General features: G+C 45.4%; 2 protein-coding genes across 6 annotated transcripts in view; both read left to right on the top strand.

Moving 5' to 3' along the window:
- Positions 1-11,468: 11,468 nt before the first annotated feature.
- Positions 11,469-30,763, top strand: TRIM35 (tripartite motif containing 35). Its single transcript, XM_082656847.1, has 6 exons — positions 11,469-11,940; positions 23,670-23,765; positions 25,981-26,211; positions 27,762-27,784; positions 28,549-28,667; positions 30,092-30,763. Exons 1-6 carry the CDS (start codon positions 11,506-11,508, stop codon positions 30,667-30,669), a joined length of 1,482 nt encoding a protein of 493 aa, XP_082512973.1. The 5' UTR covers positions 11,469-11,505; the 3' UTR covers positions 30,670-30,763.
- Positions 30,764-70,835: 40,072 nt separating this feature from the next.
- Positions 70,836-72,012, top strand: part of STMN4 (stathmin 4) — a gene marked incomplete at its 3' end in the record, with an annotated part of 5,559 nt that continues 4,382 nt past the window's right edge. For 3 of the 5 annotated variants that reach the window (XM_082656598.1, XM_082656597.1, XM_082656596.1), the window contains exon 1: positions 70,836-70,926. In XM_082656598.1, coding sequence (XP_082512724.1) covers positions 70,845-70,926 — 82 coding nt within the window. In that variant the 5' untranslated portion in view covers positions 70,836-70,844. Of the gene's footprint in view, positions 70,927-71,562; positions 71,644-72,012 lie in introns of all 5 variants that reach the window. The other 2 variants (XM_082656595.1, XM_082656594.1) reach the window with 1 other exon arrangement.

The raw sequence follows: 72,012 nt of genomic DNA, 5'->3' as shown, positions 1-72,012 counted from the left end.
CTAAATCAAGAGGCTGGTTTACCTCTTCACTCAGGCCAGCAGGGCAGTGAGAGTCAAGGCACTTAGCAACCCCTTTCCCTATCACTAGAAAGATTCCAGACTTTCTCCTGAGTAGGAGGAGGTGAACCGGGCTTAACATAAGGTCAAAAAGCTGGTGTGTCACAGTGTTGCCCCACACCCTCAGGGCTCCTCTCCAGAGCCCTCACCCCAAACTTCTTCATTCTGTATCCTGTGAAGGGTTGGGATCTCCCACAGTTCTAGAGGATGCTATTCACAAAGACGTCTCTGAGGGTGGTGCCCCCTGGCGTTGTGCAGCCACATGTGACAGCCCTGCATACACTATACTCACCCCCAGACTCTCTCACCCCCCACCCCAAACTCAGCAGACGGGTCACTCCAGGAGAAAAGCCAGCATTTGGTGAGCATGTCTAAATGCCAACCACTGTGCTAAGGAAGCACTCCGTTTACATTTCATCTATGTTTACGTTTCCTTTAATTCTTCCCATTTGCTGAAAAGAAAACCGAGATTAAAAGATTAACATGTCCAAGGCCACAGAATCAGAAAATCAGTGTTCATCCAAGTATGATCAGTGGACTACCTGTAGCTTTTAAAATGCAGATACCTGGGACTTCCCTGGAAGTCCAGTGGTAAAATCCCACATGCAACGCGGCCAAAAAAAAAAAAAAAAAAAAAAGCAGATACCTGGATGCCACTCCAGGTCTACTGAAAATCAGAATCTCTGTGCCTGGGGCCCACTCACTCACTCAGGGTAACTTACAACCCACCTGACGGAGCTCACGGACTGCTGGAGCTCTGACTTGTTCATCCCGTCCACCGATCAGCCGTGTTCTCAGCACCAGGTAATGCCAGGGTCTGCAAAGCAGTGAGAAGACATACAAATAGGTATCGAGGGAGACCTTGGCTAGGGCTTGGGCGACAAGGCAAGTCAGATGGGGTGAACTGGAGTTAGCAGGGGACATATGGGGGAAGATGAGGCACCAACCGACCACTCTGTGAGGAAGATTGTCAGAGGGTGTCAGCAAGCAGGTGGCCCATCCGTCTTCCCGTGCATGGGAATGAGGTGATGAAGGTCCAGCAGTGTGAAGGTTGGGGACCTGCGTGAATTGTGGAGAGTCTGGTGCCCCGTGATGACAGTGGGAACTCAAGAGCAAGGCGACTCCAGACTGGTTTAAGGAAAGGTGAGTTTGTGTATGCTGCCTTCATGTGGCCAAATCCATGAACTACACTCTCACTGGGTCCTAATTCAGGGAAAGAAAAGTTTTCAGATATTCAAAATTTTGAGGTTGTTGAAGTCTTCAGCAATCTTTTTGAAGCTCCAAATATCTAGCTCCTAGAATCGTAGCATCATAGGTTTTATTTATGAAAGAAGCTTGAGAAACTCCCTGCAGTGGATGACTCCGTCTTCAAGTCTTCTTATGCTCTGTCCAGTGGTGCGCGTGAAAGGCTAAGGTGACAGGGTCAAACTTACTTGCCTCTAAGGAAAACCTATCAGAAACACTTTCAGGAGCCTGGAACTCTATATAAAGGCTCTTAAAAATTCTACCCATGGCTCTTTGTGGGTTGGGATAGTGACCTATGCCAGTGAAGAAGAAAAAATTTCCCTTCTATCTACTTCTGTCTGTCTCAAGCCGAGACAGTGCAATTGTGGGAAGCCCTGGTTGGAGGTGGGGGGAGAAATGTGGGGCTGGTTCAGCAGGAGAAGGAAACTATAATAAAAAAACACTTCGAATTTTCCATTTAAATGTTCCACCCTCACCCCAGGTTCAAGTCTTCAACCCTGCATCACATGGCTCCCCCAACACAGTCCTTTCCAGTTTTCCCCATGAGTGTCAGTAACATTATCCCAGGAACCAAGTGTTAAATCCCGAATCACCTTTGACTCTCCTTTATTACCCCACAGCCATTCTATCTCTAGGTTCTGGGAATTCTTCCAATCATTTTTCCTATTCATCATTTTCTTTCAAGTCCTATTGCCCCTACCATGGTTCATGGTCTGTTTGTCTTATGCCCAGACTTGTGAAAAGGGTTCTCCTAACCTGACCCCCACTCCCATCCCAAAAGGAGCTGCGGCTGGAGCTCGGTAAAGTGGTCTGAGCTGGTGATGAGCTTCTGGTTGGCATCTGAAACCACAGGAAGGGATGAGATGGTCTGGGGTGGAGTAAGAGGGAGCAGAGATCTTAAGGTCAGGCTCTTGCCAGGAGCAAACTTAATGAAGAGGCAAAAGTTGGATGGGGCGGGCTGATGAGTGAATTGGAAGTGAAATCACGAAGGCAGCATGTCTTGGCTGAAGGAGGACTTGAGAGATGCGGGTGATTGAGGGGGCTGTGGGTTGAAAGAGGGCTGTTTAATCATTTGTTTAAGATGCAGGTTTAAATGCACATGGGAAGGATCCAGTCTAGAGGGAATACGTGACCTTGGGCAGGTGAATCCCTCTCTCTGAGCTCATATCTCCTAATCTAGAATAGAAGACTAAGGACTACCCGCTCTGCCTATTTCACAAGGTTTTGTGATGCCCAAATTAATAAGTATGAAGATGCTATAAAATGCTATAGTTATTATTTTTAGAAGTGATAGGAATTAAATAGGATAGGATTAGTGGGGAGATAGTACATATGTATCTGTTATATAGGTAGTTTGTCAAGTGTTCACTGTGACCAGAACTTTCATCCATCATCTAATCTTCACAACAGTTGAGGTTGATAATAATATTCCTATTTTATAGAAAGGAAAAGGAGGCTTGGAGAAGGTAAACAAAAAATTTGTCCACCCCTCAGGTGGTAAAGAGCGAAGCTGAATCCAAACTCATTAATAGCAGGGCCGTGATGGTATGTAATTAGAGTCTCTCCATTATGGACAATGGAATTAAATCACATAATATAAATTTACTATTTCAATAAAATTCATTTTAAAAGGACAGTATGGTTATAAGTGTTCAGAACAAAAAAAAATTAACAAAAAACTTATGGGCACAAGGACTAAATAATTGAAGTTACTCACGACCAAAGGACATCTATCTCTAATTTAACCAGGCACCACTAGGCATACTAAATGGACCACAGTTGAGGCCAAAATGGAGGACTCAAAGCCACACCCTTGACTTCTAAAGAACCCTTTATTCTATCCATGAAAGCATTACTGGTTGTCCCCCTTTCTTCACTTATAGAGAATCCCTGAATTTTAGTTGGCCAGAGGCTGCCCAAAATAAAGACTACCCTTCCCAGTCTCCCTTGCAGGTGTGACCGTGTGATTAAATTCTGGGCAGTGGCTGGCGAGTAGACACTATGTGTGCAGCTTCAGGACCAAGTCCTTCAAGGGAATGGGTATGCCCTCCGCTAGTCCCTTTTCCACTACCACCAGATGATGGGACCTGGAACAGTCATCTTGGCCTGTGGCGTTGAGAATAGCAGAGCAACATTGAAGAGCAGAGCAGAGATGAAGCCTGGGTCCCTAATGAGCACCATCAAGCCACCATGCTAGCCCCAGACATGGTCTGGACCTGGGAGAACTTTTATACAAGAGAGAAAGAAACACTTCAATTGTTCACGTTACTGAACTTGAGGCTTTTCTGTTGAAAACCAAAGCCTAAACTGAGTTCTAACTAATATACCATCATTTAGCCCATTTTCTTTTATATACAAATTAAGGCAGAACCTCAACATCCCCATCTATAAAAATGGGAATAATTGACAGGGTTTTGGGAAGACTAGAGATAATTACATGTAAGTTTTCTTGCTAGTGCTGTGGTTCACAGTGGACAATAATATAATACAACAATATTATAACCTGTTGTAACTTTAAAAGATGCATTCCTGAAATAAAAGTCATGGTTGCTTTAAAATATTCCACACACGCCACCCCCCCAATAGTGTAGGGGAGAGGAGGAACAAAAACAACAAAATTGAGAACTGATGTAAGATGAAAGATGGGTATGTGGGGGTTAATTACACTGTTCTCTCTAATACTGTGTTTGAAAATATTCATAGTGAAAAGGTTAAAATAAATAAAATCATTCCACAGAGAAAAGAAAAGGAATTCCTGGACATAATCCAAAGTGTCTCCTTGGGAAAAATGAAACCATATTAAATGTAGTGAGAAATTAATTTGGGTACCCAAGAGGGAGGGCAGACGGATCAGGCCGAAGAGTGTTTTCATTTTCAGCAGTTTCCACAGCCCAGGGCACTGCTGCCAGCCCTTCTGTAGCTCCCCAAAGTGGCCGCAGGACAGTGGGCTGTGGGACGTTCCTGGAAAGTGACTGCATGGAAGCGGATGGAGCCCAGCCCGCCCTGCTCACTCCGGGTCAGCTCCATGACTCCTGTGACTTTGACCTTCTTGGTTCTCAGTCCTTTACCCCCACCTGTGAGTGAGCTCACCAGGTCCCCCACTGCCTATGGAAAACCTCTGAAGCAACAGAGTGACTGCATGACTCTTGCCATTGTTGATGCCAGCGATTCTAACACACGTGGCTATCAGGTCCCAGCCCACACTATGCTAGAAGCATCAACTAGGAAGGGAGAGCAGGTTGCTGCAGGCAGATTCATTGTTAGTAGCAAGAAGAACCTCTAAGCAAGAAAGAACAAATGCCTAGCCAATGCAAGAACCCACAGATCACAGGCATCTGTGGCCATTTAAGGGACAGAGACAAAGAACCCCACACACTTCATTAACTCCTGAGGGCACCCCGTTATTACCCAGCCCAGCCCAGTAATTATTGTCTATTTTGGTAAGTCGTGAAGAAAAGCTTAAATTCTGTTCTGCATCCTCTATTTTAGAGAGAAAAAAGCACACGATGTATTTCAGAAATTTTTCTGTTAAAAATGTTTGCCATCAAATAATTGGGGGCTTAAATTTCAGGAACATGGAACAGCAGTTTAGATTTCATTTTGTCAAGTGGTCAAGCTGCCAGTCTGTACCAGAGTACTTTACCACCCTCGATCCTTCACAATGAGTAGCAGCAGTGTGTAGGCTTCACTGGGGACCTCCAAACAAGGGGTCAAAACCCCAACTGCTGACAGAGACAGGGTAGAGAGTGTGAGGGAAGCTGGCTGGATAGGGACTGTGGCAAACAGGAACAAATGTCCCTCCTACAGGGAGCAGCTGCTATTCAGCTCAAGTCTCTTGCCACGCAGGAGAGGGAGCTTAATGTAGCAATGTAGGCAGATCTTTCTTTCTTTAAAAGCAAAGGCAGGGCTTCCCTGGTGGCGCAGTGGTTGAGAGCCCGCCTGCCGATGCAGGCGACTCGGGTTCGTGCCCCGGTCCAGGAGGATCCCACATGCCCCGGAGCGGCTGGGCCCGTGAGCCATGGCCGCTGAGCCTGCGCGACCGGAGCCTGTGCTCCGCAACGGGAGAGGCCACAACAGTGAGAGGCCCACGTACCGCAAACAAACAAACAAAAAAAAGCAAAGGCAGACAGCAACTTCCATGGCGGTCCAGTGGTTTGGACTTTGCCTTCCAATGCATAGGGTGCGGGTTTGATCCCTGGTCAAGGAGCTAAGATCCCACATGCCTCAGGGCCAAAAAACCAAAACATAAAAGAGAAGCAATGTTGTAACAATTTCAATAAAGACTTTAAAAATTGTCCACATCAAAAAAAAATCTTAAAAAAAAAAGCAAAGGCAGACAATGACTATCTGAAAAGGAAATTAAGAAAATATTTCCATTTACAATAGTATCAAAAAGAATAAAATGGAGGTGAAAGACTTGTACACTGAAAACTGTGAAACATTGCTGAAAGAGATAATAGGACACAAATAAATGGAAAGCTATCCTGCATTCATGGATTGGAAGACAGTATTGTTAAGAGGGCAGTACTACCCCATTAAATCTACAGATTTAATGCAATCCCTATGAAAATCCGAACACCATTTAATGCAGAAATAGAAAAAAAAACCATCCTAAAATTCATATGGAATCTCAACAAATCCCAACAGTCAAAATAATCTTTAAAAAGAAAAACAGAGTTGAAGGTCTCACACTTCCAGATTTCAAAACTTACTACAAAGCTGTAGTAATCAAAACAGTGTGGTACTGGCATAAAGACAGACATATAGAGCAATGCAATAGATCATCCAGAAATGAACTCTTGTCATTTGATCTTCAACAAGGGTGCTGAGACCACTCAATGGGGAAAGGACAGTTTCTTCAACAAATGGTGGTGGGAAAACTGGATATCTACATGCAAAGGATGAAGTTGGATCCTTCTGTTGCACCATATATAAAAATTCAAAATAGACTGAAGACCTACACATATGACCTAAAACCATGACACTGGCAATAATTTCTTGGATATGACATCAAAACACAGGCAACAAAAGTAAAAAGAGAGAAGGACTACATTAAAATAAAAAAAATTTTGTGCAGCAAAATGAAAATGAATGGCAACAAAATGAAAATGCAACCTACAGAGTGGGAGAAAATATTTGCAAATTATATATCTGGTAAGGGGCTAATATATAAATATATAAAGAGCTCGTACAACTCAACAACAACAAAAAATAACCCGATTAAAAACGGGGCAAAGGACTTAAATAGACATTTCTCTAAAGATGATATCCAGATGGCCAAAAAGCATGAGACGATATTCAACATCACTAATCATTAGGGAAATGCAGATCAAAACCACATGAAGATATCACCTCATATCCATTAGGATAGGATGCCTATCCTATCCTAGGATAGGATTAGGATACCTACTATTAAAGAAAAGAAAGAAAATAACGAATGTTGGTCAGGATGTGAAGAAATTGGAATCCTTGTGCACTGTTGGTGGGAATGTAAGATGGTGAATCTGTTGTAGAAAACAGTATGCCAGTTCCTCAAAAAATTAAAATAAATCCAAAGATTCCACTTCTGGGCATATATTCGATACTCGAAAGAATTGAAAGCAGGGTCCCGAAGAGATATTTGTACACTCATGTTCACAGCAGCATCATTCACGATAGCCATGGGGTGGGAGCAATCCAAATGTCCATCAATGGATGAATGGGTAAACAAAAATGTGGTATACACATACAACGGAATATTACTCAGCTTTAAAAAAAAGGAAGGAAACTCTAAAATATGCTACAACATGGATGAACTTTGAGGACATTATGCTTAGTGAAATAAGACAGTCACAAACAAGTGATTCCACTTATTTGTGGTACCTAGCATAGTCGAATTCTTAGAGACATAAAGTAGACGGGTGGTTGCTAGGGCCTGGGGAAAGGAGGAAGAGGGCATTTGTTTAAAGGGTTCAGAGTGTCAGTTCTACAAGATGAAAAGTTCTGCATATTTGTTGCACAATAATGGGAATATGCTCAATACTACTGAACTGTACACTTAAAAACGCCTAGGATGGTCAGTTTTATGCTCATTTTAGCACAATTAATTTTTTTTAAACAACAAAAAAGCAGAGGGAAAAAAAATTTTTTTATGGTAAATCTCCCAATTTGCATATGTTGGCAACTGTTTTGATCCTGTAGTTGCCTGTCTTATGGTGATTTCCCCATCTTTCTAACAAATAGCTGAGCCCCAAAGGTATCTCAGTGACCAGCCCTCCAGCACATGACTCAGGTAAAGCCTAATTGGTTTAAGTCGGTCATAGCAGTCTCATCCTCCTTGCTGGTGATGGATTTAGAGGTGGGCATGTGACCCAGTTCTGACTGATAAGGCGTGAGGGGAAATCTTCTGGAGGTTTGTAGGAAAGGTTTCGTGGCTCTGAAAATGAAGCATACTAGGGAGAAATGGTCCTATTCCATTTCTGGACATTGATTTCCATCAGCATAAGGTATCTGGAACAGCTGTGGTAATTTTCTAACCCAAAGGCAGCCATAGGCAGACCAGAAAGATGGAAAGAATCTGGGGTCTCAGTGTCACAGGGCTGGACACAGCCTTCTTGCCTCTGGACTTTCTGTTATGTGAGATCTTCCATGCCCTTATTGTTTAATCATTGTGAGTTGCAATTTACAAGTTGCAGCTTAGAAGATCATAAGTGATACAGAGGAAAAAAAGCATATGGATCAAATAAAAGAAGTCTGAGACTGAATCTGATCCAGAGGCAGGCGATTTACTACCCCAGGTGTTTCCCTAGTCACTTGCATTAAGCACTAATTCTTATGGGAGTTCCCCCTGCAAGTCAAACTCAGAGCCCCTACCCTCCTTTCTCTATGGCAGAGGCCTCAGAGAAGGCCTAAGCCATCACTGTGTCCAACATCAAGCATCAGACTACAGTGATTTCCTCTAAGATGTCCTTGGTAACGTTGCTGAACAAGTTCAAGTACATCTGCATCTCTGGTTGCCCATTTCTGAAAATGGTTCTTGCTACTGCCAGCCCTGTGACTGTCAAATACAGCAGTCATCCTCCTTATCCCTATAATATTCTTTGATATTAAATCTGCTTTTTCTGATATGAATAGGGCCACACCAACTTTCTTTGATTCGTGTTAGCATGGCATATCTTTTTCCATCCTTTTACTTTTAACTTACTTGTAGGCTTATATTTAAGTGGGTTCCTTTTAGGTAGCATATAGTTGGGTCTTGCTTTTTTATCTAATCTAACAATCTCTGCTTTTTATTTGCAGTAGTCACTTTCTAGTCATCTGCTTTAAAAAGGAAGAAAAAAAGCTGTTCTTTCTGCACCTAGGAATAGTTTTTTTCCTAACACGACATTTAATAAAGAGTTGTCATTCCTTACATAAATGTACATGGTGATAGCAGGGGGGTTGGAAATGTGGCAGTGCCTGGCAAAGATGCCTGGGGATGGGATGGGATGGGGCAAGTTATAGTAATGAGAACTGCCAGTTGAGTTTTGTAATAGTTTAGCTGGTGTACAGAGGACCTGAACTTCAGGGCCTCTGAAGAAGGTCCTTTCTACCGGAAGAAGAAACAGGAGCTGGTGACACATTAGTTACAATCACCAAGACTTCTCTTTCCTGGTCTCTGTATCTTAATCACCCTCTTTCCTGAAATTATGCAAAGAATAAAAAAAGTTCAGAGTGTCTGAGCTGGTAAGAATTTGGAACAATTAGTCCAATCTTTCCTTTTACAGTTGAAGAAAAGGAAGTAAGGAAAGTGAAATATTATGCCCCAGGTCTTGCCCCTGGCTAATGGTGGTGCTTGGAATAGGACCAAGTCCTTTCCAGATTTCCAGAAAGACTGGAGGACCTTACTGGTTTAATGTTAACCTTTGTATTCTCCTTAAAGGAAAAAAAAGATCCATCTGTTAATTTCTACTCTTTACCCTTGTTTTGATTTGCGGCCCTACTCAGAGAGTTGAGAAAAGAACCAACAACAAAACAAACAAGGGACATCATAAGAACAGAATGAAACACCCATACAGCAAAACAGATTCGCAGGGCAACTGGGACACATAGATAAAACAGTGAAAGAAAGTGAGACTAGAAGAGACAAGATTTTCCAGGGAGGTGCCTGGCATGTGGGGTTATTAGCCCCATCTTGTGGCCTTTTCAGATATTGTCTCGAAGGTTAATTTTTGAACCAGTAAGTCTAACTGGAGACCTACTTGCTGGGTGAGTAGACCTAGCACGATTGGCCTCAAACTTTACTGTACCTGAGAATCACCTGGAGAGCGTGTGAAAAACGCAGATTCCTGGGCCTTTGCTCCCAAAGAGGCAAGTAGATCAAAGAATCTGGACTCAAGAATCTGTGCTTTTATTTAGAAAGCTCCCCCGGTAACTGCAGGAGGACCACTGATCATGTATAAGAAACACTCCAGAAAGCAATAACACTTTAGTGGCATCCATTGGCTTGGCATTGTGGGGAAAGGCCTATTCTGAGTAAAAGTTTGGAAGGAAATTGTCTAGATTTTAGCCTACTTGCAAGCTAACAAGTATCAATGGAAAAAATGCTGCCTGCCGTATCGGTAAACAAAGGATGTTGCGGCCATCAAGCCATCACATTAACGCTACCCCGACCTAGCAGTCAACTGCTGCAGCCACTGCCCCCTTCCCCCCAGTGATGCACCCCGAAGAGACTCAGGATGAGAAAGCACAGGATACTGACCTCAGATAGCCGAGGTGCACATCAATTAGTGAGCCCAGACTCTTGCATCTTCCCATACATAGAAAAGTGCTAAATTCCCTAACTTGAGATATCTGGTTTTCTTTAATTAACAGTAATCTTTTCAAGTTCCGACTACCTGGTCTTTGTTGCAAAAACTATGTATCCTGGATCCTCTCCTACCTCTTTGGAGCAAGCAGTCCCTCAGGGCTTAAGTCCTCTGTTTTGTCCGCCAAGTAAGATGTAATTCTCAACTTTTAAGTTGTGCTTTTTTTTTTTTTTCTCTAGTCAACACATGTTAGCATGCCACAGTTTCAGGAATGCTGGTAGATGAAACTCTTGAGTCAACGGACAGTTTATTACTAACAGCAATGGCAATAGTCAGATTATAGTCATTTGGGCCAGTTTCCTGAGCCTTAATTCCCAAAAGCCTACATGATGTGGGCCACAGGAGGAAGCTTAGGGAACCCAAATCTTTTGTAATGAAGAGTAAGATTGCCAGATCTTTGCCTGGAGGGAGACATTATCTCTGCCTTCTGAGGCTGTTCATCATAGAAACGTCCTTGAAAAGACAGTACCAAAAAGGCAGTGTCTCTGGGTGGCATACAGAAACATGAGACCTGTGGAGACTTGTCTTCCAACGGAAGCCGGAAATGAAAGTGTTCCAGGGGAAAGGAATCCCACATCTGAACGTTGTAAAATGATCAACGTGACACAGGTTGGAGAGACTCAGGCCTGCTGTACCTGGCAGGAATTTAGCCTGGATTTCAGTTCCCACAGCTAACTTTGCAGACGTCCTTGATCTCTGTTTCACGCACGAGGAAATAGATTCTGGAAAGACGGTGACTTGCCCGCCTATTCAACCACGGGACAAGAATCGGATCTTCTCAGAGGTCTTCCACTTCCCCTTTCTCTCATTTGTTCCCGCCTTACCCCAGGGGGCAGGCACAAGACTGCCCAAAATAAGTAAGCAACTAATGCAAGAGCGGGCACAGATCTTTGAAAGGGCACTGCAAACTCTTAAGCGGTGAAAAAGCTAACGACGCCGTTAAGATCAGACTTCACTTCGGAACCACGAAGTAAGGAGCTCTGGCTTCTCCCACCTCACGGGCCTGAGATTTCCGGGGACCACTTAAGGAAGGGGCTCCTAGACTTCATTTCCCATTTGAAATCGGAAGTAGGTTGCAGTGACACGGAAGCCCTAGAACACTGCTGGGGTGTTTTTTCCCGGCTAAACTTGCTCGCCTAGGACTGACCGGGATTGCGGAGCATACGGGGCCCACCTCGCTCTTCCGGGGTTTCCCGAGCCGACCGGAACTGGGGCGGAGCCTCCCGAGCGCGCCCAGCGCGATTGGCCGGCACCGCTGTCGCTCAGTGCTCCGAGTGGAAGGGGCTGACCGCCGGCCTCCGCAGGGTCGCGGGAGCCGCGCGGCGGATGGGAGGGGCTGGAGCGAAAGTTGCGGGCGCGGGATCCGGTATCCGGGGCAATGGAAGCGGGGCCCGCCTTGTCCCCCGGGCCTTCCCGCTCCTTCAAGGAGGAGCTGCTCTGCGCCGTCTGCTACGACCCCTTCCGTGACGCCGTGACTCTGCGCTGCGGCCACAACTTCTGCCGTGGGTGCGTGACCCGCTGCTGGGAGGTGCAGGTGGCACCCACCTGCCCGGTGTGCAAGGACCGCGCGGCCCCCGCCGACCTGCGCACCAACCACACCCTCAATAACCTCGTGGAGAAGCTGCTGCGCGAGGAGGCCGAGGGCGCGCGCTGGACCGGCCACCGCTCTCCGCGCCTCTGCCGCCTGCACCGCGGCCAGTTCAACCTCTTCTGTCTTGACGACAAGGAGCTGCTGTGCTGCTCGTGCCAGACCGACCCCCGGCACCAGGGGCACCGCGTGCAGCCGGTGAAGGACACTGCCCACGACTTTCGGGTAAGCGCGGCCGCGTGCTGGAGGTGGCCGAGCGCGCACGTGGACTGGAACCCAGCACCCTGACCCCGCTGCTCCTGCACTCCAGCCTGCCAGAGCTGGTGTGCCCGGCCCCGCCCCTCTTCCCCCTGCCAGCTTGCTGGTGCCTCCTCGGGACCCCCACTCCCTGCCGCTGGTAACATACAGAGGCTGCCTTCTTCATCAAGGCCGGCCCAGGGGCCTGAGATGGAAGGAGAGAGAATGTCAACAGGAAGTGTGAGAACTGGGGTTACAGGATGTTCTCAAGACAGCTCCCCTGCCCCACCACCTCTGAAGGGCTGAGGCTGTGCACCCTTTCTACCACAGGTGTGTGGCCCATGCCACTTTTAGAAGCACAGGTGTGGGTAAGCCCGCAACCCTGGAACTTGGCACACTCAGGGTGGAGGTGCAGGACCCCAAGACCTGGCCAAAGATGTGGAGCCTTTTAGATCTCCCCACATCTTTCTCCTCCTTCCCGGGCTGGAGCCCTGTATTGTGTAGCTGTGGGGAGGCCTCTGGCCCTGGCCCTGGCCAGCTGGTCCCTTCTGGATCACTCTCTCAGCATCCCCCTAGAGTTCCAGTGGCTATAAATAAGGTAAGGAACAATTTTAGGGCAAACTAACATGGGGAAGTTTTTGGCAGAGGAAGGAAGAATGATCAGGAAATAAGGATTAGCCATCTCAGGGGTTTTCAGATTTTTTGACCTCAGCTAGCACATGGTAAGACATGTTTTTTCCATTGAGACCCAGAACTGCCACATGCATGTATGGTGTCTGTATCAGCTGAAACAAAAGTTCTGTGAAAATGTCTATTGTACTCAGGTATTTTCTGTCGTTTTATTTTAAAAACTGCACAGGGTGTAAAATATTAATTTATTTCATCACCAACTAAAACCTACTAATACATAGGTCAGACCCACAGTTTGGAGAACCCAGCTCTGCTAGTCTGAAGCTGAGTGTATTGAAAAGGGGGCACTATAAGAATGCCTGCCTCCAGACACTGTTTTAGTTTGTTTGCTTTAATGCCTTTCTTAAGAAATATCAAAAGTTGACAGTTCCATACACATTTTGACAAAGTTCAAGTGAAGGGGAATGTCATCAATATGCTTGTTTGAACCCTACACTAGCTCGGCAATGGGATAAGCCTGTAACTGCTTAAAGCACTGATAAAAAGCAGCGCTTTTTATCCTTCATTTCCCTTGGTAGAAGTGCCAGGTCCTGATATGGGATAGCTGAAGTAAGTGCTGGGCATTCTGGGGGCTGGGGTTGAGGTAGGGGGCCACCATGGATCGAGTCATGACGAATCACCGTGGGACCACCAGAAGAATAGATCAGGAAGATGGGCAGGGGTCAAGGCCAAGAGCACTAAGGCAGAACCCAGGGCTGAGCTAAGCCAGGATTCAAGATCAGTGAGCCAGGTGCCCCAAAGTGCATATGGTCTGATGACATCTTTCTGTTTATTCAGCACATGCCTCGTACTGCTAGGCCCTGGGGATACTGCAGGACACGAGCTAAACAGTAATTCATACCTTCAAGGAGCTTCAAGCAGAGACTGAGGGGTTAGGAAGTGTTAGCCAGGTGAAGGGGGGTCAGGGAGGGTATTTCAGGCAGAGGCAGCAGCATGTGTAAGGGTCCAGAAGCAGTGACTTTCCAGACACTGAGAGAATGAGGATGGAGTTGCAGAAGGAGCGAGGAGGCCCCAGTCTTGGCCTTTGTTCTAAAGGCTGTAGGGAGCAGTTGGAGGGTTTTAAACAGAGGAATGATGCTGACAGACCAGTGGGCACTCAGGGCTGTGTCTGAAGGGGTGAGGAGTCCAGTCCGGAAAGACCTGAGGAGTGTGCTCAGCCTGCTGCTGGGTGGCATCACTCATGCATTAGACAGCTGTGCGCCAGGACCTATGCTGGGTGCTGAGGCTGCAGAAGTCAGTAAGCCAGAGCCCCTGCCCCATGGAGCTCGCACTGTAGTGTGGGGACGTCAGCCAGCAAATAGACAAGTTGTCGTTCCGGATGGGTGGATAGGCGGTGGTGGTGGGGACAGTGTGGGAAGGCTGGACAGGTGAGAAGGGGTTGATGGGGAGCCCTGAAAGCTGTCCCATAGGGGCTTTGCAATGAGATGTGTACATTCGAAAGATTTCTTTGGCAACCGTATGAGGGACTCCAGCAAAAATAATCATACCAGCCAATGCTTTTTGACCACTAAACTAGGTACCATGTGCTCTTAAGTGTTTACTTGTCAACACACTTAATCCTCACAAAAACCCCATGAGGTTGTGTATTAGTTTCCTCTCGCTGTTGTAATAAATTGCCGCATACTTTGTGGTTTAACACAGCACAGATTTATTAGCTTACGGCTCTGGAGGTCAGAAGTCCTGACATCAAGGTGTTGGCCCCATGCCTTTTGGAGCCTAGGAGAGGATTTATTTCATTACCTTGTCCAGCTTTTGGAGGCCCCTTCCTTCATCTCTGAAGTGCATCATTCCAACTTCTGCTTCTGTTGTCCCATTGTCTTCTCTAACCCCCCTGCCACCCTATCGTAAGGACCTTGTGATTACAGGGGGCCCCCGCAGACAATCCAGGATAATCTCCCCATCTTAAAATCCATATTTTAATCACATCTGTGGAATCCCTTTTGCTGTGTAAGGTAACACGTTCCCAGGTTCTGGGGATTAGGATGTGGACATCTTTGGAGGGGCTGTTACTCAGCTTGCTACAGGTGGGTACTGTTCTCCCCATTTTACAGGCAATGACACTGAGTCTCACAGAGGTTAAGCAGCTTGTCCAGAGTTAGAGCATTTACTGTACAGTTCACCTGGGGCCTTGCTCTGCTCTTACTCTGGTCATGGACTTTTTTTTTTTTTTTTTTTTTTTTTTGGCGGTACACGGGCCTCTCACTATTGTGGCCTCTCCCGTTGCGGAGCACAGGCTCCGGACGCCCAGGCGCATCGGCCACGGCTCACGGGCGCAGCCGCTCCGCAGCATGTGGGATCCTCCCAGACCGGGGCACGAACCCGCGTCCCCTGCATCGGCAGGCGGACTCTCAACCACTGCGCCACCGGGGAAGCCCTGGTCATGGACTTTGATAGACGCTTCTCTGGTCCCTGCTGGCCCTCTGTTCCGGAGCCGTGAGGGCAGCCGCCTCTGTGTTGTGGGTCCTTAGAGGCTTGTGTGGATGAGAACCATCGTCAGTGGGCCGACAGGTGTGGACTGAGTGCCTGCTCTGTGCCAGACACAGTGTGTGCAGGAAAGGACAGGGTGGTTCAAGCCCCTGCCTTCTTGGAGTCAGGTGGGCATGATCGAATACTAATCACACCAATGGTCAGTCACGGACAGTGAAAGCGGTACCTCTAGCATTAGGACGCAGATCTCCTGACTCCCAGTCTGACATTTGGCCCGGCTTGCATCTTCAGAGCAAACCAGCCCCGAACCTCCACCAGGTCCCAGGCCTCAGAACTTCCTTGTCTAGACCCCTTTCTTCTCCATCTCACCGGACTGATATGACGGCCATTCTCTGCCCTCCAGCTTCTTCCTGCCCCAGACCCAGCCTCTTCCCCTTCTGGGGTTACCTTCTTAGCATCAGTCTAGCCAAGCCTAATCGAGGTTTATTCCAGGCACCTCTGAAGTCTTCCCCCTTCCAATCCTTTCCCCTTTTCCCAACTGCTCAGCCTCATCCTGGAGCTCTCCTTATGGGCCAGGCCTTCCCAGATCCAAGTTGTACTGGAGGATGTTTAATTGCCTCCTGGCAAGGCCTGTGACCAGGGGCAGGATGGGGTCTTACTGAGCACCGCCCATTGAGGCTCCTGAGTTAGGGGGCCTAGCTCTAGTTGCCATGGTAGACACCTGCTTCTTAGGAGGACTGACCACCAAGGGGAAAGGAAGAATGGGAGCCTGGATTGGAGTTGGAGAAGAAGGCCATCTGAATGAGATCAAGTTGTCCCAGATGCATCTCTGCAGTCCATTTAAGAAACCCGGAAAATAAACCAGGAGGAGAGTTAAGTTACCTGGGACCAAGTGACACTCAGTAGTAACGAGCTAACACATGCCTGGTGCACTCTTTAAGTACTGAACGTGGATCCTCGCAGCCATCCTCTGAGCTAGGTAGTGTTCTCATCCCTCCTATCCGGATGAGGAAACTGAGGCGCCGAGAAGTTAAGGAGCGTGCTGAAGATCACCCGCTACTAAGTGGAGGAGCTGGGATTTGAACCTGGGTGGCCAAGGGCCAGAGCTCTTAGCTGCCATTTCAATCTGCCTGAAAAACAAATGTTTGAAATACATAGGAAAAATGACACTACCTGGAGACAGATGCCAGAAAATCCTGGTGATGGGCTAGGTGAGCATGTACAGAGAAAACTGCATTCTTCATTTTTATGGTGGCATTTGAGAGACCATGGGCACTTTCTTGCCTTTATCTTTCAGGGTTGGAGCCTGACTGCCCGAGAAAGAGCTTTTGCCAAAGTTCTCACCGGTGGTCAGTGAAAAGGACAAGGTACAGATCAGGCCTCCGAGCTCTCGATCCAGGAGGCCATGGGGTGTAGTGGAGAGAACGTAAACGCCGAGTGTATTTGTCAACTGGGCAAGTGGTTAGTTGAGCATCTAGTTTGTGCTGAGACCTGGAGATGTGCAGTGGTTGAAACAGTCTCTACCTTTTCAGAGCAAGCCTTCATTCCGTCTGCAGTTTATGGAGCGCTACTGTGCTCGGTGAGAGGACCAGGCAAGAGGACCTGCCCCCAGGAAGCCTGCAGCCTTTACAGGAAAGTGAAGTGGTGATGCTGAATAGGAAGTTCAGTGGCAGAGGTGTCCACAGAGAGGCAACTAAACTCTACTGGGGAGGCCAAGGTGGCTTTCTGGAGGAAATGAAGAGGGCCTGAGCTTAGTTTTCAAGGCCACGTTGGGATAGTTGGGTGAAGCAGGTGGGAATCGGTCAGAAGCAGCAGTATATGTAGGGCCTCAGAGGACAGAGAACCTGGCTTGTGCTGGACAACGCTGGCTGCACACATAGCTCTAGCACTTTGATAAGTACTTGAAAGGGTGCTGTGACAGGAAATAATATTCTCTTACTGGCACCCTTCCCCTTTTCTTTTATATCACACAGCACCTGTGTTAATGGATATTTTGGGTAAAACAATATTGTAAAATCCTTAGGATATTAAATATGCAGTTGAAATTTGCTGCTTAAGGTATCAAATTGTAATTTTTAAAAACACCTTGTAGACTATATAATCACATTCTGAATCCTTTAGTGTAAATAAAACCTTCCTATTTTGTGTGTATTTATAATTTAAGTCATCTTGAATGTTGTAATTGAAGCCAAAATCAGAGCTTTTGCTGGGCTTGGGCCCTGGGTGATGTTCCAGATGTGTCATGGGCCACTTAGCTCCACGCAGGGCAGTGATGACCCTTATTGGTCCTGACCAGCCTTTGCACCAGAGCCCCCACTAGTCTCTGTCATTTCAGGCACTCCTTGGACTACATGCGGGTCCCTGAATGGTGGGTCCAATTGTGATCCAAGTGTGTTTAGTGTTAAAATCAGAATATCAGAAGCAAACATGAAAAGTGTATGGTTTAGATTCATTTGAAATCGCACTTTCTCCCTGTAGTATTTTGTAGGTTAACCACTAAACGTATATAGAGGAAAAAAGTGGAATAAAAAGTCTACAGTCTAAAAAAAGACAAGGAAGAGAAGAAAAAGACGTATGGAGCAAGCAGGACAGATAGCACAGAACGAGAAGGTGGACTTAAATGCAATTATATTGGTAATTATGTTAAGTACTCCAGTTAAATGACAAAAGCTGTCTGACTGGATAAGAAAACAAAATCCAGTTCTGGGCCACTTAAATATGATGAAGTCATTAAATGCAAAAATTGCATTTGCTTAAATTCAGTATCCTTTTGTGATTGAAAAAAAATTAGCAAACTAGGAATAGAAGGAACTTTATTAAACTGCTGAAGAATACCAAAAAACTTATAGCAAATATCATATTTAATGGTGAAACACTTAGAGTTTTCTTACTGAGAACAAGAAGAAGGCAGGAATGCCTATTATGACCAATTTTATCCAAGTTTGTATTGGAGAGCCTAGCAAATAAAGTCAGGAATAAAGGCATAAAGTTTGGAAAGAGGGAAACAACACTGGCATTATATGCAGATAATATGATTGAATCTGCATAGAAATTTCTGTGGCATAGAAAATAAAAAGGTGCTATAGATAAATTATAAATATGTAAATGAGTTTAGACAGAATGCTGGTTTGTAAAATAAAGATTAACAGTTGTATTTATATCAGTAGCAAATAGAAAATTTTAAAAACCATTCACAATAGTATTTTAAAAAAATCAGATATCTGGGAATAAATGTAACGAGAAGTGTGCAGAACTCTGGCAGGGAAAAATAGAAAACTTTGTTGAGGGACATCAAAGAAGACTAAGTGGGAAGATATACCATATTCATAGATTAGAAGACAGTATTAAAAGATGTCAGTTATTCTCAAACTGATCTGTAGAGTCAATTCTATCCCAATCAAAATCCCAACATGATTGTTTTGTGGATTTTGACAAGCTGATTTTAAAATTCACATGCAAGCTCAAAGGGCCAAGAATTGCCAAAGCATTCTTAGGAAATATTTATTAGATGTCAGTTTATATTGTAGCTGTAGAAGTTAAGATTGTGGTACTGGCGCAAGGATAAACAGATGGCCAGGGAAACAGACTGGGGAACCTAGAAACAGATCTGTGTGTGGTGTATGACAGAGGTGGCCTTCAGACCAGTAGGGGAATGGTAGTATTCTTTTTTAAATTAAAAAAAAAAAATTATTGAAATATAGTTGATTTACAATGTTGTATTAGTTTCCAGTTTATTCTTAAATAATGCTTTTGGAGCAAACAAGCTACTGGGTCACACCATTCACAAAATAAACTTCAGGTATCCACATTAGACCCAAATGTGAAAGGAAAGCTATAACTTTAAATAATATAGGAGATTATCTTTATGACCTCAGAGTAGGGAGGTATTTCTTAAAACCAACGAGCACTAATTCCAGAGGAAAACACTGATACATTGGATCACACTGAAATTAAGAAATAGAAGTGGTACAATAGGAGATACTAATTATGCATTTAACCCATAAAAGACATACACTGTGTATTTATAATAAATTCTTACATGCCAGTAGGAAAATGGCAGGCAACTCAATAGAAAAAGGGTCAAAGATTTTAATAACAGGTATTTAAAAATAAAGATCCAAATGGTTAATAAACGTTTTTCATTCACATTGCTCATGTGGTATAAATTGGTACACCTGCTTTGGAAAAACGTTTAGCATTTATCTACGAAAGTTGAAGATACACGTACCAGTGGCCCAGCAATTCTACCCCCAGGAAATATTTTGTAGAAGACCCAGTGTACCTGTGCCCTAGGAGACCTATACAAGAATGTTCATCCTATTTGTATGACTCGAAGTTGTAAATGACCCAGCTATCCATTGACAACAGAATGGATACCTGATTGTGGTGTATTCATAAAGTAAATTACAATGCAACGATGAACGGGTAAACTGACATACAATTATGTATTTGAATCCTACAAACTTTATGTTACGTAGAGGAAGCAAGACACAAAAGAATATATGTAGTTTTATTCCATTGATATAAAGCTCAAAACCAGGCAAAACCAAAGTGTGTAATTTAGGTTAGGGATCATACATAGCGGCTATAACTCTAAAGAAAAGCAAGGAAGTACCATAGAAATTAGGAGTTTCCTCTGACAAAAAAGGGATTAAAGTTCAGAAGGGACATGTCCTGGGTGGTGGTTACAGGGGTGTTCAGTGTATAATTATTTAAGAGATAGCACGTTTATGTCTTATGCAAAGAAAATAAATTGGTGACAACAACAAAGGAGATTGAAAGGTACAAAGTAACTCATTAAATTGGAGAGAAAAGAGAATTAATTCCCTGGCAGTCCAGGGGTTAGGACTCGGCGCTTTCACTGCTGTGGGTCAGGGTTCCATCCCTGGTAGGGGAACTAAGATCCCGCAAGCTACACAGCAGGGCCAAAAAAAAAAAAAAAAAATTGGAGTGAAAAGGAAGGAATTTCCTCTCATTAAGCTCTTGGTAATTTATAAGAAAACGTTAAAACTTCTCAAGTTTTCATTTTATAGGCTTTTAAAAATTTGAGGTATAACTTATATACAGTTAGATGCATAGATCTTAAATGTTCAGTTGGATGAGTTCTATTACACACACCGTATACCTGCCACTGCAAACGAAGTAGAGAACATCTCCATCACCCTGGAGGGTCCCTCCTTCTTCCCAGTCAGTCTTCCACCAAGAGGCAACCACTTTCTGATTTATCACCTTGGATTAGTGTTGCCTGATCTTCAACTTCACGTAAATGGAATGATACTGTGTACTCTCCTCCAGAGTAGTATATACATATACCTTTTGGTTCACCTATGTTATGTGTATCAGTAGTTTGCTCCTTTTTTTTACTGCTAAGTAGCTTTCCATTGTATGAATATACCATAATTTACTCACCCATCTCTTGCTGATGGACATTTGGGTCATTTCCAGTTTTTGATTTTCCGTAAGTTTTAAAGATGCGTTGTTTAATTTGACATTTATGGGAGGAAAATTTCATTCACATGCTAGGTTGTTTAAGGAATTGGGCAAAGTATGGCCAGAACTATAAGCTTTTATTCTCCAGAACTAAAGAAATTGACATGTTTGATGTCAACAGATTTGGAAATAAGATGACACATTTGGAAACACAAAAGACAACTAGACAACATAGTAGTAGCTCCCTGAATGAAATAGGGTGGGTAGTCTTGTGGTTAAGACTGTGGCCTTTATTCTTGGTCAGTTCTGCAGATAGATCGTGGTTCTGCTGCTAACTATAATTTTGGCAATTTACTTAACTTTCCTGGGCCTTCTTTTCTCTTCTATATATTAGCAATATAGCGCCTACCTTGCAGAAATGTAAGAATTCAATAGAATGATGTTTGTAAAGTACCTAATTTAGTGCCTTGTGCATAGTACATGCTCAGTAATAACTGCTTGCTGGTGGTAATATAATCATTGGTGGGTCTCACCAGCTAGCATCTCAGAGAAGGGCACATTTTATTTAGGGTTGGGATTTGCTGAATTAAAGCAAGACTCTCCAAGTGATTGAAAAGTTTGGGAAGGACAAGGGACTGTCACCCCCTTCCCATCTTCATTACCCCATAAATCCCGGACTGAAGGTTGAAGGGCAGAAGGTTGGGCCGTGTTGTTTGGGGCCAGCATGCCCCTGGGTAATGTGACTTGCTTCACTCCTGTCATTCACACTTCTTTGGCAAATCGTGGAATTGTCTTTGGGGACCCTATTACATAACTTTGCAACAATACATCTCGTCCCACAAAATAACACATTGGGATGATATTTCAGTGGTTTTGTGGGACGCTCATGCTAATGTTATTTTGCTGTTGACGAGACACACCTTAGAGGTGATATACTACGGAAAACAGTATTTTTAAAAAATCTGTTAAATATTGTCAAGAAGAACATAAACATGACTAGAATGAATAGAAAACAAAAGCTGCAGAAAAAGAAATCATTGTTTATTTTCTGTAGAAGAGTGGTTAAAAGAATGGACTGTGGAGCAGGACAGATGGGCTAGTTATCTAGTGCTGTGTAACAAATTACCCCAATCATAGTGGCTTAAAACAAAAATGTCTATTATGTCATGGTTTCTGTAGGTCAGGAATCTGGCGTGACCCGACTGGTTGTTTCTGCCTCAGGGTCTCATGATGCTGCAGTGTTGGTCGGGGCTACAATCTCATCTGAAGGCCCAAGAAAGCCAGGATCCCCACTCAGGCTCACTTGTGTGGTTGGTGGCAGGATTCGGGTCCTTGCGGCTGTTGGTTGGATACCCTCAGTTCCTAGCCCCGTGGGCTGCTCCAGAGGGTGGATCACTTCCATGCAAGGGAGCAAGCACGGGAGGGCAAGAAAGGGGTGTGTGCAGACTTTTTGTCACCTCAGTTCATGTCCCATCACTTTTGCCATATTCTGTTGGTTAGAAGCAAGTCACTAGATCCAGCCCACAGGGAGGGGATTCCACCAGGGCATGAGTACAGGGAGGTGGGATCATTGGGGCCATTTTAGAGGCTGTCTCCTTCAATCTGTGCTCTGGCTCCAATGATGGATGTCCCTCCCACGTGCGGAGTATGTTCACCTTCTCCCAAGATTCCCAAGCATCTTGTCCCATTACAGCATCAGCTTGAAGTCCAGAATCTCGCCATCTACATCAGGCCCAGGTGGGGATGAGGCTTTCGAGGACAAATCTGTATTTATCACTCATAACAAATTAGCCTCAAATTTGGCATCTTAAAACAACAAACTTTCTTATCTCACAGGAGGGATCACTGGGAACGATCTTAGAGGCTGCCTGCCACCACTGTTTAGGTTCTCATCCTTGCTCTGCCATGAACTAGCCGTGTGCCCTTGGGCTAGTCACTTCCCCTTTCTGTGCTTCAGTTTTTTCATCGGTAAAAGCGGGCTGATAAAATTACTAACAGGAATAATGTGATGATTAAGTGACGTAATGTGTAAAGTAATTAGCAAAGTCCCTGGCACATAGCAAATGCTCAATAAACGGTAGTCATTTATAATTAATGCTGTTAGAATTGTTATTTTTCCAAAGAGAAAACTTGTGAGGCTTTTTCAGAATGTAGAGGGAAAAGGATAAAGATGGAGAGAAAATGCTAGGCCTGGGATACAAAAGGTCAGAATCCAACCTAAAACCAGCAGTGGTTCCTCTAGGAGCCCAGGGAGATCAGAGCAGAGGTTAAATTTATAAAACAAAAACTAAGCAAGAAGTATTTGAATCTGCTGATTAAAGTCTTTCACACGATCCAAGCACTACTAGAATATCAGGATAAGGCAGGGATGCGGGGAGACGTGTACAGTAGCCCCTCTGTAGTTACAGGTTCCACATCTGTGGATTCAACCAATGGGAGATCGAAGATATTCGGGGGGGAAAATCCAGAAAGTTCCAAAAAACAACTTGAATTTGCCACTCTGGCAACCATTTACATAGCATTTACATTGTACTTACAGCTACTTACATAGCATTTTATACAAATACGACACCATTTTTATATAAGGGACTTGAACATCCTTGGATTTCAGTGTCCGTGGGGATCCTGGAACCAATCCCCTATGGATGCCAAGGGAAGACTGCAGTTTAGATAAGGCCCTGTGGGAAGAACTGGGTCATCCCCACTATCAGGCCTATTCTTTCGTGACTGCAGACCAGTCCAGTTCAGAAAGTCACCAAGGGAGCCTGTGAGTACATTGTCTTTACCATCGGGCCCACAGCTCGGGTTCATGGCCCAGCCTTCACCAGCTTTAGGCCAAGCGGGATGCCTTCTGTGCTGTCCCGTGACCAGTGTGGGAGGGAACAGGTCCCTTTACCTCCTCACCCTGTCTCTCCATCTGTATCAGGTATAAACGAAGGGGCTGGGTTAGAGGCTATCTGAGGCCCTTTATGCTGTACCCCATCCAGTTCAAGGTCAGGGCTGTGCTTTTCCAGCTGTGTCCCACAGCACGTGGCCAGACCGGGTTCAGTAAATGTGGTCGAGTGGTACCCACGGTGATGTGCAACTCACGCTGTGATGTGGCGTGCTGCATCCCTGCCCGGCCTGCACCCTAACCTGCCTCCTTGCCTCCTTCTCGACCCTCACGGCAGGCCAAGTGCAGGAACATGGAACACGCGCTGCGGGAGAAAGCCAAGGCCTTCTGGGCCATGCGGCGCTCCTACGAGGCCATCGCCAAGCACAATCAGGTGAGTGACGCTGGGGCTGAACGGGGCGACGGGGACACCCGGGGTTGCTGCGGGAAGAGGTGCAGGTGGGCCGGCCCTGGCCATGCTGCTGCCCACAGGGTTGGCCTTTGCCAGCCCTGATGGCCTCGCACAGCCTTGCCCTCGGATGCCGGTTGTGGCTGCGTGGCCTCTTTAGACACCACGCCAGCAGCCATGGAGCAGCTTCAACAGCCCCCTGCACCACCTGCCCTGTGGTTTCAGGCTGACAGCACGTGCCACGCTGCACCGCTTGCCCGGCCGCTCAAGCCAGCGGCACCCTCATTCTCACTCCCCACGTCCATGGTCTCCAGAATGCATCCATCCATTGACAGTCGCGCTGCACTGCCACCATCCTGGTCCAGGTCCCCATTCTTTTTTCCCTGGCCTCCTACCCGGGCCCCGTACTTCCACTCTTGTCCTGCAGTCCACACTCCCTGGAGTGGGCTGATCTTTTCTAAAGATAGATCGATTGTGTCACTCCTCTGCTTAAAACTGTCCAGTGGTTTCCATGGCACCCATGGCACAGTCCAGACTCCTCACCATCCAAGGGCCTCATCCAGCCTCCGTCTGCCCCTCAGCTTCATCTCCTCCCAAGCTCGGCCTGTGCCGTGTGCCTGGCTGGCCTGGTGCAGGATGCGGTGGGGACACCTAGGGAGTGTCCATGTGTCCAAGTGACAGCTGCTGTCTGTCCATCCCAGGCACTGTGGAATTCTCAGGTGGTCTGGTGTGAAAAGTCCAGGATTCCAGCTTCATTAATGCTTTTTCTCTAAAGTCAGTCAATCCAGGTGGATGAAAAATGAAAGTTTTGTGTTTACCTCTTTATTGAGGGGCTGCCACTGCCAGCATGGGAGTGGCTGGAGCTGAATTTACACTGGCTGGTTTTTCCTGTCTACTCTGTTTTTTATCTTCTGGTGTGATAAGAATCATCCCGGATTTCACTCTCTCCCTCTATACGTTATCAGTCTTTTTACCTGATATTTCAACAGCGCCATCTCTCCTCATATGCATTTCTTTGTTTATTAATAAGTGTGTACATCCTTTCACAAGTATAACAGCCATTTGCATTTCTTCTGTGAAGTTCACATTCTTTTTCTTGGAATGTTTGTCTTTTCTCCTTGCGCGTTCATAAGAACACTATTATGAAGAAGAATAATCTACCATATAGGTTGGAAGTATTTTTCCTAGTTCGTCCTTTTTCAAAAAATCATTTCCCCCCTTTTTTTGGTCATTTTCCCTTTTTCAGTGAATCATTTTGTCATCGTATTATCAGAGGCATAAACATATATTGAATTTTCAGTTCAAAGATGTGGGTTACTAACCTGCCGTTGCTAGAGCACACAATTCGAGTTGTTTTTCCAAAATTTGTCATGGAATTGTACTTATGTATTTAGTCTCTTGCCATGTAAAACTTCTTATTTTTACATGTATCCAATTATCTCATTCTTTCTTTGAGGCTTCTCAATTTCATATCATGATAAGAAAGGTCTTTCTCATTCCAAGATGAGAAATAGGTCTCTGCTTTTTCTTTGAGTATGTTTATGGTTTTGTTTTAACTTATTTTAAATGCTTTTCATAGTTATGATTAGGAGTGTGCATATTATTAATGATTCAGTTTTAAAATAAAAACTTCCTACTATTTTTTTGGTAAGCCTCTCTATCAAATTTGAGGTCCTAATATTGGAAGGCAAATAATTTGGTTTAAACGATTAGACATTGGATTTTATTTTATTTACTTATTTTGGCCATGCGGCACTGCATGCAGGATCTTAGTTCCCTGACCAGGGATTGAACCCGTGCCCCCCTGCAGTGGAAGTGCGGAGTCTTAACCACTGGACATCCAGGGAACTCCCGGGAAGGCAAATAATTTTTTAAAATCTTTGCTGTTTGCAACAGTTCACTTCTGTGATTCAGGGCTTCCCTCACTATTGCACAACCTATACAGGTACAGAGTATTGCTGAGGAATTTATAAGACTACAGTTGTCATCTATAAGCAGTGATTTTATTTTTCATGTATCAAAACAACCTCATTAGGCTGTTTGACTTATTTTAAACTTATAAATTCGTGCTAAGAAAGCTGCATGTATATTTTGTCTTTCGAGGTTTTGCATGTGATTTCTCCTGAAAAATGGAGTTCCTCTGCTAAACATCTGGGAGCCAGATGTGGTGGCTGAGGCCCCCTCCCGCCCTCTGCTGCAGGTGGAGGCTTCCTGGCTGGAAGGGCGAATCCGGCAGGAGTTTGACAAGCTTCGAGAGTTCTTGAGAGTGGAGGAGCAGGCCATCCTGGATGCCATGGCCGAGGAGGCCAGGCAGAAGCAGCTTCTGGCTGAGGAGAAGATGAAGCGGCTGGCGGAAGACACGGAGGCCCTGGCCCATGAGATTGAGCGGCTGCAGATGGAGATGAAGGAGGATGACGTTTCCTTTCTCATGGTGAGGAGCTCAATGTCCAGAGTCAGTGACAGGGACCAGACGTTCAGGGGCCAGCGAGGAGCCTGAGGCCAGCGGCCCTGGCCGACCCAGCCTTCCCGTAGCTTCCGGACCCCAGGTTGGAGGAGCTTCCAGATGAGGTGCTTGGCTTGTGTCAGGAGGCATAGGAGCTTTTTTTTTTTTCGTAGGAGCTTTTAATCAAGACCTTGAGGGCCTCTCCACTCCTCTCTGCCTCTCTCCTTCCCTCCTGCTCCCTCTCCCTTCCTCTCTTGCACTTATTCTTCCTCTCTCATTTTTTGTTTCTTCTCTCTTGACTCCTTCTTGATACAGTGGAGTGCTTTTTAAATTATTTTTTATGTGCCGTTTCTCTAGATTTATGGAAAGTTGCCATTCTGTAGGTTATCTTTTCACTTTCTTGATGACATCCTTTGAAGCACAAAAGTTTTCCATTTTGCTGAAGTCCTATTTATCTGTTTTCTTTTGCTGTTTGCGCTTTTGGTGTCATATCTAAGGAACCATAGCCTGATCCAAGGTCATGAGTTTTATAGTCTTGTCTCTACATTTAAGTCTGATCCATTTGGAGTTAATTTTTTATATGGTACAAGGTGGGAATCCAGCCTTTTGCATGTGGATACCCAATTGTCCCAGCACCATTTGTTAAAGACCTTTCTTTTCTCATTGCATGGTCTTGGCACCCTTGTTGATAACCAGCTGACAGTAAATACAAGAGTTTATTTCTAGACTTTCAGTGTCCATTGATCTATATGTCCTTATGTTAGTACCACACCATCTTGTTTAGTGTTGCTTTTAATGAGGTTTTTTTCTAATTGAGGTATAGTTGATTTACAATATTATATCAGTTTCAGGTGTTCAGCATAGTGATTCAAAATTTTTATAGATTTATATTTCATTTAAAGTTATTATAAAATATCGGCTATATTCCCTGTGCTGTAAATATATCCTTGTAGCCTATTTATTTTGTACATAGGAGTTTGTGTCTCTTCATCCCCTCTCCTTATCTTGCCCCTCCCCTCTTCCCCTTCCCTACTGATAACCACTAGCTTGTTCTCTATATCTCTGAGTCTGTTTTATTATATGCATTTGTTTGTTTAATTTTTTTTTATATTCCACGTATAAGTAGTAACATACAGTATTTGTCTTTCCCTGACTTATTTCACTTAGCATGATATTGTTATTGCAAATGCCAAAATTTTATTCTTTTTTTATGGCCGAGTAGTAACTTTTAATAAGTTTTGAAACCAGAAAGTGTGAGCCACCAACTTTGTCCTTCTTTTCCAAAATTGTTTTGGCTCTTCTGAGTCCCTTGAATTTCATATCAATTTTAGTATCAGCTTATCAGTTTCTGCAAAGAAGCCAGCTGTTATTTTGCTAGGAATTGCATTGAATCTGTAGATCAGTTTGGGGGGGGTATTGCCATCTTAACAATATTAAGTCTTCTGATCCATGAACATGGGATGTATGGCTCCTTTTGAGGTCAGAAACTCATGTTTTCTCTGTGTCTCTGTTTGTGTCTCTGTTTTTTTCTTTTTCAGAAACACAAGAGCCGAAAACGCCGGTAAGTTGACAAGGCTGGTAGAGGGGAGGGGAGGAGTCAGCAGAAATACCAGGGGTGCAAACTCCCATGGCTCCAGGGCCAGGCATGTAATGAGGCTGGCTGGGTGCAATACAGAGGGAGCAGGGGGACTGACCAGGTGGAGAGCCCTCTTTCAAGGCACCCACTTCTGATTTGCACTGGTGCAGTGTTGTTTTCCTGAGTGTGCAACGTGACCATTCCCTGTGTGGGGAGAGAGTGCCGTCGTGCGTGGGGACTGTAGTTCTCTGGGGGCCGGCCCCCTGCCTCTGAGAGCCACAGAACATGCTGGTTTGTGTTGATGGTTGTAGAGTTCACAGGGATGAATACGGAAGAACTGTGTCCCCGTCAGAGCTGTACAAAGATGGAAGAAAGTGCTTTGGGCAGTAATGAGTTCCCTGTCACTGGAGGTGTTGAAGCAAAGGCCAGTGACACCTTCAAAATGTGAGACTAGAGGACCCTTAAGGTGACTTCCAACTCATATACCCTGTGAGCTGATGTGTACGTGTGATTTCTGCCCACATGCATGTCTGAGAACCTCCTATTTGTTTTTATCCCAGTGGGGGCAGGATGGGCTCAAGTACTGAGTCCTGAAGGGGTGTGAGCTGCCCAGTCGGCTCCTCTTGTATTGAGTAAGATGGCCAGGGAGTCTAGGCCTGAGGCAAGGGATCCTATTTCCAGCTGACCCAGTTAGGTCCCAGGATGCATGGCCCTGGCCCAGCACACCAGGCCCAATTTTCCTTTCCCAGCCTCTTCTGCACGATGGAGCCGGAGCCTGTCCAGCCTGGTATGCTCATCGACGTTTGCAAGTACCTGGACTCCCTGCAGTACCGAGTCTGGAGGAAGATGCTCGTGTGTGTCGAATCTGGTGAGAGGGGCCCAGGCGGGTGTAAGAGCGGGGAGGTCATGCAAGGCAGAGAGCCAGCTGAACTCACTCCTTCCAGCTTCCCACCCCTCTTCCTCCTCCCCCCACTGGTCCCTTCTCTAGCCTCTTTCATTCAAGCCCCTGTGCCCTACTCCCCTTCTTGCCCCACTGCTCAAACCCCTCCTGGCCGAACCCTTCCTTTTTGGGTCCTGACTCTTGGCCACCTCTTCAGAAAGAGCAACTGACTTCCCTTTCTATTCCGAAACGTATTGTATATATAATATAATGAAAGAGTTCCTCAGTTCAGGGGTGCCTCTCCAAGGTGATTCCAGCCCACATGAGTCACTATATCATGTGCTGTGGACTGAATGTTTATATGTCCCCCCGCCCTCCGAATTCATATGTTGAAGCCCTAACTTCCATGTGATGGAATTTGCAAGCAGGGCCTTTGGGAGGTGATTAGGGTTAGAAGAGGTCATGAGGGTGGGGCCCTATGATGGGGTTAGTGCCCTTTTAAGAAGAGACACAAGAGAGTTGGCTTCCTCTCTCTCTCTCCCTCCCCCGTGTGAGGACACAGCAAGAAGGTAGCCATCTATAAACCAAAGAGGGCCCTCACCAGCAACTGAGCATGCTGGTACCCTTGGTCTCTGAATTCCAGCCTCCAGAACTGTGAGAAATATAGTTCTGTTGTTTAAGCCACCCAGTCTCTTGATACTTTTGGAGTAGCAGTCTGAATGTGATTTCACAGGGAGAAATGTCAGTAACCCAGGGGCATGTTACGTGCTTTTGTTAGATGTCACAGGCATCGTGTCAGGATCAGGATCCCTGCCTTCATTGGCTTCCTGTGGCTGTCCGAACAAGGGACAAAGACTAGACGCTTTAAAATGGCAGAAATTTATTCTTCTGGAGGCTTGAAGTCCAAAGCCAAGGTGTCAGCAGGGCCGTGCTCCCTCTGAAACCTGTAGGGGAGGATCCTTCTCTGCCGCTTCCTACCTTTTGGTATTTGCTGTCAGACCTTGGCTGGTGGCTGCAGCACTTTGACCTGTGCCTCCAATATCACAGGACTTTTCCCCATTATGTGTCTATGTCTCTTCTCCTCTTTTGTAAGGACAACATTCATATTGGATTAAAGGCCCCCTCTACTCCAGTCTGATCTCATCTTAAATACTTTTATCTGCAACAACCCCATTCTCAAATAAGGTCACCTCCTGAGATACTGGGGGTTAAGACTTGAACATAGCTTTCTGGCAGGGCACATTTCAACCCATAACACCACCCCTCAGCCCAGGGCAGCCGCCTCCATGCACTGGGCCCCGTGGGACACAGTCTGTCAGTTTAGGGGGACCAGAGGCATCAGGCTGGCCTGACAGCAGGGCGGGCTGTCAGGTTTGCTGATTTCACCCACTCTCTTCCCACTGCCCACCCAGTGCCTTTCAGCTTTGATCCCAACACTGCGGCTGGCTGGCTGTCCGTGTCAGACGACCTCACCAGTGTCACCAACCACGGCTACCGGGTCCAGGTCGAGAATCCGGAGCGCTTCTCATCGGCACCCTGCCTGCTGGGCTCCTGCGTCTTGTCGCAGGGCTCGCATGCCTGGGAGGTGGACCTGGGGGCACTGCCGAGCTGGCGCGTGGGCGTGGTGCGGATGCGCCAGGACGCGGGCGCCGAGGGCCACTCGCACAGCTGCTACCACGACACGCGCTCGGGCTTCTGGTACGTGTGCCGCACACAGGGCGTGGACGGCGACCACTGCGTGACCTCGGACCCCGCCACATCGCCCCTGGTCCCCGCCATCCCGCGCCGCCTGCGCGTGGAGTTGGAGTGCGAGGAGGGTGAGCTGTCCTTCTACGACGCGGAGCGCCACTGCCACCTGTACACCTTCCACGCCCGCTTCGGGGAGGTACGGCCCTACTTCTACCTGGGCGGCTCGCGGGGGGACGGGCCCCCCGAGCCGCTGCGCATCTGCCCCCTGCGCATCACCGTCAAGGAGGAGCTGGATGGCTGAAGCCTGCCCTGCCTGATGCCGCCGGGTCTCGCGCCCCGGTCCCGTTTTCTTTCTGTCTCTTCCCAAAGGCACACTTGCCTTGGTACCTCTCTGCCTCCCGCCTTCTTGCCAGGATCTTCCTACTGGCCATCCTGTCCTTTTCTGTGGCGCCAGGCCACGTACCTCCTCCCTCATTTTTGGTCCCTTCTCTACCCACCTTTGAAAGTTATCCAGGAGACACCTCCCTGATTAGGCTTTTTCCAAAGTTGTGGCATCCTCTGGATGTGAATTTTCTGATTCACATTCTAAGATTGCTGGGGATAATGTTTGCTTCTAAGAATGGGTCTGTTTAAAAATGTAAGTTTCATCATTTTCCAAGAGTGGTGAGGCCAGCAGACTGGAAGAGGACTGCTGTTGAGAAGAGTTTGTTACTCACAGTCTCCAGGAGGAGGGCCCTGCCATGGTGGGGGTGGGGTGGGGTTTGGGAAGCACCAGGGTCCTTAGGAGGCAGGGGGCGTAAGGGGAAAGCTTGGGTGGGAGACTTATTGTGCTTTTCAAGGGAAGGAACAGGCCAGGCAGGGTAAGTGGGTTTATGATGGGCAAGTTGGAATACTTTTGACCAGCGCTAGGGCGCAGGGGCTGCCCCTAGGGATGATTAGGACAGGGAGATATTGACCTGGAGTGGAGGAGCCCTGTGAGAGCCTGATACAGGAGGTGGTTGGGGGGTATAGCTCTGCATGTAGAAGGTTGGCTGCATTTGAAAGGCGTGCTCATAGGGGAGTTGTTTGCTGTATCTAGGAATTTGCTAGCCAGAGAAGCCCCAGATGCCAAAGTGTCAAGATGACAGAAAAGAAGAAAATATAGTTAATACAGGACCATTGCCATGGCTTTGGGGAGGACCCACGGCTAGGCTTGTCTGTCACTTTATACCAGTATTTAAAACTGCTCCAGGGGCCTCCCTGGGGCCCTTCAGGGTGGGGTTGGGGTCAAGGCTGCCCATCAGCTCGGCTCTGATTTATTGATTTACACTTCTTGGATGATTTCCTGTGAACAGAGGTTCCAGAGCACTTAAAAACACACAATTTAAAAACCACAGTTTAGACTTGTTCCCTCTGTGGGCCTCACTTCCTCATCTGCAATGAGATTGTAGGCCTGGAAGGTGGTGCCCTTCTGTAATTGTGTGGAGCATCTTCCTCTGATTCTTCTCACAAAGGTACAGAAGGGAGGGAAAGAGGGGCCCTTTCGGTTAGGAAGGAAGGAACGGGACGCGGTCCAGGGGAAGTACAAGGGGGGAGGGAGCTCCAGGGCTCTTGTCTTTGCTGACCTCAGCCTGCTCATTCTTGTTCTCCTGGCTTTTGCATTCTCATCCTGATTTCTTCTCCCTCTGCCATGCCTACAGACTCCTACCTCCACCTTTTCTTCCTCATACCTGCCTGCAGAGAGTTTTTAATTGTCAACTCACTGTGTCCTGGGACAGTACTGTAAAAGGAAATGTTTTCCCACTGGAGCAGTGTTCTAATGGGGCGCTTTCCTGACCAAGGGCTCACAAACTTTCTCCTGCTTGTGTCCCCTGGTTCACAGAAATGGACATTTTAAGCAGAAATGATGATTCAAAACTAAATATTGGTTATAAATGGGATGTGTACATCATTGGCAGCCATGGGGAGGGACGTGGTAGGATATGCCACTGAGTGAAGGAAGAGCAGGCGTGGGCGAGGGGGTGAGGATGTTGGCAAACAGGTGTGAGCTGAGCAGGGCCCTGCTAAAGGCTCTCAGACTCAGCAAAGCTCAAGGCACTTTGCAGCCAACACATCTGAGTCCTGTGTGCACTTTCTACCATAAAGTATTTATCTAGCCCATCAAATATAATTTCTACATAATAATCTTGACCTGAAATTATTTTGTTAGTTGTAATAAACTTATAAAAAATGTTTTTCCTTTCCACCTTAGGTGTTGGAAGAGGTTTTCTTAGAGGATAATTTGCATAGCCTAGGGCCCTTTTTACCAAAATGAAAAATGATATTTGAGCTAAAGCCCACTTTGTCTTTTGACATTTTCCTTTCAGTGTTGTTGTAAACAAAAGTTCATTCACCTTGTATTCCACCTTCTTTGTTTTTATTATTGGATAATCTATTGTATGGATATTCTACATTTTATTTATTCTTCAGTTGGTGGAAACATTTCGATTGTTTCCACTTTTTGCCGTTATGAATAACGCTACTGTGAACACTTGAGTACAAGATTTTGTGTGGACATAGGTTTTTCGTTCTCTTGGGTATGTATCTAGGTGTAGACTTGCTGGATCATTTGGTAACTCTGTTTAACCTTCTGAGGGACTGCCAGGGACTTTCCAGTGTGGCTGCACTATTTTATAGTCTTACCAGCAGGGTATGGGGGTTCCAATTGCTCTGTATCCTCATCAACACTTGTTATTGTCTGTATTTTAACTTAGCCATCCTAGTGGGTGTGAAGTGGTATCTCATTGTAGTTTTGACTTGGATTTCCCTGATGCTTAATGGTATCAAGCCTCTTTTCATGTGCTCATTCTCCATTTGTTTATCTTCTTAGGAGAACTGACTTCAGATCCTTTGCCCATTTTTAACTGAGCTTTTTGTCTTTTTACTGTTGAGTTGCAAGACTTCTTTATATACTTTCTAGATACAAGTCCCTTATCACATACATGATTTGCAAAAATTTTCTGCCACTCTGTGGGCTGTCTTTTCACTTGCTGGAAGATGTCCTTTGAAACACAAAAGTTTTAATTTTGATGATGTCCAGTTTATTTTTCCTTTCGTTGCTTGTGTATCCTAGATCTCTTACCTTTGACACTGCCCTTAAGCTCAGAGACTCCAGATTCTGGATTTTGGCTCCAGCTTGGGCATTTGTCCTGCTGACAAGGAGCCCTAGTCCAAGAGCCCGTTCCTTCTTCCCTTGAGCCCTCCTACTGCCGCCTCCCTCTCTCACTAGCCCCCATTTCACTCTCCTGCTCAATGTGACATCCAGGCTGGAGGTTGACTTAATGATTCATGAGCTACCTGAGCCTTTTGAGCCTCTGCTCCCTCATCTAAATGAGGATTAGGATACCTACCTCAGGCTGTTGTGGGGATTTCGGTGTACAAATGCCATGTGGTATATCCTAAACATAGTATAGATGTAATACCTGTTGGCTAATTCTTCAGAAAATGGGAGGTTTTGAATGTTGACCTTACGAATCATGTTAATGAAAAATCCCAAAGGAACCTGAGAAATGTAAGTTATCCAATATTGGGAGCGCTCAGATTTCTTGAGACTTTTAACAAGATTGTATACACAAAACTTATGTTTATGACAAATTTCAGTAACATGGGAAAATGGTTATGTTGTGATGACCGAGAAGACTAGGATTTATATGTATAGACATGCAACACACACAGAAAGACAATTTGTCTCTAATTTGTGTGTGTTGTTTGATTAGATCATCCATTTATGTGGCTGTAAAATCCAAAGGTACAAAAGGTTCTAGAACAGTCTCCCACTTCTGCCCAAACACTCAGCTCCCTTCCTTGTGGGCAGTCATTACCATTAAAAAATCCTTCCAGAGAGATTTTATGTACAGCAATACTCTTGTTTTATGAGTATGTTCTGGTTCCCCCAATACACTGTAATTTAAAAGCAGATACTCTAGATCTGTATCTCTAAGCAACCCAACAAGAGGAGAACACTCAAAATAAAGGATGTTATTCAAATAATTTCCTCCCCTCCAGGGGGAGGTTTGTTATGGATGTTTTCATGCAGTCAGTTCACTGGTGGATTCAGCTTTTCATTGTTTACTTCACCCTAGGGTTTTAAAACAGGGAAAAACAAAGTGGAATTTAGTTGCTCCTGACATTGGAAGACAAAACTTACACTTGAGACCTCAACATATGTTTTTAAAATCTCAATCCTCACCAAGGTGTCCAGTGACCTACATAGCTAGTGGTTAAGAGGCTGGGCTATGGGATGGGCAACCTGGATTCAAACTCTGCCTCAGCCACTGTGTCACCTTGGGAGAGTTATTTAACTTCTCAGTGCCTTAGTTTCATCATGTGAAAGGATGGAGATGATATCTTAAGATTAACGGAGATAATAACCTACTTCATAAGGTGGTTATGAGATTAAGTGAGCAAATGTGTAAAGCACTTAGGATAGGGTCTGGCATATACTTTGCCGTTGATAGTTTACCGTTGTTTCCCCTGGCTCTGCTACTCCATAGCTCTGTGGCTTCAGATAAAGCCATTCGACTTCTCTTCTGTAAACGGGGAAACGAAGACACGGGCATGATTTTTTCAAGGTCTTTTCCAGTTCTAATGTCCTGTGATTCATAATTTGTGTCCCTAGCAAAGGCTGGGATCCTGCACGCAGTAGGGGCTGCTGATTTAGGGTGCTGCTGTCGACCAGTATCCAAGACCCTGCAAGTGGTACCAGAAGGCTTGCCTCATGTTTGAGTCTGGAGAAAAAGAAAACGAATGAGTCGTAATGTGTGAAGGATAGAAAAGTTATTCCAGAGAGCAGCAGGTCTTGAAACTTTGTTCCTAAGATTAGTAATCAGTCATGCACAATAAAATTGTACTGTCATGTTCCACAGATGGCTCATGTGCTTGTTTGTGGGAGGTTAAAGATGATGTCAGTGGACTTCCCTGGCAGTCCAGTGGTTAAGACTCCACGCTTCCAATGCAGGGGGCACAGGTTGGACCCCTGGTTGGGGAACTAAGATCCCACATGCTGTGCAGCCAAAAATAATAAAATAAAATGATATCAAATATTGACTCGCATGCACTGTGAATATGATCTCTGTGGCGGCAGAGCTGTTGGATTGGGCAGATGACTGTTGATTGTTCGTGGTGGGGACTGAAGCAGGTCACTTCAGTTTTCATAAAGAAACTGCATCTTCTCACATGCGCCTGTGTCACCCATTCCTTCCCCAGCCACGACTGGTGGACTGAGCAAGATGGATCACTGGCTGTGAAAGCCTGATTCCTCAGCACAGGGGAAGTGCTCCTATGGGCGCTGTCAGTCCTCTTTTGTGGGTGTCTCTTGGGTGGGTTTCTTTCGCTGGGGAACAGGCCAAGGAAGATGGGAGATTTTGGTTTCTATGGATACTGGGCTAGCTGGGATTTGCATAATGTATTTCAGAGACAGACAGTCTGGGGACACTGGGCCCAGGAGGAACGTAGAGGCACATGGAAACAGGTTGGAGGGTCTGGGTAGTCAGGCTCCATTTCAGCCGTCCTCTGGAGATGCGGGTCTGGGATCCTCCCCTACCTTCTGGAAAGCTGGCAACTTGGAGCCCCAAGGATCCAAGGATGTGGTGCGTGAATGGCGCCCCCTACAGGGCATGGCATGTACTGGGGGGGCTCAACAAATATTCCCGCTCTTTTGCTTCCCCTTTTATCTCAGCAATGGACTAAGAGGATCCATCAATAAATAGGTTTAGCGTGTGAATCCTCCCTTGTTTATTTACAAAGCATTCCACCATGCCCCTCGTTTTTCCCTTCTCCGTTAATCGTATTTTTTATTTTTATTGTGGTAAAAATACACATAACATAAAAATTACAATCGCCTGGGACAACATTAAATGCACCAACATTCGAATTATAGGGGTCCCAGAAGAAGAAGAGAAAAAGAAAGGGACTAGGAAATATTTGAAGAGATTATAGTTGAAAACTTCCCTAATATGGGAAAGGAAATAATCAAGTCCGGGAGGCACAGAGAGTCCCATACAGGATAAATCCATGGAAAAAAACGCCAAGACACATATTAATCAAACTATCAAAAATTAAATACAAACAAAAAATATTAAAAGCAGCAAAGGAAAAACAACAAATAACATACAAAGGAATCCCCATAAGCTTAACAGCTGATCTTTCAGAGAAACTCTGCAAGCGAGAAGAGAGTGGCAGGACATATTTAAAGTGATGAAAGAGACAAACCTACAACAAAGATTACCCAGCAGGGGTCTCATTCAGATTCGAAGGAGAAATTAAAACCTTTACAGACAAGCAAAAGTTAAAGACTTCAGCACCACCAAACCAGCTTTACAACAAATGCTAAAGGAACTCCACTAGGTAGGAAACACAAGAGAAGGAAAAGACCTACAATAACAAACCCAAAACAATTAAGAAAATTGTAATAGGAACATACATATCGATAACTACCTTAGATGTAAATGGATTAAATGCTCAAACCAAAAGACAGACTGGTTGAATGGATACAAAAACAAGGCCCGTGTATATGCTGTCTACAAGAGACCCACTCACACCTAGGGACACACACAGACTGAAAGTAAGCAGATGGAAAAAGATATTCCATGCAAATGGAAATCAAAGGAAAGCTGGAGTAGCAATTCTCATATCAGACAAAGTAGACTTTAAAATAAAGACTATTACAAGAGACAAAGAAGGACACTACAAAATGATCAAGGGATCAATCCAAGAAGATTGATATTTATGCACCCAACATAGGAGCACTTCAATATATAAGGCAAATGCTAACAGCCATAAAAGGGGAATGGACAGTAACACAATCATAGTAGGGGACTTTAACACCCCACTTTCACCAATGGACAGATCATCCAAAAGGAAAATAAATGAGGAAACACAAGCTTTAAATGGTACATTAAACAAGATGGACTTAATTGATATTTATAGGACATTCCATCCAAAAACAACAGAATACACTTTCTTCTCAAGTGCTCATGGAACATTCTCCAGGATCACATCTTGGGTCACAAATTAAGCCTTGGTAAATTTAAGAAAATTGAAATCGTATCAAGTATCGTTTCCGACCACAATGCTATGAGACTAGATATCAATTACAGGAAAAAATGTGTAAAAAATACAAACACATGGAGGCTAAATAATACACTACTAAATAACGAAGAGATCACTGAAGAAATAAAAAATACCTAGAAACAAATGACAATGAAAACATGACAACCCAAAACCTATGGGATGCAGCAAAAGCAGTTCTAAGAGGGAAGTTTATAGCAATACAATCCTACCTCAAGAAACAAGAAACATCTCAAATAAACAACCTAATCTTACACCTAAAGCAATTAGAGAAAGAAGAACAAAAAAACCCCAAAGTTAGCAGAAGAAAAGAAATCATAAAGATCAGATCAGAAATAAATGAAAAAGAAATGAAGGAAATGATAGCAAAGATCAATAAAACTAAAAGCTGATTCTCTGAAAAGGTAAACAAAATTGATAAACCATTAACCAGACTCTTCAAGAAAAAAGGGAGAAGACTCAAATCCACAGAATTAGAAATGAAAAAGAAGTAACAAGTGCCATTGCAGAAATACAAAGGATCATGAGAGACTAGTACAAGCAACTATATGCCAATAAAATGGACAACCTGGAAGAAATGGACAAACACTTAGAAAAGCACAGCCTTCCGAGACTGAACGTGGAAGAAATAGAAAATATAAACAGATCAATCACAAGCACTGAAATTGAAACTGTGATTTAAAATCTTCCAACATACAAAAGCCCAGGACCAGATGGCTTCACAGGTGAATTCTATCAAACATTTAGAGAAGAGCTAACACCTATCCTTCTCAAACTCTTCCAAAATATAACAGAGGGAGGAACACTCCCAAACTCATTCTATGAGGTCACCATCATCCTGATACCAAAACCAGACAAGAATGTAAGAAAGAAAGAAAACTACAGGCCAATATCACTGATAAACATAGATGCAAAAATCCTCAACAACTAGCAAACAGAATCTTACAGCACATTAAAAGGATCATACACCATGATCAAGTGGGGTTTATCCCAGGAATGCAAGCATTCTTAAATATATGCAAATCAATCAATGTGATAAACCATATTAACAAATTGAAGAATAAAAACCATATGATCGTATCAATAGATGCAGAAAAACCTTTTGAGAAAATTCAACACCGATTTTTATGATAAAAACCCTCCAGAAAGTAGGCATAGAGGGAACTTACCTCAACATAATAAAGGCCATATATGACAAACTCAAGCCAACATTGTTCTCAATGGTGAAAAACTGAAAGCATTTCCTCTAAGATCAGGAACAAGACAAGGTTGTCCACTCTCACCACTATTATTAAACATAGTTTTGGAAGTTTTAGCCACAGCAATCAGAGAAGAAAAAGAAATAAAAGGAATCCAAATCGGAAAAGAAGAAGTAAAGCTGTCACTGTTTGCAGATGACATGATGATACTACACATAGAGAATCCTAAAGATGCTACCAGAAAACTACTAGAGCTAATCAATGAATTTGGTAAAGTAGCAGGATACAAAATTAATGAACAGAAATCTCTTACATTCCTATACACTAATGATGAAAAATCTGAAAAAGAAGTTAAGGAAACACTCCCATTTACCATTGTAACGAAAACAATAAAATACCTAGGAATAAACCTACCTAAGGAGACAAAAGACCTGTATGCAGAAAACTATAAGACACTGATGAAAGAAATTAAAGATGATACCAACAGATGGAGAGATATACCATGTTCTTGGATTGGAAGAATCAACATTGTGAAAATGCCTATACTCCCCAAAGCAATCTACAGATCGAATGCAATCCCTATCAAACTACCAATGGCATTTTCCACAGAACTAGAACAAAAAATTTCACAATTTATATGGAAACACAAAATACCCCCAATAGCCAAAGCAATCTTGAGAAAGAAAAACGGAGCTGGAGGAATCAGGCTTCTAGACTTCAGACTATACTACAAAGCTACAGTAATCAAGACAGTATGGTACTGGCACAAAAACAGAAATATAGAACAATGGAGCAAGATAGAAAGCCCAGAGATAAACCCATGCACATATGGTCACCTTATTGTTGATAAAGGAGGCAAGAATATACAATGGAGAAAAGACAGCCTCTTCAATAAGTGGTGCTGGGAAAACTGGAGAGCTACATGTAAAAGAATGAACTTAGAACACTCCCTAAAACCATACACAAAAATAAACTCAAAATGGATTTGAGACCTAAATGTAAGATCAACCACTTTAAAACTCTTAGAGGAAAACATAGGCAGAACACTCTGTGACATAAATTACAGCAAGATCCTTTTTGACCCACCTCCTAGGGAAATGGAAATAAAAACAAAAAGAAATGGGACCTAATGAAACCTAAAAGCTTTTGCACAGCAAAGGAAAACATAAACAGGACAAAAAGACAACCCTCCGAATGGGAGAAAATATTTGCAAATGAAGCAACTGACAAAGGATTAATCTCCAAAATTTATAAGCAGCTCATGCAGCTCAATATCAAAAAAACAAACAACCCAATCCAAAAATGGGCAGAAAACTTAATAGACTTTTCTCCAAAGAAGATATACAGATGGCCAACAAACACATGAAAGGATGCTCATCATCACTAATCATTAGAGAAATGCAAATCAAAACCAGTCTGAATGGCCATCATTAAAAAATCTACAAACAACAAATGCTGGAGAGGGTGTGGAGAAAAGGGAACCCTCTTGTACTGTTGGTGGGAATGTAAATTGATACAGCCACTGTGGAGAACAGTATGGAGGTTCCTTAAAAAACTAAAATAACTACCATACGACCCAGCAATCCCACTACTGGGCATATACCCTGAGAAAGCCATAATTCAAAAAGAGTCACATACCACAATGTTCATTGCAGCTCTATTTACAATAGCCAGGACACAGAAGCAACCTAAGTGTCCATCGACAGATGAATGGATAAAGAAGATGTGGCACATATATACAATGGAATACTACTCAGCCATAAAAAGAAACGAAATTGAGTTATTTGTAGTGAGGTGGATGGACCTAGAATCTGTCATACAGAGTGAAGTAAGTCAGAAAGAAAAACAAATACTGTATGCTAGCACATATATATGGAATCTAAAAAAAAAAAAAAAAAAAGGGTTCCGAAGGAACTAGGGGCAGGACAGGAATAAAGACGCAGACGTAGAGAATGGACTTGAGGACACGGGGAGGGGGAAGGGTAAGCTGGGACGAAGTGAGAGTAGCATTGACATATATACACTACCAAATGTAAACTAGATAGCTCATGGGAAGCAACCGCATAGCAAAGGGAGATCAGCTCGGTGCTTTGTGACCACCTAGAGGGGTGGGATAGGGAGGGTGGGAGGGAGACCCAAGAGGGAGGAGATATGGGGATATATGTATATGTATAGCTGATTCACTTTGTTTTAAAGCAGAAACTAACACACCATTGTAAAGCAATTATACTCCAATAAAGATGTTAAAAAAAATTACCATCTCACTTACTTTTAAGTGTACGGTTCGATAGTGTTAAGTGTATTCACATTGTTGTGTTTTCTTCCTTATCTTAACCTCAGTGTTAATCGCAGTTATATTCTTCTATGTCCTTTCAGAAAATTATATTGTGCCCTGTCATTTTAATCCCCACTCTCATTTGTCCAACCTATGAGACAGATTCACCATGTCAGGAGACTTGTCCAATGGTCATGTGACTAATCTGTAGCAGAGCCAGACCTCAATCCCAGGTCCCCTGGAGTTACCATCCCCAAATCCCAAAACATCTCCTGGGGTTCCCAGCATCAAATGTGGCATAACTGAGGCAGTTCAGTTTGTGAGGCCTGAACTAAGGGATGGGGAGTGAGGATAAAGAGAAATGGGCATTAGATACACCGAAGGAGGTAAGATGGTCAGGAAGTGTCCTGGAGGAATATCCCAGGTGAGGAAAATCAGGAGTCTTATGGCTGCCAAGTTCCTGGCTCGAGTGATGTGCTGGTCACTGAGCTGTGAACCATAGGAGAGCAGGTGGCTTCAGTATTGTGTGTGGGGCACTGGGTGGAAGTATAGAGAAGGCTGCTGATACAGTTCTGTAGCCCAGGATCTGGATGGGGTGGGAAATACAGAGTCAGGAGTCGTCAGCAGAGTTGTCTCATTGGAGCTATTGGAGTCTGAGCTCTCGCGTGGAGAGTGTCTGGAATAGAAGGAGGGAGGGACAGAGTCCTGGGGGCGCTGACACACGTTAGAGGTGGGCCTAGGATTCCAGGTTCGAGACACGAGGGAATAGAGAAGCAGAAGCAGAACCAGGGCAAGGTAGTGTGGCAGAAGCAAACACAACATGTTAAAGGTAGAAGGGAGGGAGCAACAGCATCAAAAGGCCCAGAAAGTCAGGTAAAATGAAGATGGAAAATAATTCACCGACTCTAGTTTACTCCTGGGCCCTGGCACAGCTTCTCCCAATATTAGTGAAGACAAAAGAAAAGATGAAAACGCACGTCATCCACAAGAAGTGATGGGTGACCAACCTGTTGGCAGACATTAGGAGGAACGCCCCCCAGGGGAGCTGCAGTTTTAGCACCCACTCAGACTTTGCCTCTTGAAATGCCCACCCAGGAGACATCAGAAGCTACTTTGTCTTCCCCCATCTCTCTTCTATCTGTATTGTGTGGACCAGATGCTACAGAGGTTCTGCTGTTGGTCCTTTGGGCTCTAATGAGGTAGAAAGCACAAAGTGGAATTTAAAGGGATATATCATACTGAGAAAAGCATCAAAAAATATAAGGCAAGTTGTTGGACATACACTGCAATGTGGCTGTTGTAGTATTTGCCTACAAACCCAAGAAAATCAACTGAAAACAGAACTAATAAGAGATTTGGTAAAGTGAATCCAAATGACATGAGTTTATAAAAATCAACATTTTTATGTCAGCAATATCCAGCTAGAAAATATGATAGAAATAAGATTCCATTCACAAAATAAACTAAAATATAAAACTACCTTGAATTAAATTCTAAAACTGAACTAGAAAACTTTACCGAAATAAAAAAAAAAAATTCACTAGACTAAGCAACCATAGATCAAAATAACTAAGGTTTGATTTTGAAATTAGACAAAGTGATTTAAATTTAATTTGGGATAACAAGAAAGGAAGATTAATCAAAATATTTGGGGGTAAAAAGTCTTTAAGATAATCCTATCACTAAGATTGCATCTGAAATCTTGGGACTAGAAATTATGTACAAAGGCTCCTGTTCATCACAGATTTAAAATAGGGAATAGTTGGAAATCATCTAAATATATAAGAATAGGGGTATAGTTACATTATTCCGTATGCTGCAAAACTATGAAGCCACTAAAAAACCAAAACAAAACCACTAAGAATATTTAAGGACATGAGGAAATGCTCACATGAGAAAAGCCAAAGGGGAGGAGGGCATGAACAAACTATAATCAGTGCATTTCCAAATTGGCAAATGTATCATGTTTTTGACGTGAACATCTGATATTGTCAACCATGGCTATCTTTGGACGACGCTTTTACACAGGACTTGTTTTCTTCCTCCTCCACCTCCCTCATTCCTCTTCCTCCTTTGTTTTCTAAAAAGAGAAAGCATTACACTGAAAAATCAGAAATAAGTAACTTTAAGAAAATGAGAGTCTGTTAGATGCAGCTATTAGGTGGTTACTGGTGCCAGTGACGCCGGGTTTTATTTCCAGAACTATGAGTCTAGGAGGGGGACGCCTGAACAGACAAGGGAGAGGGGGCATCAACGCTGAACTGGGTCCTCACAGAGAAGATGAATGACAATATGCGATCAAACTGAAGCAGTCGCATTGACTTGTGAATCGTCTATTGTTTTCAGCCGTCTGCTAAAAACGCAAGCAGCTGAGGTGTCCGGAAAAAAAGTAGTGAAGCTCTGGACAGAGGGGCTGGGAGAGGAAGCCAGAGCCCTTCAAAGAGCTGCTGTGCAAGGGCCAGCACCACGGACTCATAGGAGACCCTAGGCTGGCGTGTGCCTGCAGAACAAGCCCCGTCAGGGCACTAGGTGGCGGGGGACGGGGGGCGGGGGGGCCTAGATCCGCAGGTCGGGTCCACAGTGCTCAGCGAGCCACGTCTAGGGTGGAAACGGCCAGCCACCAAGTGGGTCCAGAAGCCTCTTTAAAGCATCCGGGTCTTAAGGACGCTTCCTAAGCGGGGACGCTGCTGTTGGTTCCTGCTCCTGGCATGATGTCACCATCAGCCAATCTGAAGTCAGCAGTTCCTCCCAGGAGAAGGAGTTAATTAGGAATTAATTAACTCTTCCTAAACCATAGGGGCAGGCAAAAACAGTGCGCGTCATCTTTTGTGGCTTCTCTTTGCCAGGAGAGTGAGCAGGTGGGGTTGGAAATAAACGGAAGACCAGATAGTGCCAGGTTTTGTAGATATAGGTATAGGTATGATTTTTTAACGTGTAAAAGTAATGTATGTTCGTTCAGAAAACTGTAAAAAGAATCACTCGTATTCCACCACCTAGACTTAATAATATTAAACATTTCAATGCAGTTTCTTCCTACATTTTTAAACTCACAAGGGAGAGATTTTTACTGAAATTAACTCACACTATAATTTTTGTAGCATTTTTCATCCATTTACTGTGGATAATTAATAGTCTTCAAATGCGGTAGTACTTAATGGCTGCAAAACTTTTCAACTAAATGGGCATTCCGTAAGTGCCCCATTTTCCAGTATATAAATCAATGCTATCATTTTTACTGGCTGCAAGGAACTGTATTGTATGGATATATCACAATTTATTTTTAAAGTGCCCTGATCACGATTGAAAATAATACTGCAGCGAACACCGTTATATATACATTGTATATTTTGATATATGCATTGTCCAATTAATTCCTTAGGATAAATTCCTGGAAGTGAAATTCCTGTGTCAAAGATTAAAATACATGTTCCCAAACTGCTTTACAGACAAGGTGCCAACAGTCCATGAGAGTGTTCAATTCTCAACATCCTAAACAAACATGGGTGTTTTCAATCTTTTACATCACTGGTAATCTAGTACAGAATGATAGGTAGCTCATGAATCTTTTTCAAAATTCATTTTCTCATTACTAGTGATGTTGACCATGTTTCCATGTATTCAATGGCCTCATATTTCTTTTCTGAGTTCTGTGTCTTCTTTGCCCATTTTTATATCAGGATGTTTGTTTTTTTCTAATCTATTTGCAAGACCTTTAATCCAACTTGACACTGTTTTCTTGACTCCTATTTATTTATTTACTTATTGGCTGAGCCACATGGCATGCGGGATCTTAGTTACTTGACCAGGGATTAAACCTGCATCCTCTGCTGGGGAAGTACAGAATTTTAACCCCTGGACTGCCAGGGAAGCCCCTTGACTCTTTTTTAATAGATACATAAGTGGGTGTATGGTTTTCTTTAATATGCTATTTTTTGTTGAGCTTTTGTTTCAGTGTTCAGTTACTTTTGTAGTATAATTGGACAGCTTTTCTATTTTTTTTCTGTGCCATGGAATAGTTTATGTGGTATGTTCCTGGAAAGTTTAAAGAACCAGAGTCATTATTGGAGGTAATTCTTTGACTACTTTTAAAATATTTTACATAATTATTAGTCAATTCAATTCAATTAATCTATGCTTTACTAAGTATTAAAATTTTTAATTATTTTTAGTTCAAAAAGTTAAAGCTACAATTAAAACTTTATTACAATATCTTTATTAATTTTAAAATTATGCTGTATAAAAATTAAATTAAGTTAAATTAAAAAAATATTTTTAATTAATAATATTCACTTGGGAACAAATGCAACTTCAAAAGGAAGACATTACAAGTTAAATTTCTCTCTCTTCTCTGCCCCCAACCATCTACTTCCTATTCCCATAAAAAACCATTATTACTGGTTTATTATGGATCTTTCCATAGATATACTAAAAATAGGCACATTGCTTTACTTTTTTTAACCACAGAATAGTCACAGACTGTAAGTATCTTTACCTTGCTTTTTAAAAACATAATATACTTTGAAGATTATATCTGATATATACACATAGAGGTGCTCCATTCTTTTTTTTTTTTTTTTTTTTCGGTACACGGGCCTCTCACTGTTGAGGCCTCTCCCGTTGCGGAGCACAGGCTCCGGACGCGCAGGCTCAGCGGCCACGGCTCACGGGCCCAACCGCTCCGCAGCATGTGGGATCTTCCCGGACCGGGGCACGAACCCATGTCCCCTGCATCGGTAGGCGGAGTCTCAACCATTGCGCCACCAGGGAAGCCCACTCCATTCTTTTTAAAAGCTGTGTGGTCTCATTGTATGAAACTTATAATTTACTTAGCCACCTCAATTTTGAGAGAAACTAAGGTTATCGCTAATATTTGATATTACAAATTATGCTACAATAACTACCCTTACACATAACTATCAAATCTGTGAGTTTTTTCCTTTTATTAAGCAAGGTTAGCTCTTCTGTAATAATTAGTGTGACAGATAAGCTTAACTTAATCCTGTCATCAAATTAATACTATGAATTCTGTTTTTACATTCTGAATTTTTTTTTATACAGCAGGTTCTTACTAGTCATCAATTTTATACACATCAGTGTATACATGTCAAGCCCAATCGCCCAATTCAGCACACCACCATCCCCACACCCCCGTGGTTTTCCCCACTTGGTGTCCATACGTTTGTTCTCTACATCTGTGTCTCAACTTCTGCCCTGCAAACCGGTTCATCTGTACCATTTTTCTAGGTTCCACATACATGTGTTAATATACGATATTTGTTTTTCTCTTTCTGACTTACTTCACTCTGTATGATAGTCTGTAGATCCATCCACGTCTCAACAAATTACTCAACTTCATTCCTTTTTATGGCTGAATAATATTCCATTGTATATATGCACCACAACTTCTTTATCCATTCGTCTGTCGATGGGCATTTAGGTTGCTTCCATGACCTGGCTATTGTAAATAGTGCTGCAATGAACATTGGGTGCATGTCTTTTTGAATTCTGGTTTTCTCTGGGTATATGCCCAGTAGTGGGATTGCTAGATCATATGGTAATTCTATTTTTAGTTTTTTAAGGAACCTCCATACTGTTCTCCATAGTGGCTGTATCAATTTACATTCCCACCAACAGTGCAAGAGGATTCCCTTTTCTCCACACCCTCTCCAGCATTTGTTGTTTGTAGATTTTCTGATGATGCCCATTCTAACTGGTGTGAGGTGATACCTCATTGTAGTTTTGATTTGCATTTCTCTAATAATTAGTGATGTTGAGCAGCTTTTCATGTGCTTCTTCGCCATCTGTATGTCTTCTTTGGAGAAATGTCTATTTAGGTCTTCTGCCCATTTTTGGATTGAGTTGTTTGTTTTTTTAATATTGAGCTGCATGAGCTGCTTATATATTTTGGAGATTAATCCTTTGTCCGTTGATTCGTTTGCAAATATTTTCTCCCATTCTGAGGGTTGTCTTTTCGTCTTGTTTATGGTTTCCTTTGCTGTGCAAAAACTTTGAAGTTTCATTAGGTCCCATTTGTTTATTTTTGTTTTTATTTCCGTTACTCTAGGAGGTGAATCAAAAAAGATCTTGCTGTGGTCTATGTAAAAGAGTGTTCTTCCTATGTTTTTCTCTAAGAGTTTTATAGTGTCCGGTCTTACATTTAGGTCTCAAATCCATTTTGAGTTTATTTTTGTGTATGGTGTTAGGGAGTGTTCAAATTTCATTCTTTTACATGTAGCTCTCCAGTTTTCCCAGCACCACTTATTGAAGAGACTGTCTTTTCTCCATTGTATATCTTTGCCTCCTTTGTCATAGATTAGTTGACCATAGGTGTGTGGGTTTATCTCTGGGCTTTCTATCTTGTTTCATTGATCTATGTTTCTCTTTTTGTGCCAGTACCATATTGTCTTGATTACTAGGAGTCTGATTCCTCCAGCTCCGTTTTTTTCCCTCAAGAGTGCTTTGGCTATTCGGGGTCTTTTGTGTCTACATACAAATTTTAAGATTATTTGTTCTAGTTCTGTAAAAAATGCCATTGGTAATTTGGTAGGGATTGCATTGAATCTGTAGATTGCTTTGGGTAGTAGAGTCATTTTCACAATATTGATTCTTCCAATCCAAGAACATGGTATATCTCTCCATCTGTTGGTATCATCTTTAATTTCTTTCATCAGTGTCTTATAGTTTTCTGCATACAGCTCTTTTGTCTCCTTAGATAGGTTTATTCCTAGGTATTTTATTCTTTTTGTTGCAGTGGTAAATGGGAGTGTTTCCTTAATTTCTCTTTCAGATTTTTCATCATTAGTGTATAGGAATGCAAGAGATTTCTGTGCATTAATTTTGTATCCTGCAACATTACCAAATTCATTGATTAGCTCTAGTAGTTTTCCGGTGGCATTTTTAGGATACTCTGTGTATAGTATCATGCCATCTGCAAACAGTGACAGTTTTACTTCTTCTTTTCCAGTTTGTATTCCTTTTATTTCCTTTTCTTCTCTGATTGCCATGGCTAGGACTTCCAAAGCTATGTTGAGTAATAGTGGTGAGAGTGGACAACCTTGTCTTGTTCCTGATCTTAGAGGAAATGCTTTCCGTTTTTCACCTTTGAGAATGATGTTTACTGTGGGTTTGTCATATATGGCCTTTATTATGTTGAGGTAGGTTCCCTCTATGCCCACTTTCTGGAGAGTTTTTACCATAAATGGGTGTTGAATTTTGTCACAAGGTTTTCCTGCATCTATTGAGATGATCATTTGGTTTTTATTCTTCAGTTTGTTACTATGGTGTATCACATTGATTGATTTGCATATATTGAAGAATCCTTGCAACTTTGGGATAAATCCCACTTGATCATTGTGTATGATCCTTTTAATGTGTTGTTGGATTCTGTTTGCTAGTATTTTGTTGAGGATTTTTGCATCTATATTCATCAGTGATATTGGTCTGTAATTTTCTTTTTTTGTAGTATCATTGTCTGGTTTTGGTATCAGGGTGATGGTGGCCTCAGAATGAGTTTGGGAGTGTTCCTTCTTCTGCAATTTTTTGGAAGAGTTTGAGAAGGATGGGTGTTAGCTCTTCTCTAAATGTTTGATAGAATTCACCTGTGAAGCCATCTGGTCCTGGGCTTTTGTTTGTTGGAAGATTTTTTTCTTTTTCTTTCCTTTGCGGTACGCGGGCCTGACACCCTGTATTCAAAGCATCACTTCTTAGCTCTGAGCTCTGATACCAGCCAGAGGAGGTATCTCTCTGGGGGGTTCAGCCCCCTTCTCCGTGGAATTCTGCCCTGGGGAAGGAGATAGCTCTAGTGCTAGAGGCCAAGATATGCAGAAGGCAAATATTCTTCTCATTCCCAGCATTTCTCTTTTTTCGCCTATCCTGATTCAAGCGTTTTGCCATTGGCAATTACCTATTTTTCAAAGACATTTTTGCAGTGAGCACAATATTGCTCTTTTACTGTGAGTCACTAACCCTGGTGGGGTACCCATGTGGGATGTCTGCTCCTGTCTCCATGATGTCCCACTCTGAGAACAGAACCCTTACTTCCTGCAGATTCACACTATGCAGCCCAGCCCCTGGCCCAATTCTTGACATCAGACACGCACACCTTAGTGAAATTGGGCCAGATGGATTCTCTTGCCTGGACATTTGAAATTAGGATTGAAAGAGGGCTAGTCTGTTTCTCTGTCACCACAAGAAACATGGGATGGCCAGTGCTCAGAAAGCAGAGAGAGTTTCTCATGGAGATGGAAGGAAATCGCCTTTAGATGGTGCAGATGTGGACATGAGTGACCACGTGATGATGTGGGAGGGAAGCACATCCACATCCAGAAAGAAGGAGAGAGGCTGGGAGAGAGGGAAAGAGGGGGAGAGGGAGAGAGAAATCCGCTGCTCAGATTCTGTTGGTTTCCTAGTTCCAGCCCAGCTGTTCTTTTGTGTTAGCTTCTATACGATAGCCCGGTAAACTTGAATGAACTTCCTGTTTTTGCCTACGGTAATTTGGAGTAGTTTCCTGTTAATTTGAAGCCAAAAGACTCTGAATAAAATGCAACCTGGTATCAGGAAATGAAGTTGCACATAACCACAGAACTGGCCCATTTCAGGGCTTGGGAACGGTAAGGATTCCTCCATCCCGGGACACGGAGGAATGTTAGTGGAACAGAGACGAAAGCAGCCAGTGAAATTAGTGTCAGTTGTTTCAGGGACTTCAATAATTTTCCTTTTGAGGCTGAGACTTTAGGAGGCCACCTTGAAGGATGTCTGACCGTGCTGGCGACTCCTTGGGACTTCAGTATGGTGCACGGGAGACACGCACCAGTCTGAGGCTGCCTGGCTTAAAATGGATGGGGGGAAACAGGTCAGTTATGCAACTCTGCTCCTGGAAGTCCTTTCTGCTTATAGTATAGGAGGTGAGACCACTTTTGGTCCGTTTTCAAAATTCATCGTAGGACTTACTGAGCTGCAGCATTTCCACTCTGTGGGGCAACCTACATTGAGAGCTAAACGTGGTGAATCAGTTACGAAACAGTGATGTCCTAGCGCTTGGAAAGAGGACATCTGGGATGTGCCAGGGGTGTTGGAGACTCCTAATCTTTCAACGCTTCTTCCAAGTCTGTCTGCTGCACCCTCTTGCAGGACAGAGGTGCTGACACCTGCCAACGTGAAGCACTCCTTAGGACAGGTTTTGGATGCTCTATTGAGCTAAAGAGGTGAAACAGGCTCTCTGCTGCCCTCTTGCACCCTAAGGTGCAACCCATTAAGCAGAGAACTGGGCACAGCCCTTCTAAGAAACTGAAGCCCACCATGCATGGCCCACCTCTGACTGCCCAGCTGAACAAGACGTCTAGAAAAGGCATCCTACAAGTTGAATCTCTCTAACTTAAAGGGCTGCCAGCTAAGGTCTTACAGGCATTACACTGCCAGGAAACCTCAAGCCTGGAGAACAGGGTCTTTGGAGGGACACAAATCCACGCCACAGGGCTTTTTGATCCCTCAGGCAAACCCAGGCTCAAGTTCAGAGGCTGCTGGCTCCATTCAGAAGGTGTCACATGCCCCACAGCTAACTCCTTCCCAGTCTCCTTCCAGGGGTGGCCCTGGAGGACCCAGGACAAGGACCAGGTCCTCGGGGGAGGAACCTGGAGTGGCTCTACTGGAGAACCAAGGAGCTCATTCTGCAGGATTCAACAGGCGATGGCCACGCACTTCATCAGATAACCAGCGACCGACTTGGGGCTGCTGTCTTGGAGGCCCCCTCCGTCTTCATTTTTAAGTGGAGGCTTTGTGGTTATTGTCTGGTCTCTCTTCCTGCATTCTGTATCAGATGGGATATAGATGGCAGGTTTTTGTCATGTCCTCTACAGACTGAACAGGCTTGGGACTGACTTGGAGAAGGAGGCGTTGTCTGGGAATAGGGCCTCAGTGGGAGAGGTGAAGGTGTTGACATTGGCAGGTACATCAGTGCTCTGTGACCCCCTGCCATGGGATGAGGCAGGACTCCAGGCCCAGACAGGCCTGGTTCATTTTGTTTTCCTGGAAATTTTGAATTGCATCAAAGACAGCTAATGGATTTCTCTGTGTGGCCCAACTACAAAGTATACCAGCAAGGCCAGAAGGCAATGGGGATCCCTCATGGCCGTGAAGTAGCCACACGCACAGAGCAGCAGAGACAGTAGTCTACAAAGAGGGAAGGAAGCACCTCTGCAAAGAGGAGAGAGAGACAGAGACAGAGATAAAGATAGAGAGATACAGAAAGAGAGAGACAGGGAGACAGACTGATTCATGATTGCTTTCCGGCTGTTCGTTTCCTGGGGGGAGGTGTTGCACCCTGCTTTGGACTCCATCCCTGATACTCCCTCCGCCTTAAAAACAAACTTTTAGGGCTTCCCTGGTGGCGCAGTGGTTGAGAGTCCGCCTGCCCATGCAGGGGATGCGGGTTCGTGCCCCGGTCCGGGAAGATCCCACATGCCGCGGAGCGGCTGGGCCCCGTGAGCCATGGCCGCTGAGCCTACGCGTCCGGAGCCTGTGCTCCGCAACGGGAGAGGCCACAACAGTGAGAGGCCCGTGTACCGCAAAAAAAAAAAAAACCAAACTTAGTTGTGAAATAACTATAGATCCAGAGGAAGTTGCAAGACAGGACAGGGAGGTCCCATGTGTCCATCAGTGTTCCGCCCACGGTTACAATTTACATAACTGTAATATAATATCAAAGCAGGAAGTTGACATCAGTATAATGTGTGCTATTTTATCATGTGTGGATTTGTGTAACCAACACTGCAGTCAAGATACAGAACTATGCATCCCATAAAGATCTTACTGCTACCTCGATATAGTCACCCCTCCTCCCACCATTCCTAATCCCCAGCAACTACCAATCTGTTTTTCATCTCTATAATTTCATTAATTTAAGAATATTCTATGAGTGGAATCACAGTTTGTGACTTTCTGAGACTGGCTTCTTTTCCTCAGCATAAATCCCTTGAGATCCGTCCAGGTTAGGGTGTGTATCACTAGTCCACTCACGTTATTGATGACTAGTAGCCCATGGCACGGATGGACCAGGGTTTTTTGAACCATTCACCCAGGGAGGGACATTTTGGTTTTATCCAGTTTGGGGCTATTATAAATAAAGCTGCTGTGAGCATTTGTGTACAGGTTTTCGTGTGAACTTGTATTCATTTCTCTGGGAATAATGCCAGGAGTGCAATTATGGTGAGCGTACGTTTTGTTTTTTTTAAGAAACTGACTACTTTCTGGAGTGACTTACCATTTTATGTTCACAGCAGCTCTGCATGAGAGTTCCAGTTTCTCTGCATCCTTGCCAGCACTTGGTATCGTCATTTTTAATTTTACCTGCTCTAATAGGTGTAGAGTGATATCTCCTGGTGGTCTTAAATTTTATTTCCTTTATTGCTAGTAATGTTGAACATTTTTTCACAGGTATGTTTGTCGTCTGCATGCCCTAATTGATGAAATGTCTCTTCATATCTTTTGCCCATTTTCTTTTTTTTTTAAATGTATTTATTTTATTTATTTATTTTTGGCTGCATTGGGTCTTCATTGCTGTGCGTGGGCTTTCTCTAGTTGTGGCGAGCGGGGGCTACTCTTCGTTGCGGTGCATGGGCTTCTCATTGCGGTGGCTTCTCTTGTTGCGGAGCATGGGCTCTAGGTGCGTGGGCTTCAGTAGATGTGGCACATGGGCTCAGTAGTTGTGGCTCACGGGCTCTAGAGCGCAGGCTCAGTAGGTGTGGCGCACAGGGTTAGTTGCTCCACTGCTTGTGGGATCTTCCTGGACCAGGGATTGAACCCGTGACCCCCGCATTGGCAGGCGGATTCTTAACCACTGTGCCACCAGGGAAGCCCTGCCCGTTTCTAACTGATGGGTGTGTGTGTTTACTATCAAGTTTGTTTGTTTGTTTGTTTTGGATGAGGGTGCATCTCCTCCAACATCTTTTTATTTTTAGTATTTTATAATTGAATTTATTTATTTGTTTATTTTATTATTGGGGTATAGTTGTTTTACAATGTTGTGTTAGTTTCTACTATACAGTGAAGTGGAGTTCCCTGTGCTGTATAGCAAGTTCTTACTAGTTATCTATTTTACACATATTAGTGTATATATGTCAATCCCAGTACTATCAAGTTTTGATATAAATTAGCTTGTTTTGTTAACAAGTTTGAAATGGGCTGTTGTTACTTGCAAACTTATAGGTAGTCTACTTTGTATTTAGTGACAATCATAATAACATCTAATGTTTACTGAGCACACACTGTGTCAGGCATTGTCTCAGTGACTCCCAGGTTTTAGCTCACTGGATATTCATTGTTTACAAACATCATATATTGTTGTTCTAAACATTACCCGCTGTTACAATTTAGTTTACAAATAACTGTCAGCATAAACAAACAGCTCTGGCATTGCCTAAATTCAAATTGGCTGCATTTATTTGTGTTCCAGTTGATTGAAACAATTCTAAGCCACTGATACACAAGTCAGGATAGCCACTCTTCAAGTGGAATAACAGTGCTCACAGTTAAAACATATCACATAGTACACACCTTTGTATTTGTTTTAAGTAAATATCTGACCATGTTCAGTTCAACTCATTCTACAAAAAAAAAAAAATCGCCCAAACTTTAGTTTCCTCCTAAAACAAAGGCAGAAAATAAATGCCCATTTACATTACATAGTTTCTTTTTTTATGTTTTATTTTTTAATGTCTTTATTGGATTATAATTGTTTTACAATGTTGTGTTAGTTTCTACTGTACAACAAAGTGAATCAGCTATATGTATACATGTATCCCCTCCCTATTGAGCCTCCCTCCTACCCTCCCCCATTACATAGTTTTTAAAAACCCGCATTGGTGTGAGTGAAGCAGATACACAAGCAGTGATCAGATATTCTGAGTTCCTGGATGAGGTTGGGACCGTATTTCCTGAGGTTTGGAAAGAGATGGGAAGTTTGTTCAGGGTCCCCAAGACGCCTGCACAGTTGGCCGAACAGTAGAACCACCCCGTGATGGGCTCGGCCCCTTTGGGGACTGGGCACGCTCCTCTGTGCCCCGGGGCTGTCAGTGTGAGTTACTGGTGAGTCATTGAGCAGGATTGCCCTTGGGCACCTGGCTTCTGGGTGATCCATCATCTGTGCTGCTGCTTCTTTCCACACTTCCAATCAACAGGAGGACGCAGAGCCCATTCCCACATGTTAGACAGTCACGTTTCACCCTTGGAAGAGGCAAATGAATGGGGTTCCCATGGCGCAGCCGGGCAGCACATGGGATTCAGGGAGTGGCCACACAAGGCATTGCCAGAGTGGAGGGTGGTGTCAGCAGAGTGAAGCTGCAGATCTGCACATCGTGGACCCAAGTCACTTTGACCAATATCCAGCTGCTGTGTTTCGATCACAATCAGCTGTCCCAACCCCCAGCAGACCCAGCAGGTCCAGGAACATCCTCTGCCCTGCCCGTCTTTCTCAGCGAAGTTCACAGCAGCTTTGGACACTGAGGTGTGAGGTGCACGCAGCCCACCCTCCCTCCCCTCCATCTGTTCCCTGGGCACCCCCCCCCCCACCAGCCCTCTGAGCCTCCCAGCTTTGACCTTGTTCTTTTCTCTCCTCACCCTTTGTCCTTTGGACTTGATGCTTGGTCCATTTTCTTACAAACCATGTTTCTTTCTTTGTTCCGTCACCATGTTGCCTTATGCCACGTCAGGGGAGCAGCCCTGGGACTCTCCCTTCCAGTAAGGTTCCAGGGGTGGTTCTACCCACTCTCCCTCTTCCCAATATTCTTTTCTCTCCCCCTCCCCCCAGTTCAACTCCAGGCCTCACCACTTGCCAGCTAGGCTGTTTGCAAGTTACCTTTCCCATCTGACTCTGTTTCTTTTTTTTTTCTTTTCTTTTTTTTTTTTTTCGCGGTACGCGGGCCTCTCACCGTTGTGGCCTCTCCCGTTGCGGAGCACAGGCTCCAGACGCGCAGGCTCAGCGGCCATGGCTCACGGGCCCAGCCGCTCCGCGGCACGTGGGATCTTCCCGGACCGGGGCACGAACCCGTGTCCCCTGCATCGGCAGGCGGACTCTCAAGCACTGCACCACCAGAGAAGCCCCTGACTCTGTTTCTTTTATAAATGGGGTCCTTTTTTGTGAGTCCCTTTCTCACAAGGCTGTTGTGAGATTTATGGATTATGTTACCCCAGGGGTTGTGAGGAGAGGGAAAGGGGAATTCTTGTTTAATGGGCACAAATGTTCAGTTTGGGAAGATGAAACGTTCTGGAGATGGATGGCAGCACATCATTGTAAATATATTTATATATCCCATCACATCTTAGTACTCAGATCGTAACTAGCTAATTCTAGAAATGGGCAGCCCTCCCCCTTTCTGTCCCCCATCTTGGTCTCTGCTCGCAGGTCGTGACGACCTGTCCCCCACCCCCTTGTCCCAGCCCCACCCTCTTATCAGTCAGTCAGGGGGACTCACAGAGCACTCCGCTTCCCCAGCAGCGGAGGACCGCTCACTGGCTGCCATCACCATGGCAACTCACTGCCTCCTCCCCCCTCCCCTCACTTTCCAGAGCCAACAGATTTGTGGAGTTCCAGACTTCTCAGGGCTGGGAGGGAAGAAGAAAGAGACTGGGGGAGGGGAGAGAAGCTCCCTTGACTGCAGAGGCAACCACAGGGTTCAGGTTGGCTTGGAAACCCGATCCCATCCAGGTATGCAATGTGGCCTCTGTTGTCCCCGCCTGTTGAGGAAACCTTTTAGGTATCCCTAGGCACTCCTGATTCCCTCTGAGATGGGCCAGTGTGGGGCCCGAGGGTGATGGGCTAGTGGCGTGTGGCATGCACGGTAGGTAAGCATGATGTTCAAACAGAAGATGGGTCTCTTCTGCTGCTCTTGCAGCACTGCTGGTTCTATCTATGATTACAAGATAGAACCAGTGGCGATGAGCTTTGCAAATGCCAAAGGCTGTCGGGGGGCGTTCGTTATTCTGGCCACTCCCAGTGTGGTTGGCCAGAGCGGAGCAGCCTAATGAAAGGTCTCCCCTCCTGAAGTGAAGTGGGGGGCTTGGTGATACATGTCCACATGGGACCTCCTGGAGGACAACACAGGGGCAGTGGGCACAAGATGCCAACCAGTGAGTCCCAGCTGTGGGGTACAGCCCGGGGGTCAGCGCCAGATCTCGAGAACCTGCCTCTTCCCCAGCTCACCTGCAGAATCAACACATCCATGTCTTATACATGCAGGACCTGCGACGTGTAGATAAATGCTCATTGGTGCTCTTGTAGTTAGAAAAAATAATTTCAAAACATGGGCTGAATTCGAGGTTAACTTTTTGTCATGATGTGCGTCCTCAGTCAGCAGGGCTGTGGTGGTAGAAGGTGAGGGTCGGTGAAATTGATGGCGGTTGAACAAACCCTCCTTTAAAAAGGTGAGGGCATGGAATTTGGACCCAGGCTACAAGGTGGATGGACCTTGAGGACATTCTGCTGAGTGAAGCAAGCCAGACACAAAAGGACAAATACCGTATGATTCCACCTACATGAGGTAATACATGAGGTAATGAGTTTGCTGGAATAGGCAGATTCACTGAGACAAAAAATAGATTAGAGCTTACTGGAGGTTGTGAGGAGAGGGAAAGGGGAGTTAGTGTTTAATGGAGACGGAGTTTCAGTTCGGGAAGATGAAAAAATTCCTAAGATGGGGGGCAGGGTGATGGTAGCACAGCATTGTGAATGTACTTAATACCACTGAACGGCACACTTAAAAATGTGAAATGGGATTTCCCTGGTGGCGCAGCGGTTGAGAGTCCGCCTGCCAATGCAGGGGACACAGGTTCGAGCCCTGGTCCAGGAAGATCCCACATGCCGTGGAGCAACTAAGCCCGTGCGCCACAACTACTGAGCCTGGGCTCTAGAGCCCGGGAGCCACAACTACGGAGCCCACATGCCACAACTACTGAAGCCCCCGTGCCTAGAGCCCGTGCTCCACAACAAGAGAAGTCACCACAACGAGAGGCCCGCGCACTGCAACGAAGAGTAGCCCTTGCTCGCCGCAACTAGAGAAAGCCCGCACGCAGCAATGAAGACCCAACACAGTCATAAATAAATTTATTTTAAAAAATGGTCGAAATGGTAAATTTTATGTTATGTGTATTTTACCACAACAACAAAAATCACCCCCCGCAAAAAAGCGGGGAGGCGAGGCTGGTTGGTGGCCAGGTGGCTGGCTGTTCCTGCCGTGGAGGTGGGGGGACGCAGGGCTTCCTTAAGAAGGCTTTGATGGGGAGCAGTGTTCTGCAGCGCTCCATAGACCTCTGCGCCCCTAACTGCCTCACTCTGCCACTTCCGGCCAACTGGCTGAGGGTGGGCAGGCTGAGAGGTTTGTGTCCTGGGCTCCCTGCCCCCGTTTGCTGAAGCCACCACGGATGACCCGTCACCTCCCTGTAGGGTTCCATCTCATTTAGGAATCACCAGGGTGGTGATGACTTTGAGCTTCAGTCATGGTCTCCCTTCCTCTGGAAGGTGCAGGTGGGCGAAGTGGGCTGTGAGGACCCACCAGTGCTGGCCAAGTGGCCACAGCAAATGTGTGGGCCATGTGCCAGCCAGGTGACGAGAAGGAAGCATTGTTCTCCTGGGACCCCCGTGCCATGCCCACACCAGCTCCAGGGCCCGGGGTACCTGCAGCCCCTCCTTCCCTTCTGATTCACTGTTCAAACCCACCAGCCCTTCTGACAGAGCTAGAAGCAGACACCAAGCCCTCCAGGGAGCTATATTTAGGGTTCATCTGTTCTTTCTGATTTCTCCTCTAGATTCCATATTCTCCCACCCCCAGATCCGAAAAAGCTAAAGAATCTGGAAATCTTTCATCATTCCCTCTGTCTAGGTGCTCTTTCTTCACTGGGCAGCTCGGTTTGCAAGCTGGGCTCTCACCCTCACCTTCCCGTACCACTCCCTCTTTCTTTCTTCATCCCCACCCTCACCCTCTGGTTCACCAGCTCCAGAGGCACCACAGAAAGCAAGCTATTTGTCTGACATCATCTTCTACTCCCCGGCCTGCTAAGAGTTACTCACTCAGGCAATCCCTGCTCCGCCAGAGGAGACTGTCCAATTGCCAAGCAACCCACTGTTGGCCAATCACGGAGCTTGGAGGTGATGTCATGGCAAGAGCTGAGCAGTGGTGCTGATGTGGAGAGAAGCCCAGGGTACCACTAATTGAGGGAGTGAAGAAGGGAGCAGCTCACTTCTAACTGGACTGCAGGTAAGTAGAAATAGAATGCAAATTATTTGAGGCTTTTCAGACAAAAGAAAACAAAAACAAAAACAACCCAGCAGCTGCAGAGAGGAGAAGCAAGGAGTCTGGCATCTATTGTGTTGCCTTTCGGTTTCACTCAATTAAACTTTGTCAAATCCTGGTGGAAACGGGGCGAGGTGAAAAGGATGGTGCCTGGCAGAGGGGCGAGGGTGGGCTCCAGGTGTTTCTTCTATTCTGGAGCTCAGGGGACAGAGGATGGGTGGGAATCGCCAGCGTTTCTTTCAGATCGGATGTCCACTGTGAGTTCTTTCTGCATAAAAACGTTTTGTTGCTGAGGCAGAAAGGTTTTGTTCAGAGTCTGGCTTTCCCCGGAGCGGCTCAGGCCCACCAGAGCGCTTTCAAGCTGGAAGCTGCCCTGTGGTTTACGTTGCCTTTCTCAGCCACAGCTGTTCTGTCTCCTTTTCCCATTTGCATCATCCTTTGCTTTCTCCTCTGTCTGCACTGGGTTACTTTTTTCTCTTGGTTCTAAGGGTACAATGAGATCACCATCTCTTCTCGCTCCGCCCCACCCTGAGGTCAACCTGGTCCTACCTGGGCAGGGATGGCTGGCTGTACTGCTGCGAACTGCTGGAACCCACACCTGCCACACCCTGGTCCCTGCCTGTGACCCAGCCGCCCACCCCTGGCGCTCAGCCCGCCGCCCTGGCCAGGAGTTTAGGCATTGTCCCCACCTCATCCCCAGGAACCAGGGATTTGACAGCCAGTGGCCAGCTCTGTCCCCACGTGGTGGTGCTGCCTTTGTTTTATTCCTCTTGGAAGGCACGGTCAGGTGTGAAGGAGTCTCATTGTCCTGAAAAGGGCAGGTCTCCAGGACCCTCTTGGGTGGCTCAGAAATATCCAGGCAGCACGTGTCGAAATACCTTGTGCAGGGACCCCCGTGTCTCAAGACCAAGAGAGTAGTGGGGGGAGAGGGGGGAGGGACAGCCAGCAGGGTGGCCTGCAGGAGTCCTGCGGGGTGGGTGGGAGGTTGAGAGGGGATGCGGAGGAATCTGTCTCCACTGAGGCTGAGGCTCCCTCTAGGGGGAGGAAGCCTCTCCCACAGGCAGGGAGTCAGGGTGCCGGGGTGGGGGGGGCGGGGGGATGAGATCATCTTTCAGATAAGGAGATAATCTTAGCGCTAGAGCCAGCCGTGAGGGGGCAGAGGGGAAAGGTCTGATCCACAGCTCCACAGAACAGAGCTGGAGTTGCCCGGAGACCCTGACCCACCCTCTAGGGTCAGCCAGACCCCCTCTCCTCAGCTGGCATCACACCCTCACCTTGCCACTGGGAACGATTCTTCCGCCCCTCCTTGAAGCCCACTTATCGCTGCCAGAGCCAGAGCACCTGTCAGCAGGTCCCGGCCCTTCTGGGATCCCCAGCTTCACCTAGGCTGCTTGGGGAACAGGTTTGAAGTGGGCAAGGATCCTCAACTGCTGGATGGATCCGCCACAGAGCACTGTAGGGAGTGAGCTCCCCATCGCTGAAGGCGTCCAAGCAGAAGTTGGATGACCACCCAGCAGGGTAGCTGTAGAGGAGATTTCTGTGTTGTGTTGGAGACTGGACTGGATTAGTGTTTTTCAAACTGCAGGTTGAGACCTGTTAGTGGATTGTGAAATCAATTTTGTGGGTTGTGACTGGTATTTTTTTTAGATAAAATGGGATAAAGTAGAGAAGAAAAAAGTCAAAATGCATCTCATATAGTAATGTTTCCTATACCATTTTTAGTTATATATTCTCAGCTATGTTAAATATAAATATTATTATGTTTATAAATATATTTAATAAGTGTTATATTTAGAAATAAATATGAATATATTTATGTTTATATTTCAGCTATATATAGGTGTATGTATATATATGTAGGTACATATATATACACATATACATATATATGTCAGTATCATGACATATACCTATTGGATCATGATATAAAACGTAGGTCTTTATTGCAGATTTCAGTAAGAAAAAGGATTGAGAGACATTGGGCTAAGTAACCTCTAATTTTCCTAACTATAAGACTGTAAGCCTATGGATAACTCTTATTAGACTGTGAAGTTCATTTAAAATTTAAAAAGATTTTTGACTGTGGTAAAGTACACATAATGTGAAATTTACCAGTTTAGCCATTTTTAAGTGTATCGTTCAGTGACATTAAGTGCTTCACATTGTTGTGCAACCGTCACCACCATTCATCTCCAGAACTTTTTCACTTTCCCAAACTGAAACTCTGCCCCCACTAAACAATAACTCACCATTCTACTCACCCCCGCAGTCCCTGGCTACCCCCATTCTACTTTCTGTCTATGAATCTGACTACTCTAGGTCCCTCATATAAGTGGAATCATAGTGTTTGTCTTTTTGTGACTGGCTCATTTCACTTAGCTGAATGTCCTCAAGGTTCATCCATGTCATAGACTGTGAACTTCTTACAAGGAGAACTGTTTTGTTCACAAGTGTCCCATGTACAAAATAAGTGCCCAGAGTCCAAGTGTTGTTTTAAATGGAACACTGTGTCTCTTTAAGGAGAGACTTTGTTCTAAAGGACCCATCAAAGTCAGAGAAGCCTGGTCTAATACCGTCCCTCTTGAGCAGATTGTTGGACAGACATGTTATGGCTGGTGCGGTAGCGGGAGTGCCTTTGCATTTCTTGCTTCCTTATGTATATCTCATTGTGGCTCAATCATAGAAATCCTAGGGCGAAGGGAGATTAGCTGCCTTCTCTCACACAGTGAGGCCGCTTTAACCACATTTTCCCTGTGGGACGGAAGCAGGCTGACTGACAAGATTTAAAATAGAGCAATCAAGCCATAAACTGAGATGCAGACAGCGAGGTCGTGGAACAGGAAACAAGGACATGGCAAAGAAGGAGGGTGAGAGAGAGCTAAAGCGAGACTGTCTACATGAAACCAACCATGTCGAATGGGAAAATTCAGATCTTTTGTGTTCTTGATTTTAAACAATTGGATATCTTAAAAATCAAGAGCATAACCAAAGAAAGGCTTCATTTTTCCTGAACCCCTAAGATCCTCTCTCCAGACCCCCTTGATATCTCCGTATTATTTCCTACTTACCTGGAGAGTATCATTTGGAGATCCAGAATTCCCAGAGATTTTGAAATCATGAGTAGGTAGACAGTTTGGGGGGGGGGGGTGGGAAGGAGGATAGAAATTTGGAGGAAAATTCTAAAACATGCAATATGTAATTTTTATAATGCCGTGTAGGGAACCAAACTCTCTCCTTCCCCATCCTACCCCCCTCCCCTTTTATTTTGGCTTGAGAAAGAAACATACATCATGTATAATCTAATTTGCTTATTAAATTAGAACTTGCTATATTTAGAGATGTGATAGTCTTGGAAAAGTTTACTTTTTCTGCTTTTCTTTGGGGAAGTGTAAGGACCAAAGAAAAAAAAATCTCCCCTGACATTTTAAAAAGCATTTTTCAGCGTTTTACATTTCTGGTCCCAAGAGGAAGACAGGGAGACACACAGATAAAGGTACACCACCCCTGCCTTCTCACACACACCTATCTTGTTTCCCCAGCAAAGCTCGCTGGCCTTTTCCATCAATCCAGACTGATCATTGTGTGTCTACTCTCTCAGGGTCCTGCTGTCCACGGTGGGTGGTGAGAGGCAAGAGGACAGAACAGAAGGGGCAGGCATCTGGCAGGGTGGCCTAATTTATGACAGGACACAGGCAACCTGAGAGTTCAGAGAACAAACCAGTGAATGTGAGTACAGAGAAAAGAGCTGAGCGCAGACTCGGGGGTAAAAGACCTGGCGGGGAGGGGGATGGGCAGAGTGCAGAGTTAACAGTGGATCATTTGGGTGTCAGTGCCCAGAAATCCAGACCAGGTAGGGAGCAAGGTTCAGACTGAGTATGTGGAAATAGGTGGATAGACTCGGTCTGCTGATGGCCCAAACACAGCTGGGCTATAGATCCCAGGACAGGTCTGTCTGTTTCCTAAACCTGCCACGAAACCAGATATGTATGGACTCAACAAAGATTCCATGAGTCCCTCCTGGAAAAAAAACTACTTCAGAAGTAGTCTAGCTAATCAAAAAGTTTTATCAAATTAAAGAACTCAAGTACAAAAAAGACAGGCTATTGATAATGATCACCAAGAAAGAAAACACTAGAATTTAGTCATTGTCTCATTATAATCAACACGTTCATAAAGCTGAAAGCAAATGTCAAATATCTTGAGGCTGGGGAATAGATCTATTAAATTCATTATTGTATTTCTCCTTAGTACCTCGCCTAGTGCATATAGTAGGTTCTTCATAAATATTTGTTGAATGAATAATGCAAGAAAGAAATCAATAATGATACTCCAGAACTGAAAATCCAAGTCATTGTGACAAAATCATGTTTGTAGGGAAAGGAAGCAGAAGTATGCTAAAACGCTTATCTCATAAAGAAAATTATTAGATACTGTTTTATTCTTCATGTAATGAAATTTACATGCATACCTCACTTTATTGTGCTTCAGAGATATTGCTTTTTTTTTACACACTGAAGGTTTGTGGCAACCCTGTGTTGTCAGATGATGGATAATTATTATTTAACAATAAGTATTTTTTAGACATAATGCTATTGCACATTTAATAGACTACAGGATAGTGTAAACATAACTTTTATATGCACCGGGAAACCAAAAAAGTCATGTGACTTGTTTTATTGCGACATTCGCTTTGCTGTGGTGGTCTGGAACTGAACTCGCTATGTCTCCAAGGTCTGCCTGTAGACATAAATGATTTTAACTTAAAGATAAAAGCAAGATGTAAAATTTACAAAGCACTGGAGAAGAATGAAAGAACAAAGAAATAAGAGTAATATTGTGAAAGAGAAGGGTCTTGCATTAAGGTAGCTAAATGTTGGGCCAGAAACAAGGCTTTGCTCCTTCTACTTAATCTTGGGAATGACACTGGACCTCTTGGGCCCTCTGAAAAAGGGTGTGAACCGGAAACGCTAAAGATCTCCATGGCTCCTCCCACTTATGGGCAGAGAGCTTGACCCCTGGAAATGTTCACAAATCTATTGCTTGTTCTCTGCTGATGTGAAAATGATTTAATTTACTACACTTGGTAGGTCATGTGTGTGCATTTTAACAGGGACTTTCTGAGGCAATGCCTGACACAAAAGAGTGCTTAATGGTGAGACTGGGCCACCCATGGTTGGGAGGCCCATCTGGCACAGGAAAGCCTTCGTGTGTCCTTCAGCCACGTGCCCCAGGCAATCATTCATCTTGCTTACATTTACACTTGGCCTTGTGTCTGAAGAAGTACCATGGAACTTTGATATAAGAAGACTCTGGTTGAAATCCCATCTTTATCATTTTCTACTTATACAACTTTAAGCAAATCAAGTCACCTACCTGAATTGATCATCTGTAAAATGGGTATATTAGTATCTGTTTGATAGGATTTGGAGAGAAAGAAATGATAAAATATATATGCCCAGATTACAACTATGTAAAAATAATAGACATAAAAAGAAAACTAGAAGGAAATGCCAATACCAAAAAGCAGTAAGATGACAGGGATTTGTTTCCTTTTCTCTGTCACATAGATGTTCTGAAATATGATATTAATATGTTTGTAATTAAAACATTATAGATAAAAGGAATAGATGAATATATATATGCACTTGAAAGTGCCTAGTAAACTGTAAAGCACTACAAAATATTCCTGTTGTGACTAGGAGTTAGATTACAGGGACGTGTTCTATATGTTGATGCTTCCAAGTGCTTTGACCCCAGGACCTCACACAGAGCTGGGTTCCAGTCCCTCGCACTCCATCCAGCAACCTTGCACAGAAGCCCGTGCCCCTGACTTTTACTTCTACTATATTGACTCTTCTGCATCTATTGAATGGAAAATAAAATTAGCCCAGAAAGTACCATCACTGTGGATTATTTGGGGTTGTCCATTTTGCAGACTTAATTTCCTTCCTCTGGCTTGCCTACAATTAGGAGGGGCTCCTCAGACTTAGGCCACCAGAGCTCTGCACTTGCCAACAGGTGACACCTCCTTATTTCCTGGAAACACCACTTCTAGGAGACGAAGCTGCATTTCTCAGCGTGTTAGGGACTGTCTGGGGCTCCCACCATTTCTTCCCTTTGAGGCCTCGGAAGCAAACCTAATGGTGGGGGGAGCGGGGCGGTGATCAGACAAGCACAGTTTCCCAAGGTCAGTTAATGCCAAATGACGGTCAACCCTCAGTATCTGAAGGTTCCACATCCACGGACATGCAGGGCCGACTGTACCACGCCTGGGACTTGAGCGTCCATAGATTCTGGTATCCGTGGGGGTCCTGGAACAGATCCCCCGTGGATCCGGAGGGATGACTATATTCTGCTTTGCCCAGTGTCCGTCTGTGAATCTCAATAGTCCCTTCTTGGCCTGTGCTCTAAAATCTACTCTTTCTCCCCGTAGAACATGGTCCTTGTTACTGCCAGAGAATTGCCAAAGGCTAGCAGAAACTTCCAGAGGCTCCAAATTCCCACCCAGGGGACCCATGTCATTCTTTCATTATTGAAAACCCCTGTGGTTATTTTAGGAACTAGCGGAGAGCTTGGCACAGAATTAAATATTCAATAAATATTGTGGAAGGGATGAAAACCACAATCATGAAAAAATAATTTATCTCCTTTTCTTTTTGAAAACCCAAAGAAGACATAAGGCTGCCAATCAGGGCGAAATAACCAGGTTACTGTATGGACACGATATGTATGGATAGGATTCTATGACATTTAAGTAGCTCGTGCAGCTTACTTCCGGTGAATATTATAATTTCAACAGGACTTTTAAAAAGACTGATAATTGGCATGAACCTAAAGAGCCAGCTTCCTGTCCTGCTTGGGGCTAAAGCACGTGGGTCAGAACTCAGCGCTTCCACAGCCTGACTCTGTACCAGAGTTCTTTTACTGTCTCTGAACACTCTTGCCAAGGTCCACTCCATTCAAACCATTTAGATGTGCATTAGCTTATTTTCTCTCAAAAACAGTCCACATGAGATGTGACACATCCTGATGGCATTATCTGGGCAGTGTTGGCAGTGACAAATAAAATGCTTGCTCACTTGGGTCGTGTGGGCGGTCAGAGATGCCTCCGGCCAGGCATGCACACGGTAAAAGGCCACGTGGCATCTGAGAGCTGGATGCTCTTCTCTGTCAGCCACTGGCCACAAGCAGTGATAGCTATTATTGTTGAGATGATCCTCGGCATCACCATTTCCTCTCTTCCTTTTTTTTTTTTTTTTTTGCGGTACACGGGCCTCTCACTGTTGCGGTGAGCACTGGGAGCTGAGATGCAGTGAACGAATCATGGATTTGAACCCTGGCTCTGTCACTTATTGAGTGTATTAGTTTCCTGCGGCCGCTGTAACAAATTATCACAAACTTAAAGGCTTCAATCAACAACAAATCCTTCTCCCGAAGTTCTGGTGCCCAGAAGTCCAAAAATGAAGGTGTCAGCAGGGCCTCATTCCCCCAAAAGCTCTAGGGGAGGGTCCTTCCTGCTTCTGCCAGCTTCCAGTGTTCCAGGCATTCCTTGGCTTGTGGCTGCTTCACTCCAACCTCTGTCTCCATCTTTACATGGTCTTCTTCTCTCTGTGTATCTCTCCCCTGAATGTTTCTTTCTTTCTTTTTTTTTTTTGCGGTACACGGGCCTCTCACTGTTATGGTCTCTCCCGTTGCGGAGCACAGGCTCCGGACGCGCAGGCTCAGCGGCCACGGCTCACGGGCCGAGCCGCTCCGTGGCATGTGGGATCTCCCCGGACCGGGGCACGAACCCGGGCCCCTGCATAGGCAGGCGGACTCTCAACCACTGCGCCACCAGGGAAGCCCCTCCCCTGCATGTTTCTTAGAAGGACACTTGTCATTGGATTGAGGTGCCACCCAGATAATACAGAATGATCTCATCTTGAGATCCTTAACTGACTTAAATCTGCAAAGACCCTTTCCAAAGAAAGTCACATTCCCAAATTGCAGGGATTAGGATGTGGACATAGCTTACTGGGGGACACCATTCAACCCATTACACTGAGTGACCCTAGAAATGCCACTTAGCCTCTCTGAGCCACAATTCGCATCTGTATAAAACAGGGATAGTAATTCCTACATCACAAGGTCATGATGAAAAAGTGAAATCATTTGTCACATAGTAGATGCTCTGTAAATACACATGCTTAATGATGCAGCTTCCAGCCCTGTGAAGCTGAGAGATCTCAGTTGCAAATCCCTTGGGCATGCATACCTCTGCTCATCTTTTTTTTTTTTTTAATCTTCTTTTTTTTTTTTTAAATTTATTTAACCTTATTTTTTTGGTCACACTGCACGGCCTGTGAGATCTTAGTTCGCCAACCAGGGATCAAATCAATGCCCCCTGCATTGGAAGCGTGGAGTCTTAACCACTGGGCCGCCAGGGAAGTCCCCTCTGCCCATCTTTAGGATGTCTCCTCTTCCCAGCCCCATCTTCTTTCTCTGTCTCTCTGACCTGTGCTCTCTACTTGATTCCTCCTACACCTAAAACTCCTAGCATAACATCTTCCATTGACGTGTAGAGAGCACTTAATACATATTTTTCATTCAATCATATCCTGAGGCTAGACTGTTTTTCCCCGAGTCCCCAGGACCATGGAGGAGACAGCAGTTAGCATCCAGTCCTTCCACTGGCCACAAGAGAAGAGCTTATAAGTCAGAAGACCTGGATCCTACAGCCAGCTCTACACCAGCTAGCTGTGTGACCTTAGCTAAGAGTCTTAACATCTCTGAGCCCCAGGTTCTTTATGAAAAGCAAAGCTGATGATGCCTGTCTTAACAGCCCAGACCAGCCTCCTGCAAAGATCAACTGGGATAATGTAGGCGACCAGAACTGTAATCAGTAAAGTGCTCCATGAGTGTAGGGTCTTAATTATCATTTCCAGCTCAAGCCAAAGGGTGAGGTCCCTGACTCCAGATACCCACGCCTATAGAAAAAGCCCAGCTCAGTCCCCCTTCTTTCTCAGGGTGCCTTCTCTGCCTCCTCTTTCCTATTTGGACCCCCACGTCTGATTCATTACCCAGGTTAAGGTCCAAGGCCATGCCTTCTCCTGGCAACGGCTCACTCCCTCTGCCAGTCACCCCATCAATCAGCCTGGACATGAATGGGAGATGGTGTGGAACAGAGCTCATGACCAGGACTGTCGTATCCAGGCACTTAGCCCGCATCCCTGTTTGGGGACTCGCTGGTACTGCCAGGATCAACTTGACTCCGAGGAGAGAGGGCCCATTGTGCTGCATCGGGAGGGGCACGACAGGGGCCTCTGGCTCCAAAGCACAAGGAGAAGAACACAGAGATGCTGCAGGGAACAGAGCCCTTCAAGGTCAGCTGACCTGGTTTCGAATCTCTGCACTTGCACTTTTTAGCTGCGTGACCCTGAGCAAGCCACACAAACCCTCTGAGCCTCCGTTTCCTCACCTGTAAATGGGGACCACAGTCCTTACCTGCAGGGCTGGTGAGGCCTCGGAAGCAGGTGTGTGGTACCCGGTAGCGTCCTTGTTGTAAAAAGCAGGGGAAAAGGAACTAATATTTATGAAACGTTCCCTTTTGCTGGACGCTTTTCTCATTTAATTTGTACAACTCTGTGCAGAATTAAGATGGGGCGAGCAAGGCTAGACATGTGAAGTAACCAGTAACATCTACGAGAGAGATGAAGTCTGTCTGACTCCACACTGGCCCAGCCCCACAGCCAGAGCTGAGCCTGCTGCCCCCATCCGCTCCCCTGCCCATCCCCAGCCAGGACAGACCCTGGTCCCCAGAGGGAAAACACCTCAGTAAGCAGGGAAAGGGCTTCTCAGTTGGTCTCAGGGTCCCTCTGGCTCATGGCGCGGCAGGCAGGGAAACTGTGGGCTCATGCCACCCTCTGCCGGCACAGCGACCACTGAGAGTGGCTGTGTTTGTCAGGGTTCTCCAGAGAGATGGACCAATAGGATACACATAGAAAGAGATTTATTATGAAGGATTGGCTCATGCAATTACGGAGGCTGAGAAGTCTCACCATCAGAGCTGGCTGCAAGCTGGAGGCCCAGGAAGGCCCGTGGTGTAAATCTAGTCCAAGTCTGAAGGCCACAGGGCCAGGAGCTCCCGTGCCTGAGGTCAGGAGAAGACAGACGTCCCAGCTCAAGCAGACAGGGAAAATTCTCCCTTTCTCTGCCTTTTTGTTCTACTCCCTCAATGGATTGGGTGATGCCCACCCACATTGGGGAGGGTCACCTTCTTTACTCAGTCTGTCACGCAAACGTTCATCTCTTCCAGAGACAACCTCACAGACACACCCAAGGATGATGCTGACCAGCTATCTGGGCATCTCTCAGCCCAGTCGAGTTGACACAAAAATGAACCATCGCGGCGGCCAAGGATCAAGTGGTCCCTATGACGGCCACTCACTGCTGGCTATTCCTCACTCCATCAGATAGTAGCTTTCAGGAGATTCCTGTCACCTCCTGTCCCCCCAGACACTCCCCAATCTGCTCCCTCCCTGCCTCTCCTGTTTCGCCTCCTTCACGCTTTCTGGTCCGGCATCAACCAGCTTGAGACCCCATAGACGCCGGGCTTTCTCAGCCTGACTTGCACGTGCTGTTCCCCAGCAGAACGCCCTCCCTGCCGTCTCCTGCTTCATTTCGACTCATCATTCAGCAGTTCCAGGGCTGGTAACATCAGGGGGCCCTTCCTAGCTCCCCAGGCCTTGTGCTGAGTCTGGAGCCCTGTCTCTGAGCTCCCACAGTAATCCCGAATGCGGATTTCCATCTCGGCACGAATCCCATAATGATTACATTATTCCTTAGTATTTGTTTATTCTCATACTCCAGGGTTGTCTTAAAGGGGGTCATGCAGTGCTTAGAACACTGGTTCGGAGCAGGCAGGGGGCAAGAGAGCGAGGGGGAACTGAAGAGGTATCTTGACATCCTCTGTCCAATGTCAGAATGCTCTGGGCAGGAAGGTCCGGGCTGGGTGTAGGGAGGAATTCAGGACACAGAGTTATTTGGCAAATACCTCCCAGGCGATTCTGACTTAGGGTTTGTTTCTCACCTTAACCTTTCCTTCGGACCAGACCACTGAGCTGCACGGGGAGACAGATCAACATGCATTGATACGTTCAGTTTGGGGAAACCCATGTTTGAGTCTCAGGGGGTCTTGCGATTGGGAAACCAATTATGAAACGATAAACTTCTCAATTATGAAATTTTCCAAGTTCAGTGCTTGGAAACTGAACTTGACTGAGTGACGTGGAAGAGGGGGGTCGGTGTTTGGGGAAGGGAGAGTCAGCCTGGAGGTGGGGGCGGATGACGTACCTCCTGGGATTTCCTCCCCAGTTGTGTAAAGACCTTCCTTATGCGAATAACCTGTCAGCTAAAACGATCTGCTTTTCGGATTTGTGACAGTGTCCTGAGCTGGTGGCAGACCTACCCTGACTTTCACTAGGACTCACCTCTCACATTCCAGAAAACATGACCCTCGCGGGTAGGTACAAAAACCGTTTACGTAATGGGGCACTACAGCATAGGGTACTTCTGTACACGCATAGATGTACTTATATGTGCATAGAAGAGATAAAAGGCTGACAGGAAATACACCTAAGGGTTAAAAGAGGTTATCTCTGGATGAGGGGGGGGATCACAGCTGAGCTCTTCTTCCTTTTACTCATCTGCACTTGTTTTTAAAAAAGTCTTTACAATGCCCATGTATTATTTTTGCAGTTAATCCTGTTTTTAATTTGTAAAAGGAAATCAGGGGAGAGCTCAGGACAGTAGGGATGGGGGAGGGGCCCAGAGGAGGTGGGTTGGACTGGACCCAACAAATCAACTCTAGAGAATTCCCTGGTGGTCCGGTGGCTAAGACTCAGCGCTTGCACTGCTGAGGGCCTGGGTTCGATCCCTAGCCAGGAAACTAAGACCCCACAAGCTGTGCGACGTGGCAAAAAAAAAAAACCCAACAGTTATCAGCTCTAACTCATGACCTCGCAGTTTCCAAATCCTCCCCAAACACTGGGAGACCCCTCCAGCCCTCATGGACACCAACCTCACTGGCTTTGACCACTGCACTGGGACGGTCAGGGAAAGCTCACAGCCTGACCTTGTCACCCAGGGAGAGGCAGGACCACAGGGATGGCAGTGGCCTTCTTTACCTTCAGGGAAGCACTGTCAAGTACTCTGAGAATGGAGTGTGGGTTTCCTCCGTCCTGGAGCAAAAGGCACAGAATATCCTGGGCACGTACGGGGACGTAGAAATTGAGGTCCAGGGTGCCGGCGGAGCGAGGGCACTGGTGCTTGGGGTCCATACCTGCAGGCATTTTGCGTTCAGTACCACAAAGCGAGATGATGTGCTGGAGAGAAGATGGGGGTCTCTGGGTGCCCTGGAAGGCGCAGGTGGACGGAAGTGGGTCCGAATCACACACAGGGATCCTGAACAGAGCTGCTCAGGGCAACATGGGCTGGGTCTCCAACCAAGGGGTGGATTTGGGGGGTTTGGGTGCCTCTGTGGAGCTCGGTGACCCCCCTGCTGCTCAGGCACCTCACTTGCCTGGGTGCTGGCTTCTAAGTCTAGGAAGGGGGTCGCCCTCTTCACCTGTCGGGTGTTTCCACAGCCTACAAAGAGAAGATGAAGGAACTCCCGCTGGTGTCCTTGTTCTGCTCCTGTTTCCTGGCAGACCCCCTGAATAATTCATCCTATAAATATGAAGGTACGTGAGGGTCACAGTCGGAAGAGTAAAGACGGAAGCTTCCTGTAGCTTGCATCCAGGAGGCCAGCACCTCCACCGCAGTTTCCTGAAAATCTCCCCCCTACATCGCATTCTCTTTCCCAGAGCCAGTAAACGCCACAGCTGATTCTGAGGGTCTAAGTCCCACGCGAAGGTGGGCGTGGGGCTGCGGCCTGGGGGACCAGACAGCAGCTGGGGGTCTGAGACAGACCCTCTGCAGAATGCCCTCGATGTCAGCTTTTGTTCATGTGCTGTGGAGGACGCAGAGGCCGAGTAGACAGGGGGTCTGCCCTCGGGGACACCTAGCCTAGAAGGGGGACAGCCGCCCACAGGTCTCCTCAGTGAAGGGTCGAGAATGCTCTGAGCAGGTCCAGATGTGGCAAGGGACTTCCGCTCTTCAGCCGCCCAAGGAGGCTCTGGGATCGCTATGCCACCTGAGCCCTGTGACAGGTCCCAGGACACTGGCAGGGAGCACTGAATGGCCACGTCCTGATTGGAGGTGGTGGTCAGGGCATAGGTCACCTCTAGCTTCCTGGGGCTTCAAAGGAAAGGATGGGTTTGGTCTGGAAATGACAGGTGGGAGTGCTTGGGTCACCTGAGATTGTTTTTTCTGTTTAGGCTGGTGTGGGAGAGAGTGTAGGAGAAAAGATGAAAGCCAGCGGAGAGACAGTACTGACTGGAGAGAAAGAAGAGAGCAGGGTAGGACGGGGCAAGGGGAGAGGTGTCCGAAGGCCGAGCCATCGGATTGGTAGCGGGGCGAGGAGTGGATGGGAGGTGGGTGGTAAGTAAACGCCTCAGTGTGTGCCAATACAAGCAAGAGCTCAGCCACCGGAGGAACCTTGTCAGAAGCAGAAGCAAAGCCAGTTGCTACAGCCATTACTAGAAATCCCTTATCCTGGGGCCCCTGCTCGCAGAGTCTGAGACCTTCCTGTGGCCACCAACTCCTTCAGCCCCATCAGGGCCCAGCGACGTTCGGTGCCATGTGTAGGACAGACCCAGAACCCTGGTCATTGGTCTGCCTTGGGGACCTCAGACCTCCCATGTATGTGTGCATGTGTGCATGCTTTA

This window comes from Grampus griseus (assembly GCF_964374135.1).
Source record: "Grampus griseus genome assembly, chromosome: 6".
NCBI lineage: Eukaryota > Metazoa > Chordata > Mammalia > Artiodactyla > Delphinidae > Grampus > Grampus griseus.
The sequence above is the reverse complement of the archived record's forward strand: the minus strand, read 5'-3'. Positions and strand labels throughout refer to the sequence as shown.

Bases quoted from the DNA above. Each gene is read 5' to 3' on its own strand.
- TRIM35 (XM_082656847.1), top strand. From the start codon at position 11,506: ATGGAAGCGGGGCCCGCCTTGTCCCCCGGGCCTTCCCGCTCCTTCAAG. The intron at 27,785-28,548 runs GTAAGTTGACAA...TTCCTTTCCCAG, and splicing joins CACAAGAGCCGAAAACGCCG to CCTCTTCTGCACGATGGAGC. The intron at 28,668-30,091 runs GTGAGAGGGGCC...CTGCCCACCCAG, and splicing joins GCTCGTGTGTGTCGAATCTG to TGCCTTTCAGCTTTGATCCC.